The sequence below is a fragment of the Eschscholzia californica genome, unplaced genomic scaffold, assembly GCF_041429995.1.
Source record: "Eschscholzia californica isolate CP2 unplaced genomic scaffold, dmEscCali1.0.p SCAF_6, whole genome shotgun sequence".
In the NCBI taxonomy this organism is placed as follows: Eukaryota; Viridiplantae; Streptophyta; class Magnoliopsida; order Ranunculales; family Papaveraceae; genus Eschscholzia; species Eschscholzia californica.
The window spans coordinates 12,140,563-12,211,643 of NW_028238483.1; the positions used below are offsets into that span (position 1 = coordinate 12,140,563).

General features: G+C 37.6%; 5 protein-coding genes, 1 long non-coding RNA gene, 1 other non-coding gene and 2 pseudogenes across 9 annotated transcripts; 4 read left to right on the top strand and 5 right to left on the bottom strand.

Moving 5' to 3' along the window:
• Positions 1-3,210: 3,210 nt before the first annotated feature.
• LOC147531758 (uncharacterized) lies at positions 3,211-3,837 on the bottom strand. The gene has a single exon (XM_086649826.1). The coding sequence runs from the start codon at positions 3,835-3,837 to the stop codon at positions 3,211-3,213; it is 627 nt and encodes a 208-aa protein (XP_086505952.1).
• A 3,689-nt stretch (positions 3,838-7,526) lies between these two features.
• LOC147531759 (putative pentatricopeptide repeat-containing protein At5g40405 pseudogene) lies at positions 7,527-11,438 on the top strand (annotated as a pseudogene).
• Positions 11,439-13,575: 2,137 nt separating this feature from the next.
• LOC147531760 (uncharacterized) lies at positions 13,576-17,689 on the bottom strand. Its single transcript, XM_086649828.1, has 4 exons — positions 16,639-17,689; positions 14,265-15,219; positions 13,985-14,076; positions 13,576-13,892 (listed from the first exon to the last, which is right to left on the bottom strand). Exons 1-4 carry the CDS (start codon positions 17,687-17,689, stop codon positions 13,576-13,578), a joined length of 2,415 nt encoding a protein of 804 aa, XP_086505954.1.
• Positions 17,690-19,011: 1,322 nt separating this feature from the next.
• On the top strand, positions 19,012-25,617 carry LOC147531761 (eukaryotic translation initiation factor 2 subunit beta-like). Of its 3 annotated transcripts, none has more exons than XR_015227819.1 (5): positions 19,012-19,274; positions 19,354-19,431; positions 19,818-19,893; positions 20,756-20,914; positions 25,503-25,617. XR_015227819.1 is itself a non-coding variant. In XM_086648717.1 (5 exons), exons 1-4 carry the CDS (start codon positions 19,164-19,166, stop codon positions 20,828-20,830), a joined length of 348 nt encoding a protein of 115 aa, XP_086504843.1. In that variant the 5' UTR covers positions 19,138-19,163; the 3' UTR covers positions 20,831-20,914; positions 25,503-25,617. The 3 variants fall into 3 exon arrangements, 1 of the variants encoding a protein (XP_086504843.1); XM_086648717.1 differs by lacking the exon at positions 19,354-19,431 and adding an exon at positions 20,105-20,190 and having other exon boundaries at positions 19,138-19,274; XR_015227818.1 differs by lacking the exon at positions 19,354-19,431 and having other exon boundaries at positions 19,138-19,274.
• A 360-nt stretch (positions 25,618-25,977) lies between these two features.
• Positions 25,978-26,051, bottom strand: TRNAI-AAU (transfer RNA isoleucine (anticodon AAU)). Its single transcript has one exon. It is a non-coding gene; the product is annotated as a tRNA-Ile (tRNA).
• A 2,950-nt stretch (positions 26,052-29,001) lies between these two features.
• LOC147531763 (uncharacterized) lies at positions 29,002-31,574 on the top strand (annotated as a pseudogene).
• A 13,205-nt stretch (positions 31,575-44,779) lies between these two features.
• Positions 44,780-46,215, bottom strand: LOC147531764 (uncharacterized). Its single transcript, XR_015227847.1, has 2 exons — positions 46,096-46,215; positions 44,780-44,985 (listed from the first exon to the last, which is right to left on the bottom strand). It is a non-coding gene; the product is annotated as an uncharacterized LOC147531764 (long non-coding RNA).
• Positions 46,216-60,486: 14,271 nt separating this feature from the next.
• LOC147531765 (RNA-binding protein 208-like) lies at positions 60,487-64,962 on the top strand. The gene is made up of 12 exons (XM_086646834.1): positions 60,487-61,016; positions 61,800-61,861; positions 62,003-62,105; positions 62,333-62,409; positions 62,521-62,582; positions 62,674-62,761; positions 63,136-63,211; positions 63,460-63,490; positions 63,573-63,692; positions 63,886-63,971; positions 64,080-64,253; positions 64,405-64,962. Exons 1-12 carry the CDS (start codon positions 60,915-60,917, stop codon positions 64,723-64,725), a joined length of 1,302 nt encoding a protein of 433 aa, XP_086502960.1. The 5' UTR covers positions 60,487-60,914; the 3' UTR covers positions 64,726-64,962.
• A 1,400-nt stretch (positions 64,963-66,362) lies between these two features.
• Positions 66,363-69,836, bottom strand: LOC147531766 (FCS-Like Zinc finger 14-like). The gene is made up of 2 exons (XM_086650247.1): positions 68,836-69,836; positions 66,363-66,767 (listed from the first exon to the last, which is right to left on the bottom strand). The coding sequence occupies exons 1-2, from the start codon at positions 69,423-69,425 to the stop codon at positions 66,608-66,610; spliced, it is 750 nt and encodes a 249-aa protein (XP_086506373.1). The 5' UTR covers positions 69,426-69,836; the 3' UTR covers positions 66,363-66,607.
• Between the last annotated feature and the right edge of the window lie 1,245 nt (positions 69,837-71,081).

The following is a 71,081-nucleotide window of genomic DNA, read 5'->3' on the forward strand; positions in this document are numbered from 1 at the left end:
ACTTCGAGATCCTTAACCGACTGAGATCTCTAAGGATATTTCGTAATTAAGTCGGTAGGTTGCTGGTGCGCTTCTGCTTCCCAGTTCTGGGCATAAGGCATCGACCGAACCTACTTGGACCCCCCTCATTCCTTCAAAGACCCCAGGGATGATCCGTTCATGCCAAGGGCGTAACAGGGCTGGTTTCCTCTAGTCGAGCTCCCAGTTAGGGGACTGTTGTGGATCGTCAAGGATTTAGCTGTCCTGCTGCCTTTAGTCGGGTTGACCCGTTGGACTTCAGGTCTGATCTTGACTCTTCAGACGTTAGTCAACGTCTGGACATTTTATGCATCATCATGAGTCCCGCCACTCCTTAGTCGAAAGTGTTGAAACTGAGGAGTAGAAGTAACTCTCATGTGTTTTAAAACAATGAAGACCCTGAAGACAAGGGGTATACCTAGACTTGAGCTGTTCCGTGAAGCTAGTTTGTTTCTTCTGATTTTTCAGAGCTCCGTGTTCTCGTGCTAATTTAAGCCGAGCTATTCAAGAAGTCTTCTTTTCTACCATTGCTTGCGTGGATTTCTTTGCCACAACTGCTTTCGCCAACATTGCCTCTGGTGACGTCTCTTTACCACGCTTGCGATGTCTTTCTTGACACGTTTCAGACTCTGCCCGAGTGGTTGATATCTTTTTCATGCGTGATTATGTGACGTCACAGATTTGATCTTCTGATCACGCGCCTTCAGCGTCAATCCTTTGGGTAACTGTTCACGGCAGCTATGTTGCCATGCACAAATACGTGGAGTTTCACGATTGGAGGACAAACGCGTTTTCCCGGGTTCCATTAATTTCTTCTCTGACCTGATCAGTATTGAGCCGCGAATCCTTCGCTCAGTCATCATGACTTAACGTCTTACCGAGGCATTTTCGCCTTTATTCTTCTCGTCGGTCGAGAAGGTCTTTTGATCTTCCCCTACTTCTATAAATAGCCTCCTTTGGCCTCTGATTTTTTCCTCAAACCTCGGACCTTCTCTTGTTGAATTCTTCAATATTCATCCTTAGCTCCTGTTCTTCTATGAGGTTCTGAGATGAGACTCCTATTCGAGTTCATGTGTGGTACATGCTTTGATGAATGCTTCTCTATGATGACCGTGACAAAGGGTGGACTTCTCTAGAATGGTCGTGATAATCTCGCGGGTCATTTTCGCACGCCTACCCCCTGGGATGTTGGTTCCAGTGCTGCCTCCAACTGGGTTAAAGGGAGAGGGAAATGATGGTGGAGGAAAATCTCCCTTCTTGGTTATCTTCTTGCTTTGGCAATCCCTTGGAAGGTGGCTCCTTGGGATGACCCTTTCCAGATCGACTTGCGCAAGTGGTCACCTGTGTCTCTCGGTTTCTTCTTTGTTATGTCTTTTCTTTTTTGCGGGTTTTATATCCCTTTCTCTTCGTCTTTCTTTTTCTCTTCTCTCTCTTCTCCTTTTTTTTTGCAATTTCTTCTGTAATAGACTCGAGAGCCCATGCCTGTCTTGGTGTTCTTAACGGCAATTTCTTCTATAGTAGACCTCTTTAGAGAATTAATAAAAGAGTTATTATTTTTGCTCTTGTCTATGTTCATTGTGCTTCTTTATTCTTTTTTTTTTCCCGCTTCTAAGCCTGTTGATCTTCTATTTCTGTTTATTTCCGTTCGTCGCGGCCCCTCGGCAATCGTAATTACTCATTGATGACCAGCGCGTCCTATAAATATCCCTTATCGGCTTGAAAAGGTCTCTATTTTTCGTTATGGCTCTCTTGGCATTTCGTCGAACTCTTCCTGACGGTGATGTGAGCGTTTGTTTTTTACATGTCTCTTAATGACAATGATTCTTCCATCGAACATCTATGCATGTAGGTTGCTTGGGAGGGCTTCATTGATGTTTTTCGTCCTCGAGACTTGCTGGATGAAGACAACCTCTTGACTCTGCTCACGGCTGATCCTCTTTATCCTCTCGTTTACTCGCTGACCGGTACCCTGAGCACCACTGAACCGACACTTTTCTCTGCGGTTGGTTTCTTGGTTCGTCGTCCTGGGGGCGGTCGACTTCTGATCGTGCTTATCAAAGCCTCGATGGATGTGACTGGTCCCCCTTATACTCCCCCTTCTGTTCCTTCTTCTTATCCTGCCATGTAATTATTACAGCTTGTATGTTTTAATGAACTTTATTTCTCTATTTGTGGTTGTTCTTCTTTTCTTTCCTGTTTTGTTGTTGTCTATTGTCTTTTTTCTGTATTTGCACAGAACGTTGTTAACATAACCCTAGGCTTACTAATGCAATTCCTAACTTACTACGCATGCTCCGGATGATCGCTCTTGCACAACATAAAGAGGTTAATCCTATTTTAGCATGACCTAATTGACTATCCCCCTCTGCAAGATAGAACCCGAATTAGTCTTACGTAAAAAAAATTCTAACCTACTCTGCAAATTGGACTTCGACCCCTGGTCGTCGTTCTTGTTGTCAGGGCTGTTTCGTCGTCTTGAGCCCGACTAGTTTAACTAGGGCTTCTCCTTGGGCCCCTGGTCGTTGGCTTAGCTACCAGGGTTATTACGTTGACTTGAGCACGACTAATTTAACTAGGACCTCTCCTTGGGCCCCTGGTCGTTGCTCTCGCTACCTAGGACTGCTCCTTGGGATCCCGAATGGGGGACCACGTTTTACTCGAGTAAAGTGAGGTTCACTAAGACTCCTCCTTCAGGCCCCCGGTCGTAGCTTGGGCTACCTGTTTTGCCGAAGCAAAGTGAGTTTAACTAGGACTCCTCCTTAGGACCCCTGGCGGGGGCTCGCGTTTTACTCAAGCAAAGTGATTTTAGCTAGGACTCCTCCTTGAGGCCCCTGGTCGTAGCTTGGGCTACCAGGGCTATCTGTACCCCTGGTTGTAGCTTGGGCTACCATGGTTGTTTCTTGCAGAACCCCTGGTCGTAGCTTGGGCTATCAGAGCTATCTGTTCCCCTGGTCGTTGCTTTCGCTACCAGGGCTGTTATTAGGGCCCCTGGTCGTAGCTTGAGCTACCAGGGTTATCCTTTTACCAAAGCCAAATGAGTTTTGCAAGGACTCCTCCTTTTAATACGTTGGTTTTAGAAAAATACTTTTTATTTATAAAAGCTGCAGCTTGTAACGCTACTCTTATGCCTAACGACTTTATTATAAAACGAAATTGAAGAATATCTTAGATCGTACCTGGGCGGTCGATTCCTTATTCCTGCATTTCTGGTGTGGGATCTCCGTAAAAGACTTTGTCACCTTCGACCATGGCTGGGTTTGTCATCTCTTCTCCGTAGTTCTGGGTAGAAATTAGATAACACTCCCGGGCTACCTCCTGGTTTCCTCGCACCGTTCCCACGAGGCTTGTTCCTGGGATTGGGAATTTCATCATAAGGTGATTCATGGAGATGATGGCCCTCGATTCTCTCAAAAAGTTTCTGCCCTGGATGATGTTGTAGGCGTGCATCTTATCGACTATGGAGAAATTTAGCATTATCGCCTTTTTTGCCTCTCCATCCCCAATCAATGTGGGCAGTGCTGCCATTTCGTCTGTCTCTACTTGATTGTCGCCAAACCCTGTCAGGGAAGATTTGTGGGATTGTAGATAATTAGGACTTACCTCGAGTTTTCGGAAGCACGTGCGACTCATGATCTCCGTTGAGCTTCCTGTGTCGACCAAGATGCGCCTGACGTTCCAATTTGCCACTACCGCCGTTATCACCAGGGGGTCAGTGTGTGGGGAAATCACTCCTATCAGATCTTCATCAGTGAAAGTGATGGGCGGCGCTTCCACACTGGGTCTGGTGAACAGAGCTGGTGGGTTTTTCGCTTCATTCATGTATCTGCGCTGTTCACCTCTAGTGTTCCCGCTGAGGGTAGGTCCCCGACGATGGTATGAATGCTGCACATTACCCCTGTGGGTTATTCTGGTCCTTTGGCAGTTTTTCTGGCAGTCGTGGAGTGTGTGTTGATGTCTAAGCCTGACCCAATTCCACCCTTGTTTGCTGATCTCTTATTCTTATATTCAGGGGGCGCCTGCCCCTTCTGTATGTACTTGTCCAGCTCGCCTTTTTCCATCTCCTCTATCAGGTTTTTGAGGTGTCGGCAACTATCGGTCCTGTGGCCATACCCCCGGTGGAAAGCGCACCATGCGGTCATATCTCGTGGACCAAATTCTTCCCTGTCGTCGTTAGGTTTGGGCAGCTGTACTTTTTCCTTTGAGAGTAGGATCTCCTCTCTGCCTTTTGTCAGAGGAGTGTACACAGTGAAATCAGGTCTCGTCCTTCGGCTTCTGTCTCGCTCCTTGGGAGGTCTTGTCTCCTCTCGTTCCTTTCTCCGGGACGACTCTCCTTCATACGGAATGTTAGCCACCTCCTTTATTCTTTGGTAGTTCTCTTCTTTCCTAATGAACTGCTGAACTCTCTCTATCAGTTCTGCCAATGTGTCAGGTTCCTTGCTTGAGATGTCCCGTATGATTTTGTCCTGTCTGAGACATCTCTTCAAGGCGGCGAACGCAACCTTTGGCTCCAAGTCGGAAATCTGTACCATGAGGTTTCGGAACCTCTACCAGTAGGTCGCAAGAGATTCGTTCTTTCTTTGAACAATGTAAAGAGTTCGTCAGTCTTCCTCTTGATCGTGGTGCTGCCACTGAAGGCATCACAAAAAGCTTGAGCGAGCCCTTCAAAAGACTTTATGGATCCTGGTGCCAATGCCTAGTACCATGCCTGCGCTGGTCCCTTCAGGATAGGGGCAAAGAACACGCACCATACATTCCTGTTAGTCGTGTAGAGGCTCATTACCGATACGTAGTTGTTGATGAATGCTCCTGGGCCCTCCGAGCCGTGGTAATGCTCGAGCGCGGGCATTTAAAGTTTTTGGGCTTCTCCGACTCGAGTATATCCCGGCAGAGGGGGGCAAGTGGATGATAGCCCTTGACGATAGTTTTTCCTTCTCCCTTGCTCGGGTTAGCTCTGCCACTTGGTGTATCAACACTTCGGACACAGTACGGTCGTCGGTGTGTGCTTCATCGACTCTCCGGGTTTGGGGGCGTATGGCCGAGCTGAGTTCAGTTGTCCTGCCTCGTTCAGGATACTCTCCAAGTGGATCTGGTCACCTGGCTGTAGTTCTATGGTTCCGGGTGAAAATTCCTCGCCAGGTGAGAAAAGCCTTCGGGCATGCATCTTGAGTGCCTCCATCTTTCCCCCCGGGGTTGTCCCTTTTCGGGCTGTTTCGGCCTTACGGAGGCTTTCCCGTAACTGCTTCATCTCCTCCTCCTTCCAAGAGTGGTCAACCTTAAGTTGTTCAATTTCGGCTAGGAGCTCGACTATGTCGGGAAGCTTGAGCTGGGATCCGCGAGGGGTGTGCTCGTCTGACGACATGCTTACTTGATGGATTATTAAAAACAATTAGTTTTAAAAGTGGAAAAGAGTGGATCCGGGTTTACCGAATTGACTATTTTTGCTGGAGCGCCCTCCTTCTAGCGCCCAAATGTTGATGTCGATTTTTAGCCTCCGGTTAAATCATCATGGAAAAGGGAGTTGCTGTATGACAGCCTCCGTTATGATGGTATATTCTGTTAGGTGAGGGAATACTCCTTTAATCTGATCTGGTTTACAACTCAGGTTCTCAGCTTTTCTGCTCCTCGATCCTTGCTCTTCGCTCCTAGCTCTAGCTCCAATCTCCTTGCTCCTTGCTCGAGCTTCGAACTCGTTTCTCCTTGATTCTTGCTCCAGCTCCGAACTCCTTGCTCCTGTTCGTCGGTTCTCGAGGGGGAAAACCTGCAAAGGGTTTGAAAACCGCACTGACGCTCAAGACAGTCAGGGTGTTCTTTGCAGTAAAAAGATTAATGGCGATTGAACCTTTTTGGGGGCGAGTTATGGGAATTCTGTTTTCTACTTCTGGGGTTTAGAATTAGGGGATTGGGGTTTCTCTCAAAGTTTCGAGAGGGTAAGTGAACATGTCCTGTAGAAGACGATGTGGGGGGGCCTTTTATAGGCTTAAGAGGCGGCAACGATTGCCTTTGAGGCGGATACGTTGGCCGTTGAGGGAAGTTTTCCCTTTCTGTTTATCTCGAATCCAGGATAGAGGAAACTTCCTAAGTTTAAGGATCTTTCGTTGATATCTTTCTGGTCCGATAGATCTACTAGGAGAAGTTTTTTTCCCTTAGATGCATGAGGCCCAAACTTACTTAAGCACTTCGAGATCCATAACCGACTGAGATCTCTTAGGATATTCTGGGATTAAGTCGGTAGGTTGCTGGTGCACTTCTGCCCTCCCAGTTTTGGGCATAAGGCATTGATCGAACCTACGTGGACACCCCCTCATTCCTTCAGAGACCCCAGGGCTGATCCGTTCATGTCAAGGGCATAACAGGGTTGGTTTCCTCTAGCCAACCTCCCAGTTAGGGGAGTGTAGCAGATCGTCAAGGATTTAGCTGTCTTGCTGCCTTAAGCCGGGTTGACCTGTTCGACTTCAGGTCTGATCTTGACTCTTCAGACAATAGTCAACGTCTAGACATTTTATGCATCATCAGCATCGGCATTGCTTATCTGGACCCCCCTGACTCCTTTGGAGAATCTCAGGGCTAACCTGATTGTGTTTTAGGCGAAGCAGGGCAAGATATCCTTAGCTAATCTTTGGCGACCTCCCAGTTCTGAGGTTAGGTAACACATCGTAGCGGGTCTAGCAATCCTGTTGCCCTAACTCGGGTTCACCCGTTGGACTTCTGGTATATTCTTGACCTATATATGTTAGTCAACGAGTAGACATTTTATGCATCATCACCTATGTTGAAGGATACTTCGTGGATATCTTGTCGAGTTGATAGATCTTCTAGGAGATGTTTCCTCCTCTGAGACTCTCGAACCCCAAGTTACTTAAACACTTAAGATCTTTAGCCGACTAAGATCTTTAGGAAGATTCGGGCTTAAGTCGGTAAGCGTGCGGCGCGCTTCTGCCTTCCTATGTTTAGGGCGTAAGGCATCGACCTAGCTTACGTGACCCCTTTATACTTCTTGAGAATCCCTGGGCAGACCTGGTTGTGTTTTAGGCGAAGCAGGGTTGGTGCTCTTAGATTTGACTGACCTTCTGATTCTTGGCTTAAGTAGCAAACCTCTCTTGGAGGCTCAGCGGTCCTGTTGCCTTAAGCCGGGTTCACCTGTTGGACTTCTGGTCTACTTTTGACTTATTGACGTTAGTCAATGGTTGAACATTTTGTGCATCATCAGTTATAAAGTTATTTGTCGTACCTGGGCAAGATTTGTTACTCTTGCATGTCGGTTGTGGGATCCTCGTATTGGATTCCTTCATTCTACGGGGATTCCTCGGTTATTGGTTTTTCTTTCTTACAGTTTCGGATTGAAATTAAGTAGCATCCAGGCAACTTCCTTGTTTCCCCTGATAGTTCCTACGACGTTTGTCCCTGGTATAAGGAATTTCATCATTAGGTGGTTTATGGAAACGACAGCCCCTGATTCGATTAGGAAATTTCTTCCCAAGATGACGTTGTAGGCATGTAGTTTTTCGAGTATGGCAAAATTCAACATCATTACCTTGTTTGCAGTCCCCTCTCCGATCGCCATGGGTAACGATATGATCCCATCAGTAACAACTTGTTTGTCACCGAAGCCTGTCAGGTAAGATTTGGAAGGTTTTAAGTATTGAGAGTTTACCCCTAGTTTTTTGAAGAATGTTCAGCTCATGACTTCAGCGGAGCTGCCTGTGTCAACCAGGATCCGCCCGACATTCCAATTGGTTATCACGGTTGTTATCACCAGCAGGTCGGTATGCGGTGTGAGCATTCCTATGAGGTTGTCATCTGTGAACACTATAGGTGATGTTTCTATCGTGGGTTTCACAAATATGGTTGGTGGGGTTGTTGCTTCGTTGGCATATCTGCGTTGAGCGCCTTTAGTGTCTCCACTGAGGGTCGGACCTCCTGCTATGGTATTGATGTTTCCAATTATTCCCGCATTTTCTTCAGGTTCTTTTTCCTTCTTGGTTCTTCTAGCCGAAGTATAATGGGTGTTGGTGTCGAGCTCGGACTCGAATCCTTCTTTCCCGGAAGATTTCTTACTTTTGTAGTCGTAGGATTGATGTTCATGCTTGATATATTTGTCGAGCTCACCGTTCTTCACGAGCTCTTCAATTAAGTTCTTGAGATGTCGACAGTTGTTAGTTTTGTGACCGTATCGCTTGTGGAAAGCACACCAGGCAGTCATATCACTTGGCCCGAAACCTCCTTGTCGTCGTTAGGCTTAGGCAGTTGCACCTCATCTTTCTTTATCAGGATCTGCAAGATTTCCTACCTCTTACGGAGAGGAGGGTTTTAAAGAATAATATTCGGGCCTTCCCCGCCTGCTTCGGTCTCGTTCTTTGACAGGCCTAGTTTCCTCTCGCTCCTTTTTGTTAGGTTGGTCAGTTTCGTAGGGTATCCTAGTGACCTCTTTCATTTTCTTATAATTCTCTTGTTTCTTTATGAAGCGCTCGATTTTCTCTATGAGTTCCCCAAGGTCGCGAGGCTCCCTATCCGAGATATCCTGGACGATGTCGTCTTGCCTGAGGCCCCTTTTGAGAGCCACAAAGGAGAGTTTTTGGTCGAAATCAGGGACCTGTACTATAAGCATCTGATATCTTTGCCAATAAATAGCCAGGGATTCTCTCTTTACTTGGACAATATCGAACAGGTCTTCGGTCACTCTCGTTACCAAATAGCTTCCTCTAAAGGCTCATCTAAGGATTTGATCGAACCGGCTTCCAAAGCTTGGTATCAGGCCTGCGCTGGTCCATCTAATACTGTAGCAAAGAGTAAACACCATACATTCCGATCTATCGTGCTCAAACTCATTATTGAAACATAATTGTTTAGGAATACGGTGGGGTCCTCGACGCCATCATAATGCCTGAGATTGGGGCACTTGAAGTTTTTTGGCTTCGGGGCTTCTAATATTTCAACGCTCGGTGGTGGTAGATTTATCATTGTCCTTATCGAAATATCCTTTTCTTCTTAAAGACTTGTTAGCTCCATTACTTGGTGCAGAAGTACGTCGTTCATGATCGGGTCATACATGACTTCTGGCCCATCCCCTATATGTTCCAGGATATATATTCGATGCTTGTCTAGTACGCCCGCTTGATCTAACTCCCTCTCTACATATAGTTGTTTGAGAGCTTCCGTTCGATCTGCGTTCTGTCGGGTTGGGAAGGCGCTAGCTCGCTCCTTATTCGTTCCATTTTGTCATCGGTTGCTCGCTCTTTTTGATTCGATTCCGCGTCTTCGGCAACTTTGTGGGGCTCTCTTAAAGACTCTGTGTTTCTTCGTCTTTGCGTAAGTTTCGGCTCTGAGCTGCTCCACTATAGCCATCAGTTCTTCTAAGGTGGGGCGTCTGGTCTAGGATCCTCCAGGAGAGTATTCTTGCAAAGACATTGTTGCTAAAGAATAGTAAAGGTGATTCTGAAGAGAATAGAGTGAGGATTCAAGTTACCGAATTGATGATATTGCTGGAGTTATGCACCCTTCCTCTACCGCCAATTGCTGATGTCGAAAAATGACTTTCTGTTAATCAGTCAGAGAATAGTGCCTTGATACATGACAGTGTCTGTTATGATGGATATTCTGTCTGGATGCTTGGTGAATCTCCTCCCTCCTTGCTCCGAGAAACCTAGGGGGAAAACCTGCAAAGGGTTCGGAAACCTCTCCGACGCTCAAGACAGTCAGATTGCTCTTTGTAGTTAAAAGATTGAGTCTTGAGTGATCCTTATGGAACGGTTGAGTATATTAGACTTACTCAGCTTATCTTGATGAAGGCGATATGATACCCTTTTATAGGCTGAATTGGACCGACTGTGATAGACGGTGTCGATGAGGCGGTTGAGATCCGCCGTTTGGGAAATAGACCACTGTTCGTAGTTAGGGTTTCCCTTCTGAGTTTATCTCGTATCTACGATAATTAGAAGTTCCTATGTTCAAGGATACTTCGTAGATATCCTGTCGAGTTGATAGATCTCCGAGGAGTTATTTCCTCCTTTAAGACTCTTGTAGCCTAAGTTACTTAAACACTCAAGATCTTTAGCCGACTGAGATCTTTAGGAAGATTCGGGATTAAGTCGGTAAGCGTGTGGCGCGCTTATTCCTTCCCATGTTCAGGGTGTAAGGCATCGGCGTAACTTACGTGGACCCCCTATACTTCTTGAAATCCGAGGTCAGACTTGGTTGTGTTCTAGGCGAAGCAAGGCAGGTGCTCTTAGAGGATCTGGTTGACCTCCTGATTCTGGGCTTAGCAAGCAGACCCCTTTGTGGAGGCTCAGCGGTCCTGTTGCCTTTGAGACGGGTTGACCCGTTGGGTTTCTTGTCTTTTCTTGACGTCACTCAAAGGTAGACCATTTTATGTATCATCGGGTATCTTTAGGATCGATGGGAATCTGAAGAAGGTCAGCAGGAGCAACTGGTGAATTGGATATTGCACGAAAGTTATTCGATAATATGCCACAGCGGGATTCCAATGCATGGAATGCAATGATTTCTGGATATGCTCAATCTGGGCAATCAAGAGAAGCTTTAGGGGTGTTCCACTTAATGCAAACTAGTCGTGTGAAGGTTAATGAAGGTACATTGGTCTTTTTTTTATCTGCTTGCACTCACTTAGGTGCATTGCGTCAAGGGAGATGGGTTCATGTTCTTATAGAGAGAAACAACATCCGAATGACAATGACACTTGGGGCAACATTGATAGATATTTACGCAAAATGTGGGAACTTGGGTAAGGCCATGCAGTTCTTTTGGAAAATGAGATAGAGAAATGTGTACAGTTAGAGTAGTGCGATGAAGGGATTAGCCATGAATGGAGCTGGAAAGGAGTGTTTTGAGCTCTTGATCTTATGAAAAAGGATGGGGTTAAGCCTAGTGAAGTCACATTTGTGTCGGTCTTACGTGGTTGTAGTGTGGTCGGATTAGTCGAGGATGGTCTTAATTATTTCGAATCAATTTTAGAAGTGTATGGGCTGAAGCCTCGACTGGAACATTATGGTTGTGTTGTTGATTTATATGGTCGAGCTGGACGGCTAGACGATGCCATGAACTTCATTAACAGTATGCCCATAAAGCCTCAAGCTGGTGCTTTGCTAATGCTTGCAAAATCCATGGAAATTTGGAATTGGGTGAGTTTAAATCAAGTAAGCTTGTAGAGTTAGAAGCGTAAAACGATGGAGCATATGTTCTTTTATCGAATATATACGCGGATTCTGGGAACTGGGGCGGTGTCACAAACGTGAGACAGTTAATGAAAAATGAAGGGGTGAAGAAGGTCCCCAGTTGCAGTATTATAGAGGTGAATGGAGAAGTCCATGAGTTCTTTTGGGGATAAAACACATCAAAGATATAATGGAATTGAGGTTATGTTGAGTGAAATCTCAAGGGCCAGCGCTTTGGGGAAAGCTAAATAGTTTCCGGGGTGTGAAATTTTAAAGGGAATATGCAAAATTTTGAAAAGTTTCCGGGGAAACATATTTTATGGGGAATATGATTCAAAATAAAAAACCCTCCACCTCACCTCCCTCTCTCTCCACCTCACCTCTCTCTCTCTCCACCTCACCTCTCTCTCTCTCCACCTCACCTCTCTCTCTTCTCCGACTAGGTCGCCGGCCGGAAAATTTTCCGATCGGCGACCATGAAAAAAAAAATACTTCACTCACTCTCTCTTTCTAGAAACTCCGGCGAAGGGGTTGCCCTTCGCCGGAGTTTCTAGAGAGAGAGAGAGTGAGTGAAATTTTTTGTTTTTTTCATGGTCGCTGGCAGGAAAATTTTCCGGCCGGCGACCTAATCGGAGAAGAGAGATAATGGTAGGGAGAGAGAAGATGAGGTGGAGAGAGAAGGTGAAGTGGAGAGAGAGAGAGGTGAGGTGGGGGGTTTTTTATTTTTTCCCTCTAACAACTTACAAAATAAAACTGTCAAACAAAATTGACCAAGTCTTCACACCCCGGAAACTATTTTGCTTTCCCCAAAGCGCTGGCCATCTCAAGGAGGTTAAAATTATCAGGTTATGTTGCTAATACAAATCCAGTGTTGTTTTATACCCCTCTCTCGATATCTCTCTCTGATGGAATGATGCGCACAAAAGAAACAGAAGAAGTCGGTCTTTTAGGGCTTTAAGTATTGTAACGGCCTAATTAGATAAAAACCGTTACAAAAAAATTCTTGTAACGCCTTTTCAGTCGTTACATTATAATTCACCAACGCAAAGATGTGTCGCCATTATTTGGGTTATTATGACGGCTTTAATTTCAGAAATCCGTTACAAAACCCCAAATGTAGGCGCTAAAAGTGCCGCCAACTTAACATACTTATTTGTAATGGCTTATAAAAGGAAGGCCGTTATAACTAAGGTTATTTATAATGGCTTCTGAGTGGCCGTTACAAATAACCCGTTACAAAAGCTCCATTTTTTGTAGTGAGAAGAAGAGGAAAAAGAAGATGCTCTCTGTAGACATAGTTAGAAGGTTGCCATTGCTCTTGGATTGATAAGTTTGAATGAAGGGATACCCATTAGAATTGTGAAGAACTTAAGGATTTTTCGGGAATGTCATGACGTTACCAAGATCATATCGAAGGTTTTCGACAGAGAGATTATTGTGAGCGATAAAAATAGATTTCACCATTTTATTGATGGAGAGTGTTGTTGCCAGGATATTTGGTGATTTATTACAGCCTACTATTAGTTTGTGATGTAACATGTTAGTTTCTAGTCTTATTTATACTGTAACGTTCTTCTATTCTTCTTCCCATGAGATAGCAACTTTAGATAAAAATATTCTTTAATTACAATAAATATAAGAGTTGTTCTTTGTATCTAACAACTTCATTGAATACTTCTATTTTATCAAACAGTGGGTGTCATCTCTCCAAGATGTCGTTGTGAATATGTGATTGCCCTTTTTAGTACTGTGTATGAATTAATCTAAGTGGAGATAAAGATCAACCCGAGAGATGGAGACGGGTGAGAGAAAGAGAAATCCGAAAGACAGAGAGTTTGTGATGAGGGAGAGAGAGATCGAGTATAGTAGAGAGAGGGAGAGGGAGAGAGAGAGAGAGGGAAAGTATGCTTTGAATTTGAATTCTCTATATATGTATAAATGAATCTGATTTACATGTATATATAGGTTAGTGTGGGATAAGATACAAAGAAGATAAAATCCTAACAAATCTAAAGTGGTTAGTTGACTTGGTATGTGGGTAATCCACGGGATCTTCGACACACCCGAATGGGTCGGGTGTGTATACGGTAATACTCCCCCTCAAGTTGGAGCAGTAATAGAAGTAATACCCAACTTGAAAATGATCTTCGGAAAAATGTCGGCTCCTAGTGGCTTGGTGAAGATGTCAGCAAGTTGCATAGTCGTATGAGTAAACCGGGTGCAATCAAATTATTCTTTATCTTCTCACTGACAAGGTGGCAATCAATCTCGATGTGTTTTGTCCTTTCGTGAAATACAGGATTGTCAGCAATGTGGGGTGCAGCTTGATTGTCACAAAATACAGACATTGGTCCCGAGTGTTCAACACCCAGGTCATGGAGTGGAAACTTCAACCATTGAAGTTCACAGGAAAGAGAGGCCAACGCCCTATATTCAGCTTGGGTCGAAGATCTAGCAACAGTGGTTTGCTTTTTAGACTTCCAGGAAAGCGGAATGGAGCCAAGCATAGTAATATAACCAGTGGTAGATCGTCTAGTTGACGGGCAACCTGGCAATCAGAATCACAATATCCAGATACATGAAGTGGACTGGAAGACGAAAGAAAAATTCCATGTCCAAAAGAACCTTTAAGATAGCGTAAAACCCTATGAGCGGCATCTAGGTGCGAAGTGCGAGGGGTTTGCATGAACTGACTTAAATTGTTGACTGCATAAGTAATATCAGGTCTAGTGACCGTAAGATAATCAAGTGGCCAATGAGGCGGCGATAAATAGTAGAGTCCGGAAGGAGGGAACCACCGTCCGGACTTAAACGTAATTTCTGTTCCATAGGAAAAGGAGATGGGCGTGAAGCAGTGAGGCTGGAATCCTCAAGAATGTCCAAAGTGTATCTACGTTGACATAAGAAAATACCTTTAAAGATCTGGAAACCTCGATGCCAAGAAAATATTGTAAACAGCCGAGATCTTTAAGAGAGAAAGTGCGATCTATGAATGTCTTAAGAGTGGAGATGGCCTTGTCATTTGTCTCTGTGATGATAATATCATCAACCTAAACAAGAACGTAGATAGACACAGACCCTTGATTATAAGTGAAGAGATAGTAATCGGTCATAGATTGAACAAAACCCTTATCTAATAAGACAGAGGAGAACTTGGCGAACCACTGTCGAGATGCCTGTTTCAGGCCATAAAGTGATTTATTTAATCTGCAAACACAAGTCTCCCCCTTACAAGAAGAACCAGGTGGAAGTTTCATGTAAACTTCTTCTTCTAGATCGCCTTGAAGGAAAGCGTTGTTGACATCGAGTTGATGGAGAGACCAACCTTTAATGGCGGCAGTAGATAAAAGTGCCCGGACCGAAACCAACTTAGCTACAGAGGCAAAAGTGTCATTATAGTCTAGGCCCTCAATTTGGGTATAACCCTTGGCGACAAGACGAGCTTTGTATCGTTCGATTGAGCCATCCGAATGATGTTTGATTTTGTTGACCCATTTACAACCAATGGGTCGTTTTCCATAAGGAAGATGTACTAGAGACCAAGTATTATTTGATTCCAATGGAGTGACTTCCTTAGCCATGGCATCACGCCAATGGGAAGAGGTCATAGCTTGAGAGTAAGAACGTGGTTCGGTATTAGAAATAACCAAAGTTAGAAAAATTCGATGTGGTGCCGAGAACGAATCTAGATTAAAATAACTAGTGTGAGGATAGGTTACCTTATTATCAAGGTTCAGAGACGGTAAAGCAGAACAAACATAATCATTAAGACGTGCCGGCGGCCGGCAAGACCGATGTGGCCGAGAAGAGTCAGGTGCTGGTGGAGTGCCCTCAGCGGGAGATGGAGGGGTGCCTGCAGAATCTGGATGATCCAGTGGGTCAGTTGATGCTGCTGATGGAGTGCCCTCAAAGACATTAGAAGGCAACATAGGGGTTGTATCCGTGGCGCCTGTAGAAACAGGAGGTGAGTGGTGAATAGAGGACATATTCGGAGTGCCTCTAGTCAGGGACGGTGAGGACGAATGCTGCTGTTCTGGAGAGTAAAGAAAGGACCCATTGTTCGAAATTAAAATATGGAGGGCGAACAGGAGAGCGATCAGGTGACGGAGAACCAATGGTCGACATTGGGAAGCGATGTTCATAAAAAATAACGTCGCGAGAGACGATTAATTTACGTGAGGATAGGCAATAAACTTTGTAACCTTTTTAACCATATGGGTAACCAAGAAAGATACCCAGAATCTATCGAGGATCTAGTTTAGTTTTGGGAGAAGGATGACGAGCAAAACATAGACAACCAAAGATGCGGAGATGCGAGATCGTTGGTGGAAAACCAAGAAGCTTCTCATGAGGGGATAACCCATTGAGTAAAGGAGTCGGCAACTTATTAATGATATATACTCCGTTAAAATACATTCCGCCCAAAAGTCAAGTGGGAGGTGTGCCTGTAGACGAAGGAAACGGGCCACTTCCAAAATATGACGATGTTTCCTCTCAACGACCCTATTTTGTTAAGGGGTGTAAGGACAAGATCGTTGATGGATAATTCCATTGTCACGAATCCAAGATTGCATGTCGTTATTAAAAAAATTCATTCCATTGTCACTACGTAGTGTTTGAATTTGCGGAAAAGGGGTGTCTCCCTTACCGGAATTAAGATTGGTAATGGGTTAACATATGTTAAGAAATTCTTAAGATATAATTTAGTATCCGATTTCGAAGACATAAGAAACACCCATGTACTCGTGAAAAATCATCGACGAGGGTGAGAAAATATCGACTTCCGGATAAGGAAGGAAGGGAGAAGGGACCCCATAAGTCTACATGAACAAGTTTAAAAGGTTTTGAAGAGATGGACGTACTAATAGGAAATGGTAAGCGTGTTTGTTTCAATAATGGACAAACGTCACACGAACTTTTATTGATTGAATTAAAAGGGATACACGGAATTTTATTCACTGAAAACTTGAAACGGGAAAGACTAGGGTGGCCTAAGCGACAATGCCACAAATCCGAAACGGAATTACAATAAGAAATTGCAAAAAAGAAAATTCTAGGGTCTGTGCGCAAGAAATAAAGTCCATCTCGTGGATCACCATGTCCAATCCTCTTTCCCGTCGGTAGGTCCTGGAAGACACATGAAAAGGAATTGAAAGTTACTTCACAGTCAAGTGAGCGAGAAATTTCCGAAACGGAAATCAAATTAAATTTAAAACACGGAATATGCAACACGTGATATAAATAAAGAGAACTAGTAAAGGAGACCGATCCAATGTGAGAGACTCGCACCCCACTATCGTCAGACAAACGGACGTAGTAGTTAGGAGGAGCGAGAGAATAATTAGATAAAGATGAGATATTAGAAGAAATGTGATGTGAAACACCCGAGTCAATAACCCAGGGGTGTCAATAGAAGACGTAACAATTAGGTTTATGTGCGGGTCAGAGGAACCGGGCCCAGGTGAGTTTGATGAAAGCGGGACAGAATGAGTGCATGTAGAGGAGCGTTGCTGGGCCAGGAGAGTGCAAATGTTTGCATATTGCTCTTGCGACATGGAAGTGGCTAGAGGCACCTTGTTAGGGGCAGTCATCGGTTGGACTGCTGCAGCAGTGGCATTGGATCGAGGACGAGGTGGATAACCATGTAACTTGTAGCAAGTCGATATCAAGTGACCATGCATATGACAGTGATCGCAAAATGGTCTAGGACGTTTCGGTCGTGGCTTATCATTGCGGTTTGCCTTGTCCGACCGAGAGTGACTACCATAACAGGATTGATGGACTGCTAGGGCAGCACCTTCCGGACCATCGGTCGTATCATTCATGATATTCTGTTGAACTTCCTCTTGTTTCACCATACTGTGGATACGAAGGATTGATGAGAAAGGGTCCATATGCAAGATCTGACATCGTATGGCCGAGAATCGGTCGTGTAAACCCTGGAGAAATTCCATCGAACGATCTTGGTTCAAACGATCCATGAGTACTTTACCGTGGCCACAAATGCAAGGCTCGAAAGCAATGAGAGACTGAAGTTCATCTTGTAGTGAGTTCAAACGCGTGAAATAGGCAGAAACGTCGAATCCATCTTGTTTTAAACAAGAAATGGCGCGTTTGAGTTGAAAATTTTTGGGAGCGTTGGTTTGATAAAAACGCTCATGTAGATTATGCCATATATCTGCGGCGTTATCGTCGTAGAGAATCGATTGACGAATGTCAGGATCCACGAGGTTGAGAAGCCAACTAGTGACCAAATCATTACAGCGATTCCATAAATGGAGATCCGATGGAGAAGTCGGGCGTGGGATCGTACCATCGACAAACGCAAACTTGTCTTTGGCACGGAGAACCATCTTCATGGCACAAGACCATGAAGGATAGTTATCACCTGAGAGAAGAGGTGTAATCAAAATCGTTGTGGGTGAATCGGAATGATGAACGTCGAACAACGGAGATGATTGTTGTCCGATAGTCGCAGCCGAAGTATCCATGGATGAAGTCATGTTCGATTAAAAAAAATGCTCCATATGAATTAATCGAAGTGGGTGATAGAGATCAACCCGAGAGATGGAGACGGGTGAGGGAAAGAGAAATCCGAGAGACAGAGAGTTTGTGATGAGGGAGAGAGAGAGATCGAGTATAGTAGAGAGAGAGAGGGAAAGTATGATTTGAATAATTCTCTATATATGTATAAATTAATCCGATTTACATGTATATATAGGTTAGTGTGGGATAAGATAGAAGATAATATCCTAACAAATCTAAAGTGGTTAGTTTACTTGGTATGTGGGTCGGGTGTGTATACGGTAATACTGTGATCTTAACTTCTTGTCTTTTCTTTTGTGTTTTTTCAGGTTACTTTCTCCCCGCTAATATCCAATTAAGGTTACTTTTATTATTTGTGAATATTAACATTTACAAGCAAGATGGGTGCCCACCAAATAACCTCCAAGAATCCAGTTGTGGCTTGCCGTCTTGCCTCTATCTATTAGCCCAACATTACCAAAGGCACAGCAGAACCTGATTGGTTCGTTATTGCTCTTGCCAGTACTAAATGACTCTTTGCTTCCGTCTTTTTTCTTTTGTTGTTTCGTCTACAGGTATAAATCATTCCGACTGACAAAACTTCCCTTGTTACTGACTTCCTTACCGATTCTTTTTCCAACTTGATTCTTTGAGAAGCTGGTGACTTCGTTCAGTCAATGCCTGTAGTCACGTGGGGAGAGCAATGTGAAGATCGACCTAGGGTAGCCTGTGTCAATCTTTGTAAGTTTGATCGTTGTTGTGTTAGTTTACCAATTAACAGTACTTGGGATTGCTTTTGATTTTCAAATCTTTCCCATTTTGATCTCTTTCAGTTTAATCCTTTTTTCTTTTGTGTTCTGTTTTTACTTATTTAATTATCTCTTGCAGTTTGTGATGGTACTTGAAAATACTTTTGTGGTTTAAAGAAGAAGGAGAAACCAGTAAGTTGGATGAGCATATTTCATAACTTAAATTTAAATCAACATGAAATCTTATTTATTCTGCAGCTGAGTCTTGAATTGTACCATCAGCCAGCCACTAGGCCGTCTTCATCTTGTCAGTTATTTCTAACCTTTTCAGCTGTGACTTCATCCAGCAGGTTGAGACGGATTTTATCAAGGGAGATGCTAGAGTTACAAAAAATTTTGACAAAAGAAAGTTCCCAGCTGATGTGGCGGTTGTGATGTTCATCTCTCAACGGCCTAGATTTGGTCAAAGTTTCAAACCACAACCGCCACATTAGCTGGGAACTTTTTTTTGTCAAAATCTTTTGTAACTTTAGCATTTCCCTTTTATCAATGATGAGGGCGGTGAAGCAGGAGAAGATCAGGACGGTAATTAATCATGTGATTCTTGGTCTCTTCTGAAATAAGCATAACAAAGTGCTATTGCCATATATATACTTATCTTCTCCCACAGTATTCTCTATATAAGGAGATTAGGTTATTGATAATGTTCTTGTTGTGGCATATTCAAGATAACATAAGAGAAGATGAAGAAGGAGAAGGGATTATCCTGCAAGCTAGTTATCCTTGGGAGGGAAGTGATCGAGATTATGAAGAGGTGCTTTTTTACCTTCATGTTGCTTTTGATTAAATTTTCCAAAGCTTTTAAAGCCACAACTCCTGATTATTTGTAGTAGCAATGAAGATTGTATCACAAGTACTTCGTGAAGGCTCAAAGAAGACTGTCTTTGTTAAATTCATGGATATCTCAAAACGTATGCTCACACCTTTTATGCCTTATGCTTTCTTTCCCATACTTATCATTATAGGGCATGATTAAGCTTGTGGTTACTAACTTAGAGTTTAACCAAAAATGAGGTGGGAGACTGGGAGTCGATGATTGAGTTCTTCAGTTTCAAAATTGAGGGTCGGAAAATTAAGTTTCCCAAAGAGATTGTTTGAATATGATGATAGTGACACCATGTTAATTATCTTTTTTCATCGTTATGAGTTTTATGTTTGTATTATATTTTCCTTCTCTCTATCTTGATCATAAACTATAAAGTTTTTCTTATACCTGAAACAAGTCTTGAAAACTTGCATTATCCAGGATGTATAGGCAACCAGAGCATGTTATGACTTTCTTACTTTCATTATCCAGGATGGACAGCAGAGACTAGTTGTTAAAGGAAGATTTGCTCCCAAAAACTTAGAAGGGATTTTGCGGAGATATTTCAGTAAGTTGCTTTCCTATTCTCAATTGTTCCTATCTTTGGTTCAAAAACTCGACTATAGTGGGGTTTATATATATATATATATATGCTATTCAGCAGTTTTTTATCAGTTGGTTGCGGCTATTTCACTCATTGAAGCATTATTATTGGTCTCCTCATCTTGTTCTGCTATTATGTCCCTTCTAATTGCCTTATCATTTGTTTCCACTAATAGATGAGTATGTCATATGTAATGGTTGCAAGAGTCCAGACACAATTCTGTCAAAGGAGAATCGACTCTTTTTTCTCGGATGCGAGCAGGTAGAAATTACGTCTCACATTTGGTTTTTGGGCTTTTTTAGGTTTAAAATTTGTTTTCAGTTGAACTATATAAATGCACATGCATGGACAATAAACTTGCATATTGAGCTCATCGATGATCGACCAAGTATTTTTACAATCTACTTTTGTCCCATCTCCCATTGATTTGTCACTTAATTATCAAGTCTGGCTTGCCTAGCTCCTCACACTTTTAGAAACCCTATAAATTGCGGGCGGCGAATGTGCTAAGAATAAGATGAGATTTTTTGGGCTAAAAGTGACATTGTTTTAAAATGTTTTTTTTACTAAAAGTCGTTTTGAGGAGGCCCTGTGATGATCTAAACTAAATTTGCCTACATTATCTGATTTAATAATCCATGATAAGAACTCAACCTATCTGAGGCCTGTTCAAACATAAATCCGCATCAATTTTTCTAGTTTATGAAATCGTAATTGACTGAACATTGACATGGGTTGTATTTGCATTCATCAGTCCTGCATCATGTGGTAAATGTTTTGTATAAACGCTCGATCAGAATATAATCGTTAATTTTTCTTTGTTCAGCGTGGTTCCGGAAGGTCGGTTGCTCAAATTAAGGCTGGTTTTGTTGCTAACTTTGGGCGTCGGAAGGGGACTTGAACTCTCTCCGTTTTTCTTTTTGTCCTGGACGTTTTTGGTCTTGAACATGTTACATTCTTAATATTGTTTGTTATAGTTCAGACTGTGAAAGTTTATGTTAGTTGATAGACTATAAGACATAAACTAAAATAAAGAACACAATATTTAACGAGGTTCGGTCGGAGGATCACGACCTACATCCTCGGAGAAAGCCAGAACGGCTACATACTTTATTATCCACAATTGTGGTGATTCGTTACAATGATTGATTAGTAATCGAATGCTTAAACTCCTAGAACCCATCTCTTATTTATAGGGTTTAGGGTTTCCTAGTTTCTCCTAACTAAACTAGGAAACAATATAATCTCCACTCAATATTACTATTAAATAGTTACAAGAGATATCCTAAATATATCTTCGATATCTTTCATATCTTCAATATCTTGGACTCATCTTGGTCATCGGATCTCTTGATGTCGATCCTCCTCATCTTCATATATCTTGGACGGTTGATCTTGGTCCATATATCCTAACACTCCCCCTCAAGTTGGACTGCGGAACATGTGAAGTATCCAACTTGAAGATAGAACTTGGAAAAAATGAACTTTGCTCGTGTACAATTGGATTTTACTTGCATACGGTCGGATTCAAAGCTTGAACTTGAACTTGAAGACTTTCCAACTTGGTAATATGAAGAGGCTTGAAGACTTGAAATTCTTCGACTGAAGGAATCTTGGCACATCGCTGGGAAAGATGTTTGGAAATTGTGAAAGTTTGAATGGAGATAAAAATCCAACCAAATAGAGAACTCAACCGATATTGAGAGCGAGAAAAAAAAAGATTGTTGATTCATCACCCAACCGAAAGAAAGTCAGTGGTGGTTTAGTAGATATTGTCCAAAACGACGGGAACGGTCGGTTGGTGAAAGTGAAGACCGGAAAAATCGATTGGCAGAAAAAGAAGTAAAATTGACAAAACATGCCCAAGTGCTTTAGAAGTAGGCTCCCCTGAATGGGAGAAGTTATTAGTGCCTCCTTAGATCACGTGGACATGAACCATGCCTGAGATGGAAGTGCCTCCCAAAACCATGTGAAGAGGAACTAGGTTTTATGATGAACATAAATCCAATTGAAATTGCTGCCATTAGAACAAAATTAATCTTCATCTTTGTATTAATGAGAGAGAGAAAGTAGAGATTTTGATGGGATATCGATTCAATTTATTAACTAGAACTTTCCCAATCTTCAATATTCTGGAATAACTAGTATATTGTGATAGGTATACTAAAAAGTGGAAAAAAACTGATGGGATATTAATGGAGTTAACAGTGGCCGAAAATGGATACATTTTCCTGTAACCATGTGAAGAGGAAGTGATAGTTGTTATGAGTTTTGAAAGAAATTCATGAATAGACGGGAATGATGATTGAATCACGTGGACAATTAACAAGGAACTGATGATACAAAGACGCATGCAAAAAGGTCAGGAACCAATCTTGATGTTGTTATAATGTTCTCTGTCATTCCATAATGGACATAAAACGTTTGAATGAAATATGTAATTTCAGTTTCTTGATACGAAAGAATGAAAAAACGTTGGAATTGGCGGAAACTTGAATGATGAATGATTAACTTGCTCGGGAAAGTACTTTGATGAATCGGTTGACGGAACCGTAGGAGATGATCTTGATGAAGCAGAAACTCTAATTCTTTGAATTGGAATAGGAAGTCGATTGAAGGAAAAAGATTATTGAAGTAAGAGATAGAGCTTACTTGATTACTTGAGTGAACAAGATAACGGTGTTAAGAAGATGATTTCAGAAACTTGGAATCACAACGATTAGAAAAATAAGTCGGAAGAGTGCGGAATGAACATTCCAAAAACTTGGATTGTGATTCGGATTGACGAATGAGGGTCAGAAAAGATTTTATGAAAATCATGCTTCTCTTTGATTTGAGTATAGTGCAACCCTCCGCTAGATTGATGGAAGCATGAGCAGGTTATTTGTTCGTGTTTTATGCTTCCGCAAAATTTTCAACACTTTTATTCGTTGTGACATAATTAATCGATCAATTACTTTGACGATTTTTTTTCCCAAGTTATTCTTGTGAATATCATATTCCAATAAATTTTTTATATATCATTGCGATTCAATAATCGATAAGTTATTTCGTCGATTTCTTTTCCCCAAGTTAATCTTGTGATCATTTCTCATCGGTGTTACAAAGAAAAGGAAAGTGCAGTCTTCATGGTTGGTTATGTAAAAAAAAAGGTATGTTCTATATTTATTCCAAATTTTCAAATTTTTTTCTGATTTTTTTGAATTTTTTTAGCCCTAAAATAGGTCTGAAATTAAAAATAGATTTTTCAGAACCAAAATCTCAGATCTGGTTCGTTTTGAAACAACCAGAACCAATTTCCCGTTCCGGAACAAAGAAAAACACGGATTTTATCTAGTCCCGCGACCAAACAGACCCTTAAAAGCAAAACTTAGACCACCATGACCGAGTCAACCATGTTTGACCCGAGATTATTTTCAACCCGCTGACTAAAGTCAGCAGACTAAGACCCGACTCTTTCTTCTTCTTCCCCGCGTGAAAAACCCTAGGGTTTGATTCCGGCGACATTAGCCGGCAAAATTTTCATTCCAACTCGATCCTTTCATCGATTTGGACATCATATACCAACCATCAAAGATCTCCCTTTTGATTTGGTGAAGAATCAACCATTTTATAACCCGAAAATTCATTTTTTTTTGAGCTTTCTCTCTCTACAAATCGATTCAACTCGGGTCGATTCTTGGCCAAGTTTGATTGAATAGACTCTTCCAATCATAGATTAGGAGTTTTATGCACATTACAGATGATTTCTATTGTTCAATTTTAATCCTAAATCGAGATTTGGAAAACCCTAACCTTTTGTTAGCAATCTAGTTTTCCCCAAATTAAATATTTGGGACAGTTTTTCTTTTTTGCCACAGTTTGGTGTGACAAACTTTTGCCACAGTTTTCTACTGTTGGAAATATTTTTTTTTTGTGATAGTGATTTCTTCCTGTCACTTATACCCAACTATTTATAGTTGTGAGGCAATTTTCTGTCCGATATGTGACACTAAAAATTGATTAATTTCATCTAATTTTCTTTCCGGATATACCCGTGACATTTTCAAAGTCATACTTTGTTTATGACGATTTTATTTCTCTACCAAAATTTTGGACTTTTCTTTCGACGGAGAAAGAATTCCTATTTTTGATTTTCATTCCGGAATTCAACCGCGAAATTTTCATAATCATATATTTCTAATGATTATTTCCTTTCTTCCAATTCTATTTTGGATTTTCCCACCAAATTATATTTTGGAATATTTTTTCACCTAATATAATATCTCTTCCACGAATAAAATGTCTCTATTTTTCATTCCAGAATTATATTCGCGGTCTTGCCTTTTTTGGCAATGAATTTCATGTCGACCATCGTTTTGGTTGTTCCTTATCCAATATTTTTTGGTATTCCGACAATGATTTCTTCTCGATTTTAAACAAAACAACATAATTTTGTTGTCACTCCTAAAGTTCATACTTGACGTTTTTATACGACAAGATATTGATCATCACAACCTTTTAGTTGTTGACATTTTCTTCATACAATGACCAACTTTACATACATGAGAAAAATACATGTAGTTTCGTTGTCATTGATTTTCGCTCAACTTTTTGACCGCAACTACCAACCTTTTGGTTGTGACTTAATCATCGTTCAATCATCTTCCAATGAATCCACAATCCAAGAGTTGCAAGAAGACGAATACGACGAATCAAGAAGTATTTTCTTTTTCTCTCTCCAAGTCGAACACTTCAAAATTTACGTGTTCCAACTTGCGGGGGGGTAATAGGATACGTTACATAAGGAGGATCGAAAATAGGAGATCCGGCGGTCAAGATAAGTTGCAGAAATAATATACGTGTGTAACACGTGTATGTACGTGACGGATCGAGAAGACGAGATGACAAAAAATTTCTTCTTCAAAATCTTTTTGCTCGCATATGATCGGATTATTAGGTTTAAACGACCCAAACAATGCTATTGTCTTGAATAAAATTTCTTCTTCAAAATCCAAAAGAAGATGACAAAAAAAATTTGGATACTTGAAAATAATCGGCTAAGAGATTGAACCGTTATTAATTACAACGAAAAAAAAATTGTAGATTGCGGAAGCGAAATATGAAGCAAGACTGAAATCGAAACCCGCTCTGATACCATGTGAAAGTTTATGTTAGTTGATAGACTATAAGACATAAACTAAAATAAAGAACACAATATTTAACGAGGTTCGGTCGGAGGATCACGACCTACATCCTCGGAGAAAGCCAGAACGGCTACATACTTTATTATCCACAATTGTGGTGATTCGTTACAATGATTGATTAGTAATCGAATGCTTAAACTCCTAGAACCCATCTCTTATTTATAGGGTTTAGGGTTTCCTAGTTTCTCCTAACTAAACTAGGAAACAATATAATCTCCACTCAATATTACTATTAAATAGTTACAAGAGATATCCTAAATATATCTTCGATATCTTTCATATCTTCAATATCTTGGACTCATCTTGGTCATCGGATCTCTTGATGTCGATCCTCCTCATCTTCATATATCTTGGACGGTTGATCTTGGTCCATATATCCTAACACAGACCTAAACTAAGAGAATTTCCTGTAAACCTCATGATGTTGGATCATAAAATTGTTCTGGAAAGGCATATAAGTGAATGAATGAACCATTGCTTTGTGCAATGAAATCCTTTTCTAGATCAAATCTTTCAGAAAATATTAACAAAGGTTGTATGGTGGATATGAGAATTGTGAAGCTCTTGTTAACTATCCTACTGTAGTTTCAATTTATGATCTCATTCTCTAGTGAAAATCTTCTATAGGATCCAGCCAACCAGCCCGGACGAGGGACACCCCACTTCGTCTTCTTTTGTTTGATTAGTCGAAACTGCAGTTTTTTACCCTAATGTTTGAAAGAGGTTATCAAGTTTTGCAGATATGATCTAAATAAAAACCATTGGGGCTGGGTTTCTTACCAGCAAATATGCTGTGGAATTTCAAAGCTGGAGAAGCATAAAAGGAACAGAGAAGCTTTTAAATCGTATAGAAAAAATAAATTGGCCTATGCAGGTCTCGAACCTGCGACCTTCACGTTATTAGCACGACGCTCTAACCAACTGAGCTAATAGGCCGGTTATGATGTGAGAGACCCCAAAAGCTATACATACTAGGGGGGAGAAATTTGTGTTGTTAGAAGTATGGCCGAACTGTGATACAAATTGTGACTTTTATTCGTGTAATACACTTCTTCCCCCTTAGAACTGAAATTAATTCTACAAAAGTCTAGAAACGAATACAACTTCTATTTCTTTCTTTATCTCCTACGATCTTCGACCATAAACACTGGCCAACACCTCAGATCACCACCACTTTTTTTTTTTGAAATGGTGCAGTGAGAGTGGGCTCGGACCCGATTAAAATAAGAATATAAAGAGACTAGGTAATTCTTATATACCTTCTTTACCCTCACAAAGGATATATTGTTTCACTCCTCAGCGAAACTCTTTCAGTGGAGTTCTTCATACGGGGATGTCGTGTTTCAATTAACTAAAATATCTGCTGCTCTATTTGACTCTCGGTATATGTGTTTGACCTCAAGTTCTTGTAATCCTGCAGTGAGGCGCATAATCCTTCTCTCATCTCCCTCCTCCTTCTCTCACCGCTAAATCTCTCTGCCTCTAAAACTTTAAATGCCTCTCTCCCTCTCCCCTAATTCTACTGTTCAGGCGAAGGAAAAAAAGTTTCAACACTCGCCGGAACAGTGAGGGCAAAAAGAAAGTGAGAAATTTTCGAGAAAAAATTAAAATTCACCGCCAATGGCAGTTTGGCAATAACTATTACTGGCGCAGAGAAGAAATGGTGGTGCAATTCAGGGAAACAAAAGAAGAAAAATGCTAAAATAGTTCTATTCAAAATTTTATACGCGAAAAGTTTCTTATTTCTCCATAACCGACTGAAACAAGTACAGGTAGGGGTGGGATTTTCACCCGACTGCCCACCACCTGTTATGAGCGCCCGGGGTCTGAATTGGCCCGTGGGCGTCCATGTCCGACGTGGGCTCATCCCGCCTGGCCCGACGAAAAAGAGTGGGCGGCCTCAGGTGGAAAGGCTCACCTACGGTCCCGCCCGAGTTCGCCAAGTTCATCATCAGTGGCCCGCAACACATTATGTAGTCTTAAAGACTAAATTCCCAGTCCATCAGTCAATGGCCCCGAGTTGGAAATGCCTCCCAATAAGTACAACCTTGGTTGGAAGAAGTGGAGTTATTTATAATCTCAACTTGGTGGAAGGTTTACTCATTCTCTTCAATGTAGCACTATTTCCTCAAACTTAAAACTGACTTGAACTTCCCAAAGTTCATTTACTAGTGGGAATGGTGTTGAATCTCTTATAAAATGTTAAGAGATTGTTAGTACCATTAAGTTAGACTTGTTGGTTGTATAAACGAGATCCTTTGGATTAGTTTCAAAATTTGTGATGAGGTGTAACGGCATTTACCCGACACCTGATTAGCCCGAACGCGGCTTGCCCGAGTCTATTAATGGGTATGGGTGGGCTTTGATCATTGTCAAAGTGGAAACTACCCGTCTGATATATTCAGCTCTGTCCTAATAGCTAAAGACCTAGTCTACCCGACCCGCCCGAGCCTAAGCTTCCCATGTGCACCCATGGGCGCCCTATTCCCACCCCTAAGTGTAGGTGTATACGCTAAGAACCCTACGTTCTAAAAGGTGTTATTGGCACTTTGACTCTGGTTTGTTATCTTTCTAAACTCATTGTCAATGGTTTTTAAGACTTCAATAATTTAAAACAAAAAGTGCCTATTATGTCATCAATACATTGAATGAGAATTTAAAATATAACTCTGAGTGATTTGTAGCACTCCCATTTTAGAGTTGAAACGGGTTGGGCTTCGACTCGCGCTCAACCGCAAGACCTTATTTGTCAATTATATCGAAAGTAGTCAGTCACGAGATTTCTTTAGTTTTTTCCGGCGGTATGTGACTTGATCTATTATGTCGTACTCAGTTTGCTTTATATTCCTCAGAACTTTTTACTATCATGAACTTGTTGGTGTTGATGCGGCATCTTCTAACAAAAATTGAACTATGTCTCGATCTATGCTTTAAAAAGCAGCGCCTAGTCGTCGGTTAAGCGCCGCTTACACGGTAATCGGCTAGCTGTCGATCGACTAGGACTCGGAGTCCTAGTCGATTTCAGAAGCCGAGTTAGCCGGCGCCTGGAAGCCGACTAGGGCCGAGTCGGCTAGGCGCCGACTAACTCGGCTAGGCGCCGACTAACTCGGCCAGAACAACAGGTCGATTTTTTATTTTTATTTTTAAAAACCCAACTTAAACCTAAGTTTTTCACTTGGGGTTTTAATTTCTTACCTAAACCAGCCGCCCCCCTCTCTCTCTCTCTACTACTTCTTGCTAAATCTTTGAACTTTTACAAAGATTTGAAGCTCCACAACTTCCATTCAATCCATCCAAGTAAGTTTCTCTCTCTAGAACTAGTTTTTCTTCTTTTTCTCTCTCTAAACAACTTAATACTTGTTTTTCATCTTTAGTTCTCTATTTTTTTTGCTCTCTAACATATATAATCAGTTGTGTTGTGTATCTAATGGTTGAAACATGTTTATAAATGATATGATATAGGTTTATAGGTTGATTTTGCTCTCTAACTTTTATAGTTAGTTGATATTCTTGATAGGGTTTAGGGTTTATGGACTAATTTTGTTCTCTAACTTCTATATTTGATATAATATATGTTTATGGGTTGAATTGCTCACTAACTTCTATAGTTAGTTGGTATTCTTTATAAGGTTTATGGTTTATGAACTAATTTTGCTCTCTAACTTCTATAATTATGATTTTTTGTTCTTTAAGACTTCTATAATTAGTTGATTTTCTTTGTAGGTTTGTATTTCTAATGTATAAATCATGTCTATAATTGATATAATATAAGTTTATGGACTAATTTTGTTCTCTAACTAGTAACTTCTATAATTGGTTGATATTCTTTATTGTTTTGCTCTCTTTGTTTCTTTTTGTTATTTAGGTATTTTCATAATTTCCATCGATGGATTCTACTGGTTCTGGTGCTTCGAGTGCTCCTGCTTTGGTAAGGAAATCGGGAGATATGGCATGGGAATGGGGAGAATATGCTAATAATTTGAATTTAGTTTGGTGCAAACTATGTAACAAGAAGATGTCCGGAGACATTTATAGATTGAAAAAGCATCTTGTTCATAGAAAAGGGAATGTGAAGGGATGTGACAAGGTTACTGAAGAGATAAAGAAAGTAGTTCAAAACGCCATGACTGAGGTAACAAAGAAAAGATTGAAGAAGGCTAGAGTTAGTAGTATAATTCAAGATCATGATCTTTTGGTAAGTGGCGATATTGAAGAAGAAGACATTGAGTGTAAAGAGATTGAAGATGAAGAACTAAATCGAAGCAACCTGAGGTAGTTGGTGGTTCTAGTGGAAGAAGTCTGAAGCGATCAAATAATGTTAGAGGTCCTTTGGATACTGTCTTTAGTCCGGACTACAAAAAAATGAAGCAAAGTACATTGGAGCAGAATAATCCGATTAAAATTGGATTAAAGCACCGAGCTTGGAAGGATTATGCTCGTTGGGCAATCGAGAAAGGATTACCTTTCAATGCTTGTGAAGGTGAAAGTTTCCAAAGATTTTTAAATTCTGTTGGTGAGTATGGAAGAGGGTTGCCAGCACCATCTCCCTACCATTTGAGAACAACCTTGTTTAAGGAGATTTTGAAGGAAACAGATGACTTCATTGAATCCTTTCGACCACACTGGAAGTCTTATGGATGTTCTATGATGTCTGATTTTTGGACTGATGGAAAAGGAAGATGCTTGATTAACTTCTTACTTAGTTGTGAGCAAGAACAGTTTTTCTAAAATCTATCGATGCATCTGAATACATTAAGGATGCAAATCTCATTGTAGGCATGATCAATGAAGTTATTGAAGATGTAGGCGAGGAGAATGTTGTTCAGGTATATATGTTAATTTTCATTTATTTTTGCATTCTCCTTACATCAATTACTAAACTAATTACTTTTTTTTTTTTTTGTTATGTAGTTTATTACCGACAACGGTTCAAATTTTAAGGCTGCAGGCAAGATCTTAATGGAACAACATCCTAATATGTTTTAGACTCCTTGTGCGGCACATTGTGTCAACTTAATATTGCAAGATATTGGTGATAAATTGCCGAAGATCAAGAGTGCTTTAAGTGAGTCTAAAGCCGTTACAACGTACATCTATAACCATGGTAGAGTTTTAAACTTGATGAGGAGGTTTACTGGTGGGAAAGAGTTCCACCGATCTTGCGTGACTAGATTTGCTACTGCTTTCTACACAATCAAAAGTATTCATAAGAACAGGGGTCATTTACAAATGTTGTTTGTGTTAGATCAATGGACACAATCCGATTTTGCTAAAAAGGCTGATGGTAATAGATGTGCAAGGATAGTGGCTAAAAATAGCTTTGGGGATAATGTGCAGTTCGCGTGTCAGGTATTGGCTCCACTAGTTGATGTGGTAAGATTGGTGGACACTGAAGAGAAACCAAGTATGGGATACATATATGAAGCAATGATTATAGCAAAGGACCAAATTAAGAAGAACCTTGGCAGTGACAACATGACACGAGCCAAAGTTTGGGAAATTATTGATAACCGATGGACGGATCAATATCATCATCCTTTACATGCAGTTGGTTATTATTTGAATCCCTCGATTTACTACGGAAAGGGTTGGGAAGTGGTTGAGACTGATGCGGTTACGAATCCAGTTTTTCTTGCAATGAGTAAATTGGTGTCTGATGAGCATGCTTTGGAGGAAATGAATAATGAGATGTTTCACTATAGGAGTGCAACTGGATCGTTAGGACATGAGTTTGCGAGGAAAGGAATCAACAAATATTTACCGCGTAAGTTTTTTTAAAATGTTACATTTATTCACTTTTGTGGCGATCTTATGGTTGTTTTCTTTTGTGACGAAATGTAGATAAATGGTGGACACAATATGGAAAGGGACTACCTTACCTTCAAGCATTTGCTAAAAGAGTTTTAAGTCAGACATGTAGTGCTTCACCATGTGAGCGCAATTGGAGTGCATTTGATCATGTAAGTTACACTTTAATCCATCTTATTTTTACCCATTAAGTAATAAGTTAAATACTTCTTTTATACTTGTGTCTTTTATTTTTTTCAGGTGCATTCAAAGAAGAGAAATTGCTTGATGCAAAGTAAATTGAATGATGTTGTCTACATCCAATACAATATGAAGTTGAAGATTCGAAATATAGCTAGAAACAATGTGTGTGGACCGACAAGAGATGATTCAATTGATCCAATTATTTTGAGTGAGGTAGAAGAAAATGATGAATGGATTATTCCAACTGATGAAGAACTACAAGATTTCGTCAATAGGGGTGATGATCTTAGATGGGAAGATATTTGGGAGGCGCAAGGAGTTACGAGTGTTGAGCGACGAAGAACGAGAAGTCAAATGGCTTCTTGTTCTTCAACTACTCCTACATCACGTCCTCCGATGGAACTTGTTGATGAAGATAGCGATGCTGATATTGAAGTGGATGGGTCGCACTTTGCAACTTTAGATTGAGTTATTTAGCGTCGTTTTCTTTTGCTTTCATTTTCATTCGGCATTATGATGAATTCTGACAATGGATTGTATGACTATGAATATGAACTACTTTTATTAGGTTTATTTGACATTTGATTTCTAACCATCATATTAGTATTTCGCTTTAAATTACTTTCGTCGAGAATTATGTTTGTATATGTTTGAGTTTTTCAGGAACAAACATTTCTACCGGTTGAGAATTTTGCGGGAATTTCAAACTATAGTGAATGTAAACAAATACTCTCTTTACTTTCTGTATTTACATTACAATATTACACATGTAGAAGTCTCTTTATGTATGTATAATATCATATAATTTTATATGTAACTATATATATATATATATATATATATATATATATTAAGTTAACCGATTAAATCCGACTGGTCACGTAGTAGTCCCGACTAGTAGCTAGGCCCCGGGTCTGCCGACTAGTCCCGATTTCCGATTTTTCGAGCTTAGGTCTCGATATTACTTTTATATAATGTTCATAACAAGAAAGATTATAAGCTTTAAATAGGTCAAGATGTTCATGAAGGGATCATTTATATATATATATATATATTATATATCTATATAATAAAACAGAAGGGAAACGATGATTGGGACAAACATCTTTTTTTAATAAAGGATATTGTCTAGAAGCCCTTCTCAAAATTTAAAATATAGTCCTTCGTAGAAATAAAGTTACCTATTTAAAAAACAATAATCATTTCCTTGTTAGAAATAAAAATTCTAATGTAAGAAAAAAAAAACAAAATAAATTTCAAGAGTTAAAAAAAGAAATAAAAATCTCTCTCTCTCTCAATAAAATAATAACTAATTTAAGAAAAAACAAACAAAAAATAATACAAGAAAATAATAACTAATAAACATCTCTCTCTCAATAAAATAATAACTAATTAAAATCTCTCTCTCAAGTGTCTGTGCCCCAGGGCACGGGATATACCCTAGTATATATATAGGAAAATGATGACTGGGACAAACATCCTTTTTCAATAAAGGATATTGTCTAGAAGCCCTTCTCAAAATTTAAAATATAGTCCTTTGTAGAAATAAAGTTACCTATTTAAAAAACAATAATCCTTTCCTTGTTAGAAATAAAAATTCTAATGTAAGAAAAAAAAGAAACAAAATAAATTTCAAGAGTTAAAAAAAAATCTCTCTCAAGAAAATAATAACTAATTTAAGAGAAAACAAATAAAAAAATAATAACTAATAAAAATCTCTCTCTCAATAAAATAACTAATTAAAATCTTTCTCTCAAGTGTCCGTGCCCTAGTGTATATATATAGGAAAACGATGACTGGGACAAACATCCTTTTTTTAATAAAGGATATTGTCTAGAAGCCCTTCTCAAAATTTAAAATATAGTCCTTTATAGAAATAAAGTTACCTATTTAAAAAACAATAATCCTTTCCTTGTTAGAAATAAAAATTCTAATGTAAGAAAAAAAAAAGAAACAAAATAATTTCAAGAGTTAAAAAAAAAATCTCTCTCTCTCTCTCTCTCTCAAGAAAATAATAACTAATTTAAGAGAAAACAAATAAAAAAATAATAACTAATAAAAATCTCTCTCTCAATAAAATAACTAATTAAAATCTCTCTCTCAAGTGTCCGTGCCCTAGTATGTATATATATATATATATAGGAAAACGATGACTGGGATAAAATCCTTTTTTAATAAAGGATATTGTCTAGAAGCTCTTCTCAAAATTTAAAATATAGTCCTTTGTAGAAATAAAGTTACCTATTTAAAAAACAATAATCATTTCCTTGTTAGAAATAAAAATTCTAATGTAAGAAAAAAAGAAACAAAATAAATTTCGAGAGTTAAAAAAAAAATCTCTCTCTCTTAATAAAATAATAACTAATTTAAGAGAAAACAAACAAAAAAATAATACTAAAAAATAATAACTAATAAAAATCTCTCTGTCAATAAAATAATAACTAATTAAAATCTCTTTCTCAAGTGTCCGTGTCCTAGGACACGGGATATACCCTAGTATATATATATATACTAGGTATAACCTGTGCCCATAGGTCACGGGACAATAGTGTTACGAAAAGTCACCAAGAAAATCATAAATTTATGATTTTTAATGCTTCATTCAACTTTATGTTAAAGTGTAATGAAATAAATAATTAGTACTTTGGGTAAATAAAAGGAAATAGTTGACATTTTTTTTTTTTAAAAGTCGTTGATACATGAGTGGAATCTAAGAGGCCCCAACTTTTAGATTAACTGTGGTCTTTTTGGAGGTCATGATAATTTGAAAAGATACCATAAATTCACATAGAACATACAACCATAAAAACTCTACTATCAAAAAAATTAAGGATTGAACATCGTAATTCATTTCAAAATTCTTACGAAGCATATTTTCGAACAATTGGTGGACAATCAAAACAATGGTGCTTCTTTGTATTATAAATTCATCCGGATGTTGTGAATTTTACCCCTCCAAGCAAGAGAGAACAACAGAAATATGTGCAAAATAACCATTAACCATCAGTAAATTTGGAGCGAAAGAGCCCAAAATCAAAAAATTTATGTCTAAGAATGTTTTACAGTAGTATCTCCAATCATGTATAAAATGTTAGGAAAAATAACCTAATTAACTTGTTCAGGAATATGAAGATAAGCGATGTGAAAGTAAAAGTAGAGACACCAAGATTATTTAACGTGGCAAAAAACTCCTCCAAGATAAAGAGTAAAAAATCACGGGACCTAGTCCAGAAATCATCTACTATGATTAAATAATGGGTTACGCAATTCTTCACCAAACGTATGGTGGATAAACCAATTGTTCAAGATGTGTGGAAACACTCTTTGATAACAATTCTTCTCTAAACAAATAGAGGATTAACCAACTCTTCAAGATGTGTGGAAACACTCTTGGATAACAACTCTTCCCTAAACAAATAGAGGATTAACCAATTCTTCAAGATATGTAGAATCACTCTTGAATAACAACTCTTCACCAAAACTATGGTGGATAAACTGAACAAAGAAACAAAGAAATATAAATCTCTTACTCCTTAGGATTTGAACAAATCCTAGATTACTAAAGTTTGAAGAAGATAACCACAAACTAAATTGCTTCACAAGATTAATAATCTTCTTTTTTTCAAACCAATGTTCTTCTCTTTCAATCTCTCTTGAAAAAACACTTCAGAAATCTCTCTTTCTCTGACCTCTCTTTATTCTCATCTCTCTAATCTCTATCTCTCTCTAATCTGAGAGTATATGATTTGAAAGGATTCTCAAGTAACTCTCCCACCTGGGAGCTCCAACTGGGAGGATACTTTCTGACTTGAAAGTATGATACTCTCTAACCTGAAAGTATGAATAATTTCTTCCCTTTCATTTCCTTTTATAATGATAATTAGAGAGGTATTCTACTAGAAATAAGATTCCTTTTTAGGCTTGAAATAGAAACTTCTATTTCTCCCCAAATAAGGAATAAGAGAAATCTTATTTCAACTAGGAATCCTTTTTGTATAAGGAGGACACCAACATAAATAACTATTTGCCATATAAGAACGCCAACCTTTACCTCGTTAAACAATAAATTATATAAAGTTGACACTCACCGACCATAGATTAAGAGAAAAGCAAATCAACACTATTTTATTCATGTGCTGGAAAATACAGTGGTGAAATAAAAAAGATCCCAGTAAATTTAAGGCTTCGAATTATAGCAAAATCAACACTATTTTATTCATGTGCTCACAGTTTCTTAGATATCACTATCACAAATTTTCACCTAGCTAAAACAATACTTGATAACGGCTTAGCATTATGGGGAGTTGTGACTTACACCCTGATGAAGAGCTTTTTATTTTTCTTGAACTGATACGCTTCTTTGGTTGAAAGTCAAACATCGGCATCAATACATCTTTACCGTTTATCAAATCCTGGTATATTTCAAACTTTGAGTAAAATAATATTACGATAATCGATTCTATCAGACCCTCATCATGATGGGTTTTCTCAAGTCTTTCAGATGAATCGCCTGGTGGGCTAGTCTAATTTGATTTTAATAAAACCTTTACATAACTCACACCACCTTTTACATCAGAATATCATTCCACCCAGAATAAGTGCTAATACCACATGAGATTTCTAAAGTGTGACATAAAACTATCTCGTCTATAGTGCCAAAAAGACAAAAGCTAAAGAAATTTACCACATTATTCTGAAAAAAGGAGCAACAAATTCTAGTACATAGTCGATTTATAAAACCACTGGAGTGAAGCAAACCTCGAGACTCTAAATTAAAGCGTGGAAATCTATTGAATCTAGATCATTGGCATATAAAGTCCAAAACGATAGTTCTCCATGGATATAACAACATAACCAATTACAGAGGCTACTTTCTTTGCTATACTTCAGAAATAAATAAATTCATAAGTATAACCAATTAACTGTACGATGCTTAATGAGAAAGATAATGGTTGGTAATCCAGGAATTATCGATTTAATGTACCTTGTTTTACCAGACCCACTTAGACCATCAATGTCAACTGTCACAAGTCCACCTTTCTTTTCTCGAAGTTCTTGAATAGATTTTACTAACAAATGATACCCATGATCAAAGGACTGCAACAAATACTACACATATTAGATTTTTCTAAGAAATTCATAATTAACAAAATGTAACAAATGACAACAGATTGCTTCGATAGATATACAATTGCTAACGAATTATAACATAAGAAGTACTTAACATTCTTTACCATAGACTCCAAATGTGGGTTATAAACTCAAAAGCAACATGGGCCATTGTATTGGATGCTTCTTACTTGTATAATATATATAATCCTTTTTTCCCACTCGAGAGAAGATCGATCCTTTTTAACTGAGGCACCCTCCAAATCAAAAGTTGATAAATTTTATAACTTCAAAAATCTCCAGAAATAAAAAACTCAATTAAGATTTATATTAATATATAAAACCAAATGAAGAACACTAACATAAAAATTTCACGCCAAAAAAAAAAGATGAATGGAACGGAAACTTGGTAAACAAATGCCAACAACCCTTGGTTGGAGTGGTAAGAGGTATAATCTTCCATCTAGAGGCCAAGGGTTCGAGGCACACGCTGAACAATTCAAAAAAAAACTTGCTAAATAATTCAAAACAAATGAAGCAAAATGAAATTGAATGATAACAAAGATGATTTACCAGTTAAGGATGCTAGATGGTCGTAATGCTTTTACAGATATGAATCTTTTTAAAAGAAAAAGACAGAGAGTCGGTCTCTCTCTCTCTCCCACTCCCTGAATTAGATGATCAAATAATGAAGAAGGAAGTAGATGAAATCAAAAATATACTTCATTTGAGGAAAAAGATAAATCAGGTTAAGGAACTTACGGCAAATAGTGTAGATAGGATTCAACTGTTCCAAGATCAATACCAATACCAATTGTTCCAAGACCAATACCAATTGGTGGTACATATTTCTACATGAAACTGTCGTGCCAATTGTTGTCCATCATTTCGGCATGAAACTGCTGGTATTGAATAGAGGAAAGAGAAAGGAAGATGGAGAGAGAGGAGAGAAGGGCGACTTAATGAGGCAAGCGTTGCCACCCCTTGATTGCCAAAGAAACTGCTGTTTAATGAGAGACTTAATGAGGATATAACTGATCCATACGATTCTTTAAAAAAACTCATCCATACGATTTAAAGGCCACAATTGGAGCATAACTGTAACGGACGGAGAGATTTATACGTGGGTCTGCCCGCACTCACAAAGCTATTTGAATGACAAGGTGAACAACTTAATATCTTTTTTGAGTAGGTAATGGATCTAAAGGTCAAGATATGAGAGAAAAGCCAACGAACGACCGGGTTTGTCTTTCGGTTTGTCTCAGTCAGCAAAAAACTTTACATTTTATATAATAGACTAGGTATAACCCGGATGTTAGATTGAGCGCTTTTTGTGCTCATTAGAAGTATTAAATTATTTTTTTAGCTACATAATAATAAAGAGAAAAGTCTGATATTAAAAATTATTACATAAAGATGATAAAAGTGAAGTACATAATTGTTTTGATATCAAAAATTTATATTAAAATTGAATTACAATAAAACTTCATTATAAACAACATTAATTGTACTGAAGATATCTGATTGTTCAGGCAACAATATATGAACCCTCTTGCTGTTAGTACACCTAGATGGAGCTAAATATAATTGACCGTGACTAAATACTGGGAACCGCAAATCTATTCCCACATGTGTGACTGACTGACCTTGAGACTTATTTATTGTCATTGCATACGCTAATCGAACAGGAAATTGACGTCTAGTGAATTGAATGTTTAACTCAGAAGAGCTTGGTGTTAGAGAGATTCTAGGAATAAACAACATGTTACCACGTTTATCTCCAGTTAGGATTTTTTCTTCAGTTACTCGCGTTGCACAGTTGACAACCATCAATCTAGTCCCATTACATAGTCCATCTTTAGGGGAGAGATTCCTTAGCAACATAATAGGACAACCAATTTTTAACTGCAACTTAAATGGAGGTAATCTAGATGGATTAAGCGAGTTAAGAAACTCGGTTGGATAACGAACATTTAAAGAGTAATCGTTATCTTCAGTTTCATCCATCCTGTCAGCAGCCATAAAGGTGATCATTTTGCCCGGAGTTATGCTTAAAGCTGATGTATTTATTGTTGATACATCTTCATTCCGTGCAGACAAAACAGTTCGTTGTGTAAGATAATCGATTGTAAGATTTTGAACCATATTTAACTCCGGATAAGTTGCATTTATGAGTTCTACCAGAATATGATATCTATTTAGGTAAGAAGGTATATGCAAATTTTCTTAGTCATTTGTCCCTACCTACATAAGAAAGTGTAACGTATATTACATAAAACAACCATTGCATCTAAACATGTGAAAATTTATAATATAAATCTCAAAAAATAAATCATGAAAACCCACTAAGGAACATACTTGTTGAAGAAAAGTTTGAAACATTTGATTGTCAACATCTTCTGATTGAAGCCGCATGTTTTGTGATAGGATCAACACCTTAATATCGATCCAAAGAAATGATCTCCTTAATGAGGCTCCTACAATTTGCTCTCTGACTCCCTTTGGTATAACAGGAAGAATTTGTCGGAAGTCACCACCAAGAACAACAGTCAATTCACCAAAAGGCTTATTGTTATCACGGATATCTCGAGGTGAACGATTTACAGCCTCGACGCAATATTTGTGTTGCATTGGAACCTGGTACCGTATAATCAATTTTGATGCTCGGAATAAATCTGCAAGTGTTGTTTGCTTACCAATATTGCAAATAGAATCTTCATGCACATCTAGAGGAATTCGAAAAGTTGAATGAGTTGTTCTCCGTCTGACCAATAACAAAGATGCAATACTGGATGAAGCAACAGTAATAACTATGTTGCCATTTCCGACACGTTGCTGCAATTGTATTGTATAAAAATATTTTTCCTGTACCAGCCCCACCGTTGAGAAAAAATTATAATCTTTCATTATTACTTACAGAATGAATAATAAACTCAAAAGCGTGTCTTTATGCACTATTGAGAAGGTTAACTTTTGCAGTCAATTCTGTTTCATTAATTGATGCTTCTAGTTGCATGTGTCCCCACATTAACCGATTGCCTAAAATTTGATTCCATTGTTGATGCGGCTGAGGCATAGATGGAAAATCATCTTTAAAAGTTTTACCTTACACTAAGAGGATTTCGTTGAGGAAGTGTAATCCAAAATCTCGTATTTGAGAGTTTGTTGGTTTGGTAATACCTCGTGTAGTACGAAGTTCATGTGCGAGATCATCACAAATATTTAGGGCGAACCTATCCCACAAAGAAGACGAATTTAGTGGAGTACATTTTAATAAAATGATAGAAAACAGTCTTCGTAATTGGTAACTTGTGTTCATAACCGCAGCTTCTTCTAAACATAACACCCATTCACCATCATCTTCTAAAAGTCCACGGGCAATACATGCATATTTGAATGTGTCATATATCATCTCATTTACAGTACGTAACCATTTAAATGAGACCAGACCTTTCACAACGATTAACAATAACAGTAGATAGAATCTTTTCCCTTCATTAGGATTAACAAAATACATTATTCCTATTTCCGTTTCACCCACAATGTAGATTGTTTGTCCCACACCTAGTGTTGTGAAAATTCTTGATAAGTGTAATTTCTTGCAATTTCATCTATGCCACAACGGAAGAAAAAAAAGCCATCAAAGTGGAAATTTTCGTTAACAGCTTTATACTGAAAGACATCTGGATGGTCCATAGGTTGGAAAACTACATGATGCATACCAGGTAAATGCACAGCCAACCTAACAACAAATGGATATTCTTCATGCAGTAAATGACCAAATAATCTCCACGCCGCCTCCGGTGGTGCAACATATCGAGAATCAAGATATTGTTTAATCTCATCTATTGCGCCCACAACCATTGTAGTACGATCATCTCCTTTATAAATATTTTTTTTTTATATAAAACAAATCGCACGCTTGCACAAACTTCCACATTAATATGACAATCAAATAATTTAGAGAGGTTATGATTGTAAAGAACCACATCCCTACTATCAACTAAATGACCTCGATCGATGAAAGCACGATCATCATTATACAATATACTGGGTATCCGTCTTCCCCTATAGTTGTTTTATCCACAAACTTACGGGGATAACTTTTTGAGCATCTTCCGTTTATCATGCACACGTAGGACGTCGTAGACCACATGGAGAGGAAGTGAGGAACTCACCTATATATATATATACACACATCTATATGTCTCTCTTGTAATCGAAATGCTATAGTGAGGAACTAACCTATATATATTTACAACTAATTAGATCAGTCTTCCTTCTCTTTATACATGATTTTCATCAATAATACATACATATTACTATTACTATATATATACATATTACTACTACTATATGTTTTACACAGACAAAGTACAGGTACAAAAAACATGAGATTTCTTCTTCAAACCTATAAACAATACCAAAAGAAAGCATGGGTTTCTTCTTCGAACATAACAATCTATAAAACCTATCAAACCTAATAAAAAAAGGACAGAGAGGAAGTGAGGAACTCACCTTAAGAAAGCAGCTCTGAATCAGAGTATACCAATTAGATGATGAGTGAGTTATTTTACAGAGACTGGATGATTGAATCAAGGGATGGATAATTTCTAAATTTAATTTTGTAATGATCGGATGATTGAATTAAGGGATTACTAATTCCTAAAATTAATTTGGGCGAAATACGTTTGAGATTGAGGGAAGAAGGAATGAAGATAATACTGTAATTGAAAGAGATATACGTTAGAGATTGAGGGGAGAAGGAATGGGTGAGATATCTGCGTCAGGGATTTGGGCGAAATCAACAATTTAGCTACATAGTACTTTGGGCGCTCTGAAATATTGCTCTGTGCATCGTCAAATGTTGCTCTAGGGGCCTAAATAGTTAACTGTTTATAAAAAGACGCGCCTTGAAATATTGCTCTGGGCATCGTCAAATGTTGCTCTAGGGGCCTAAATAGTTAACTGTTTATATAAAGACTGATATTAATACGAATTATAACGGCTGATCCAACGGTTGTTATAACGAATGATCCAACGGTTGATTTAAAAAGTGATATTAATACTAACAATAACGCTCAACGGTTGATCCAACGGTTGATTTAAAAAGTGATATTAATATAAACAATAACGTTGATTATAATGAAAATTATTCAACGGTTGATATCGGTGTTGATCTGGGACGAACGGCTGGATTTATTTTCAATGTTTGTTCCAGTCAGCACTCTTTAACCTGTTTTATTATATATATATGATGTACAAAATAATTAAATTTCCTTTGACTGCTTAAATCAAACTATAAATCATTCACAAATACATTATTATCTTTTAAACTATTAGAAGCAACTGACATTTTTGACTTCATGCACATAACAACATAATTTTTTAGGCTTCTTTAAAGCAAAACACTAGTATATAGTAATTGGTACTTTCTTCTTGACAACTTTATGTTTTTAAAATGATCATTTCATATTATATCAAATATTCGAGAACTAATAGAATGGTCATGTAACATTTTCAACTCGTCACGATTTGAATCGTACTATTTTATTTTTATTGTTACTTGATATATTGTAATATAAACATGATGTGTGGTTAGAAAATCTTTCCAAAAATGTCAGAGGTAAAAGATACTTAGAAAATCTAGGTATATTACATCAACTATTAAGTGTAATATGTCTGTTGCTTGCATCATAATTTATTGGTAGCGTCCTTGAGATAAAGTTTTGCCTCTAACTTTAGCACCGAACGGCACTTATTCTAACTTCCAACCTAACAGAAGTCTAAGCTATATGTCTATGTAACCTTGATTAATATGCAACTCCAACACTAGCGTGCTCCAAGAAATGCAAGTTTTAAAGTATGCATGAACACTTATAATAACTTGATCTTTATTGATGAGAACTCAAAGATTACAAAAATGCTTTTTGGCAAAATTCCTAAGTCACTCAACCTTAGAACTTTATTGCTTTTGGGAAAAATATTAGCTGATATGAATTTTTATATTAGTACATATTTCTTAGTAATTTAGAAGTTGGAAAACCTCTAACTATATTTTAAGAATGACTTGTTTTACTGATTCAGTAGCCAGGTGTCACGGAGCGTTAGGTCGTTCCGGCATAATACGCTCAAAACACAAGGGTGGAAATATCAAATCCTAACAAACCATGCGACGCTATGGACTCCCGCCTTGTACATAGCCAACCTTCCCGAACATCTCGGAGCATATCGACCATCAAGTTATTTTGTGCTCGCAAATAATGCGGCATGACACCATAGGTCTAGTGTTTCTACTGAAATCTTACAGCACTTAATATCAAAACAACTAATTTATGTTTGCATTTGGGAGAAACCTCTGTTGCTGCTGCCATATTCTCTTAGTCAAACTTTTCAAATTCTCAGATATTCCAATTTCCGTTCGTCTAAGACACGCGTACATGGTTAGGTCCGTTCTTGATTCTGGATCATTGATTCTTTCCACGGTCCAGATCTAAACTTCATGACCTGCCGAAAACAACTTCACTGCTTGTTTCCTCCGACACTTCTCTCAAATCTCTCTCGCCCATTTTACTTATATTGTGTAGTTAGTTTTGCTTGTTTTCTTTATTTCCATTTAAATCAATCCTATAAACCCCCCGTTATCTTTGTTTCTCTCCTTTATAGTCTAAGTTAGCTTTTAATATCTAGACCGAGGGATAAGACCTTTCGATATCCAAACTACCTTCCTATCCTTGGATTGATCCCGGCTTTGCCGGATTACTACTTGATACCTCCGCTTGGGTGTGCAACCTTTTCGGGTGCATCAATGATCTTTGACTGATTGAGATGGGTCTTGATGTTTGTGGGTATCATCTCTGGAAACCCTCCACGAGACAGAACTCGTGCTCTTGTGAAAGCAAGAGAATCAACGGCTAATTGCATAGCTCAATCGTGTTTACCCGCGTTAGTGGTCATTTTTATGGTCATGATCTTATGTGCTTCATTATCATATTTCTTGTTGATCATAGGAGCATATCTTACTTGTTTTGCTTTTGAGACATGGTTTGTTCCAAGTTTGGGGATGGCGACGAGCTCGACATCAACTTGGAACCTGTTCATACACGAGTCTCGGTAGTATTATCTTTTATCTCCTCCGGCTATGGTAATATCTTTCCATTCTTCTCTTAAAATTAATATGTCCTATCTTTTGGTGAGTATATAGTTGAAACATTGAGGACAATGTTAGTTTTAAGTTTGGGGATGGGGTATGACTTTCAGCCATGACCTTGGGGTTTCAAAAGACAAGAGGGTTCAATAATTCGACCAAATTTGAAATTTTTTGGGTAGATTTGGTATGACTTTAGTGGTATGCTTAAGTATGTTGATGCATGTGTTTCAGTTTTGGTGAATGTTATGCATGTTCTTAGTCTTTTTCATGAATGTCGAGTCCTTTGGCGTTTGTTGTCTGATCATGTGAGTAGCATCCTAAGGAAGAAGAAACATTTCTGAGGGACCTATACTAGTCATTAGTGGAGACTTAAACCCATGTGAGATATCTGAGCCTTTATATTGTTTTCGAGTGTACTCTTCTGCGCTAACTCTGAGTAGAATGAAAAGCTACTCAACCTCGCAACTTTTAAAAGAGCTTAGACGATCTCATGAGCTCAACTTTCTTAGCCACTAGGAGTGACATCAGGATAGCGACCTTACCCTTGTAGTCCATGAAATCCGATAATAGTGTCAACTTTAGGAAAACGGATACTCCACCACCCACTCACATACTACTCCCGAGAATGAAGACTTGGAAAGTATAAAAAAAGAATGTGAAACAAAGTGAGAATGAAGAAAAAGTTGTTTGTTGAGAATACTAGTGTTAGTGTTCTTGTTTTGTTATGAAAAAAGAAATGAAAAAAAAAAAGTGAAAAAAAATTGAGTTTATTTGTTATTTTGTGTGTTGTGAGAAATAAAGTGTTCAAAGCAAAAAAAAAAAAAAACTATGTTTAGAAGTTGTTTGAACGTTCTTTTTATTGAAGGCGTCGACATTCTCGGGACCTCATCACTTCCATCTCATTACTTGTATCCGTTGACCTTTAGGAAATATTGTTAGAGGGTAGATTGGGTGAGAAGGGTGAGTGAGCTTCCCCACTCCAATTTAGTGCCTATTTCCATTCTTTAGAGATAATTTCGTTCTAAAACATTTTATCCTCATTTGTTTTGTATGAGTTGAGTTTCACTTTATTCCATGCTCACACTTTAGAGTGAACCCATTATTATCCTTTTTTGAGTGATTTTATGTTTTTGAGTGTATGACCGTGAGGCTAAAGTCGTGGCGAAATGTACCAAGATAGGAATCGAGGTTTTGTGTGTGACGCCCCGTGTCCCAAAATAGACACGACCACGCCCCGATAATTCACAGACGAGACAAAAATCCGACAGAGTCTCCTCTGTAAATCGAACCGGTCGCACCTGTAAACCTATCATGCAAACCATACATTCGCATACACCAAAAATAAACTATCGAGCGGAAGCTAAACAAACACAACTCAGTTTCGGGTCGAAACCCGAACCACAACATACAAATGCCTCATAAAACACCGATACAACTTATAAACAACTCTAAGTTTTACGTATATACATAATAGAGTTTGGTTTCTGCAATAAATACATAACTTGATAATAACGAAAAACCATATAAAACGACATAACTCCACTATCCTCATCAGACAAGATCACCGGCTGGAATACAACTCCGCCTCGAGGCTACGACAAAGCACCTGCACACTAACAACTGGTAGGGGGTCAGAATACTCACCGACACGAGTTATTCTGGTAGAAGACCAATCCAAAACCCATCACGTTTTCAAAAGGTCCTTTAATAAGTTATAAACATCATGACAAAACGAGTTATCAAACCAGTTACTGTATATACTATATACAAAACATTTTCCTTAATCTAGCAAGCAATAGCAGTGATTAGCTGCCCACCCATGGTGCGCTCCCAATAAGAGGAGAGTTCCTCAGGAGAACCTAGAGTGCGTTAGATAGTACCAGCCCATTTATGGCACTAGCTAATGCACTACGTCTCCTCGAAAAAGAGACTTACCCCTAGCCGGTAAGTCCCTCTCCCACTAAGGGACTCCGCAATCATTGAAGAGTATACCTCATGATACATATATACCTTAAGTATCTAAATACGTTTTTGTTCACCGAGTTCGAATAAGAGAGCCGTCCCCCAATTACCATGGAAGGACCTGAACCTCATTCTCTTCGGTACCCTGTCATGCATCTAATGCGATCTTTCAAAATCAGTTTCATTCGTATATCAAAACCACATTCTCATATTCGATTCAAATCAGTTTCATTCGTATATCAATACCAATATTTTCATTCGATTCATTATCTTATCAAACACGGAAGTGGAACAACCAAGAGTCATATCGCCACAAAGCAGAGGGATCCCAATCAATGTCACCTCCCAGGCGAACGGTCAGGGTGTACGGCCCTGAGCCTCGAGCTGGAGGCACGAGCACCAATGGCCAGCAAGTGAAGCACTCTACTCCCATAGGTCTCATGACTAGTGTCGCCCACCTCAACGGTCTCACACGGGTCACAACCGTGTCCACATGTCATCCTACCCTCAATGACTACGTGCCCGTAGGTTGACATAATCCGCAGTCGGGTACATACAAGAAAATCCCAATAGTTCACAATAATCGTAAAATCAGTTCGAAAACATTTCTCATATCGCATCAACACATTTCAAGCATATTTCAGTTCATCACATAAATCGAGTTTCATGCTACCTAAACTCTAGTTATAATGGCGCATATATAACTATAGAATCTAGCATATTCATTATCTATAAAACCGTGCTGGATAAAGGATTCAGAACCCCTACCTCAGTCCTTGCATCACCAAAGACCTCCCGCCTACCAGACGACCAAATTCCTCCTCATTCGCATACTCTGGGATAAGGAAGAATAACCAAAATCGAAAAGAAACATTAGGTTCTTATACTAAGAACCTTCGTAAATTAAAAGAATCATTAAAACAAAATCATGAAAACTGAAAAGCAAATTCGCTAACTTCGGAAGACTTCAAGTATCTTTCGAATCGATCTCTAACTTCGTACCTATGTCTCCTAAATATCGGCTAAGCCTACGAACCAATCAACAAACTTCCCATAAATTCTATTTCTCATTTTAGAGTCTCCATAAGCTGACAAATCATATAATGAATTCCATACTATAAATCTATAGCTGAAACTGTCCATTTATATGAAATATGATAAAATTCGGGTAACTATCTCTATTCCAATTCATTTCCAAAAACTAGTTCAAATATGAAATTCGAGCCGTAAAATAATTCGGCAGCACCCCGTCTATATATGGTCACCCCAAAATAGTCCATAACATTCTAAACATGATCCTGAACATAAACCATTAGAAGAAATCGAATAATAATCGTCTAAATAGCTCCAAATTTCAATCCCAAATGAAATTAGTACAACTATACGGTATACGAAATAGCTATCATAAAACCACCAAATTCGGACGAAATTGAAAATTCTGAATGGATAGATATGTAGAATAAGTTGAGTGGGATTACCTGGAAGAAGTTTCATTAAATTCCGACGGCCGAACGCGAAGAAATCGACGAAACAAATCCAACCATTAAAACAGCCCAATACTCACAACTCGGTTATTTTGTTTCTAACTTCCACTATTAAAGAATGAACTTAAGAGAATGGAAGTAGGGTTATGTATATATATAAGGTGGCAAAGGGTGGGTAACGTGTAAAGCTCCTAGCAGTAAGAATTGGGTTTGGTTTCCTTTTAAACCAAACAAAATTGCTTTTGGGTGCCACGTGTCACTCCATAAGATGCCCATATAAATTAATTAGTTTTAAGTCCCTAACTTCAAAATACATAATAAACAAGTCTCACATATTTATAACCTACTCATTCAACCTCCATTAATTATCATTTAACCCCCACCTTGACATCCCTCTTTTAACCGAACACATGGGATGTCACATCGTGACTTTGAACTTAGATGATGCTCATTATGATTGGACACTCACATTTTCGGATGAGACTACCAGTGAGGAGACTTTTAGCATTTATATGGTTTATCGATTTTGATTCGCTTGTTTCGCATGCTTGAGTGTGTCATTAGTTGTCATTATCTTATTTACATCGATGTTGAACTCTTTTATGTCTTTGGAATCTTAAATTTTGTGGGTATATTCTCTGGAAACCCTCACGAGACGACACTCGTCCACTATGGTTAACCTAGGGGTTTAACGGCTTGTTGCATACGCTAAATGCAACCGGGATTCCTCCGAAAGTGAGTTATGACTTTACTTTAAATTTATTTGCTCGAGGACTAGCAAATTCTAAGTTTGGGGATGTTTGATGTGGCGTTAAAATGCCACATTTAGATCACTTAACTTCAATGAGTTAGTTCATTTCGTGTTTTATTTCTAATAATTTATGAGTTTTTCTTGTCAGGTGGCTTATATGAAGATTGGCGTTTGATTCGGAATAAAACGAAGTATTTATCACATTTTCGTTTCATGTGGAAGAGACCGGAAGGAAAGAGCACCAGGGGTATTTTTGTAATTTTGTGAAACTCATAAGTTAAATGGCAAGTGGAATCAATGACGAGCCCGACGGCGAAGACGGAAATCAAATCGGAGTTCGGATGGAGAAATTGTGAATGAACGAAGTCGTGGGACATTTTAGTCTTTTCTGGAGATTAGATGTTTACATAGACATGTGAAGGCACCCCCTTGTCAAAGCCCAAAATCCAAGCCCAAGCTCAAACTCCAAAAGGCCAAGAAGAAGAAAGAAAGTGAGAAAATTATAGGCACCCCCTTTCATGGGCAAGTAAGAAAAGTCTACTTAAGTGGGCTAAGTCATGTGGGCCTAGGTTTTACTCTTGGATAGAAAAGAAATCTGAAAAGGGATCTTCTTCATTAGAGTTTGAGGTTTGGAGGAGTTTAGAGAGATAGAGAGAGAGAGGAAGCAGCTGTCGGCCATAGCTTTGGCCGGGCGGCACATCTAAGGCACGGTACAGCCGAGAGAATGCACAGCAGGGGCAAGAACCACCATTGAAGCAGCTCGAGAGGAGCACTCAACCGAGCTTCACCATTAAAGGAGCTCGGATCTTCAAGGCAATACGGGACGCTGAAGAAGAAACAAGGAGAATTCGGGACAGGGAAGAGCAGCTCGGGTTTCACTACGTCTTCAACAATCAGCTCGGCCGGATTCAACCTTTATGTGGCTGGAAGATTTGGCCGAAATCTTCACCTTATACTTGGCCGGAATTTAAAGCTTCACTTGTGATTGAAAACTTAGGGATTTGTTATTGAGTCTACTGTCTTGATTTCATTGGTGGTTGATCTTGCTGTTGGGTTAATATCTTTAGAGAGAGAGAGCTTAAGTGAAGCTTTCATGGTGATTTTGTGTAAAGGAAGAAGAAGACACTGTCGCTAAGGGGAGGTCAAGTTCGGCAGAGAGGACACCTATTATATTCTGTTAAAGGGACTCCTGCATTCTCTTACAGGGAGATCGACATCACTTCAACACATATATTTCCTGTCGATCTTAGTCTCGCGCCTCATCGGAATAGGGAGATTCTCACTTTAACTCGTGTCTTTCTTTATTTTCTTCCCGTTTATTATTTGTATCACCATGTCTAGCTAGCTTTTGTATTCGGATACTCGTGACGCATGTTTTGATGTGATAAATGAGTTTTATTGCTTTTAATGATAACATCTTCCAGATTTTAGACCATTCATGTTCTAGAATCCGAGTAATATAAAGAGTTCGTTGACCAATCTAAGTAAATGGGTGAAGTTAACTAACTTTTTATGCTCATAGATTATTAGTATTAGTCATTATCGATCTTGTGATCGAAGTATCCCTCTCACTGCATTCTTGCTCGACTCTTATCCTGAGTTTCTCTCACCTTTAGTCTAGTTAGTTTTTATTTGTTTATTTATTTCAAATCAATCTAAAAACCCAAATCATTATCTTTTTTTGTTTTTTTATCTCAGTTAGTGACTGACACCTAGACCGGTGGACTAGACTTTTTCGATATTCGTATTACCTTCCTATCTTCGTGGATCGATCCCAGTCTTACTGGGTTATTACTTGACGCCCGTATACTTGCGGGTGGTGACCTTTTAGGGTAACCTTTTAGGCCCATCATGTGTAAATCAAATAATTAAGAAGAAAAGATCAGAACGAGTCAAAACCAGATATTGACAGGAAAAGCAAAGAGGTGGAAGATGACAAAAAGGAGAAGTTGATTTTTGAAGATTACTAAAATGAGGACGATGATAGTAAAAAGGACGATGTTGATGATGATCACTATGAAGGTGATCATACTGATCTATTGATGAGTCATTCGCTGAAATAAATCGCGATAGCATTCTTCCTCTGACGTGGAAGAACTAAAAAGGGTAATTTTGGATTAAAAAGTCTGACTTTAACGGTCTTATGACGGTAACGTTAAAAAGAGAACCAACTGAGTGTTTTCTTTAAGCTAGGGGCTACGCAGGAAGCTGGTCATAAATTAGGGGCTATTTGAAAAATAACCCAATATAAATTTCAAATCATTGTATAATATCAAATCAAGTTAGAATACATGACATATATAGAACTTAGAGTGGCCACCACTTTACAAATCAAGGTGGGCATAATAATGGGTATGCGAGTATTCTAAGCTCACTTTGGATTTGTAATTGCATTTTATTCTGGATTTTTGAGTTTAAGGTCCAAAAATAAAGGGGGTAATTAATCATATATCCACTCCTAAATCAATAAATAAAATAAAACCAAAATAAACCGAAAATGTAAAATAAGTCAAAAAATTCACTATTTTGTGGGCCCCATGCATCAATGATTTAATTTTCTCTCATTTTTGCCCTTTCATATATATTTTTTAACCAAAGGTTTCCATGGTTGAGTTAACAAATTTATTCTTTCCATAAAATTTAAGAAATAACATTTATGGTGGATATTTATTGTCAATATTTATTTTTAAAATTTATATTTGTCTAAAGTAAAATACCAAATCAATTGTGATTTACCTAAAACGGGTTTCTCTCTCTCTCTAATTCTATGTTCTTCGAATTTTAAGAAAGTTTGAAGTTGTGTACCACCTAAAACGAGTTTCTTTCTTTAACTCTATATTCCACGATCCAATTAGACATCTACAAATTCGTTTGTGAGATATGTCCCTCTTAAATCGATCGTTAGAATCCCTAATTATATTTGTTGTTCTTCTTGCTAAATAATTTGTTTATTCATTTTTCTACCAAATAAAATATTTCCATCTCTATAACATATTGTTCCTTAGAAATTATTAAGAAAATTGTATATTTGTCGATTAAATTTAAAATCTTCTGAAAAAATTATTTTATTCTAACAAACTTAAATGTAACACTTATTTATAATTTTTTTCGTAAAAAGTGAATGTTGAAACCTCTATCACTACAATCTTGTTCTCATAAAAAAATATATAAACCGAAATTGTTTTTGTTATATTTTCAGTATTTTACTAGAATTTTCTTGATTCAATTAGCATCTGTTGTGAATTTGTTACAGTAGGTTAATAATCATTTTTTTTATTTCGTTAGCATCTTATTGATTCTAACAACATTCATATATATTGCAGAATTCTCAAATTGTTTGTAGCGTTTTATTTATTTAAAAAATTCAATAATATACTTACAAAAATTATTCTTCTGAAATTAGGAGAACATTTCTCTAGCATCTTATTGATTATAACAACATTCTAAAAATTTTGTTTAAGAAAAATGACCATTTTTTTCTCTATAATTTCATTGATTCTTCTGCAATACTTACATTTCTCGAGCATCTTATTGATTCTAACAAAATTCTTCTAAAATTATATTATGTTAACCAAATTTTTAATATTTCTCTAGCATTTCATTGATTTTCCTGCAATACCTAAATTAGAAGAACAACATTTTAAACATTTTATTTCACCCTTTCTTTATTCTTATTATACGTAATGCTACTAAATTTTTATGTGCAGCTATTCAATCACTCAATGAATTTCAGTGATGCAAATTCTTATGGATCTTACCTTAAGAATAAAATAACGATTTTTTGCACATTTCTTTCTTATGGAAACAATGGTATGTTTAGAGAATTTATTTCAAAACATAGTTGTTGCATCTAACTAGAAACAAAACGATTTTTGCACGTTTCATTTTCTTGTACCATTTCATTAATATCTTGTAATACTTTTGTGGTTTTTTCAACATTTAACTTATCTTATATAACAACTGTTTAACTCTTTAACTCAAAAAAGAGTTATCACTTATGAATGAATTATGGTTTTACTAAAAAAAACTCTTTAACTCTAACAGAACTAATTTTATTCCGTTATATAATTTCTTTTGTTCTCTTGTTTCTTCCAGGCATGTTTCCTCTTGCCTACGCCGGTGTTGACAGTGAAAGTGATGTGAACTGGTAATGGTTTTTCAACATCCTTTTGTAACATCCTTTTCCTTGGACTTCTTCGCACCTCCGGTGTGTGAGAAAGATTATCCTTCGCACCCATCGAAGATTGACAATCGACTTTCTTGTCGGTCTGAAGCTTTAATCTAACCATTTGGCTGAATCTGCAAAATGATAAACAGAACACATAAAGATAGTTAAATTTCAGATGTATGTTAACCAAAATAACAATCAAACAAGTTTGGATAGTAACCATATATGTGGTTCTATAAGAAACTACAAAATGCTAGTTATACAAGTAATTTTTTTATGAAAACCCGATATATTCTGAGACTAAAACCAATACTCGAAATTACATGTTCTATGAATTTCCTAAAACCAGATTTGTGTACTAACCATTTAAAAAGTTTTATGCTAAACTTAAAAAATGTTAGACTAAAATATGAACACTTTAATACAATCCAATATAATCTGGAATTATTACCATTGATAAAATTTTAGGGTTAATTCCGTTTTGGCCCCCGATTTGTGACCAACTGGCCGTTTTGGCCCCTAATTGTGTCCGGCAGTTCGTTTTGGCCCCAAAAAATTCCTAAATGGCCCCAAATTTTTTCAACCTCCCAATTCTACCCTCATGGCATTTCTGTAATTATTTCTTTTTCTTTTTCTTTGTCCACCTCATCTAACAATTGTCACATCACTCTGTCCACCTCATCCTTCTTCTCCGGCGAAAGGTTGCCGGCCGGAATAAAAAATTCCGGCCGGCCACCTTTACCAAAATAAATTTTTTTTTTCATTTCTCTCTCTTCTTCATCTCTTTCTTTCTCTCTCTTCTTCATATCCTTCTTTCTCTCTCTTCTTCATCTCCTTCTTTCTCTCTCTTCTTCATCTCCTTCTTTCTCTCTTCTTCTTTCTTTACCTCTCTCTCTCTCTATAACTCCGGCGAAGGGGCTCCGCCCCTTCGCCAGATAACCAGACCGAGATCTGGTTTCTACAACCAGATCCCGGTCTGGTTTCTACAACCAGATCCCGGTCTGGTTCTCCGACGAAGGGGCTCCGCCCCTTCGCCGGAGTTATAGAGAGAGAGGTAAAGAAAGAAGAAGAGAGAAAGAAGGAGATGAAGAAGAGAGAGAAAGAAGGAGATGAAGAAGAGAGAGAAAGAAGGAGATGAAGAAGAGAGAGAAATGAAAAAAAAATATTTATTTTGGTAAAGGTGGCCGGCCGGAATTTTTTATTCGGACCGGCAACCTTTCGCCGGAGAAGAAGGGTGAGGTGGACAGAGTGATGTGACAATTGTTAGATGAGGTGGACAAAGAAAAAGAAAAAAAATAATTACAGAAATGCCATGGGGGTAGAATTGGGAGGTTGAAAAAATTTGGGGCCATTTAGGAATTTTTTGGGGCCAAAACAAACTGTCGGACACAATTAGGAGCCAAAACGGCCAGTTGGTCACAAATCGGGGGCCAAAACGGAATTAACCCAAAGTTTTATAAGAAACTTCAAAATGCTAGACAAAAATTGATTGTTTTTATGAAAGACAATATATTCTATAACTAAAACTATGCTTGAAATAATCATCATCATTAATATCCTAAATAAAATATAACCCTAAATTGTAGAGAAGAATTCAAAAACTATAGAGAAGATGGAGTAGTACCTGGACTTAAGGAAGACATCAAGTTGTAGATGTGATTTCTTCAAAGAAATTTTACAAAAACGAAGACAAGGAAACCCTAGAAATTTCTTGTTGCTTGCAACTCTACTTACTCTTCACAGTTCACTGCTACTCTGAATATACAAAAACGGAGACAAGGTAAGAAATAACTTAATAGATATTGATAAGTTTTGAAAATAACTTCTATTAATCCACATTGAAACAACGAAACTATAGAAATTTCTAATTACCGAATCAACTTCAGAAAACTAAATCATAAGAAATGTTGTAAAAAACAAAACTTAATTAGTTTTGTGTTGTTCGAAGGAAGAACAAAAAGGATAGAAACCAAAATCCTCTTTACCTCTTCACTGTTGAAGATGATGTTCGATTTGTTGATGTTGAAGACGTTAGAGTTTTAGATTTTCTCTGAAAAGCATAAATCCATTCCCTCTCTCCTACTCGATTTATTTTGGGCGATTTCTTTGTATTAGAAAGGAAAGAATTAGAAGCATGAGATTCGGTTAAACGGAAAAGGTAACTTTTTACCGAATGGTAAGTTCAATTTTGAGAAAATAATGTTATGAATATGTAAATATTATTGTATCTTTTAATTAAGGTTATTTTTCTTTAACTTGGGATAAAGTAGGTAGTAAAAGAAAATTAGAGGTTTGACATGTAATTTACTTTAAGTGGATTTATTTTCTATTTCATATTATCTTTGGTCTCTAGACTCATTGATCATGCGATTTTGGACTTAAAATCCATCCCCCGTTTTATTCTCCCGTATCAAATATGCATATCAAATACGATCGGAAGGTAGGGTTAGTTGGATGAGAAAATAGTTATAATTTCATTCAATTGTTGAATTAACCGAATGAAATGACAATCATTTTATAGAATATACAACATCATTTTTTTATTAATTAAGAATAATTGATAAATGCAATAGGTCCGCGGATAGAGCTAATAACTTAAGCAATTAAAACCTGACAAAATATATAAAAGATATAGCAAGTATAATAATAATAAAATTATCAAATAATATTATAACAATAATATATACACCAATCCAAATCCAAATAAATATTTGAATTTTAACATAATAAATCATTGTACATCAATCATAGATAATAGCAAAAGACTAAGAAGCCAATGAAGTTTCACTCTGATCATTACAACCAAAAAAATTTCATTCTTATCACAATGATGCTTGAAATTTTTAGTTCCTTGTATTTATAGTCACTAAAACAACTAATATTGCTGAAGTTCAAAATTTTCCGGACACTTTTCCGAAGGTTGTAAACGAAGAAGCACAATATAGATACGAAGGAAAAAATCCAAGAGGATTCCTCCAATATCAAACTTTGTCAATGTGTGTTTTCTTCCTATCAAAATTTTAATAAGAGACATTATGCTTTTTCTTCATATCTCCGTGTTTATTAAAATCATGTAATTTTGTAAAATCATAAGCACTTATGACTATTTGAACAAATGTTGTATGAAGACTAAGATACATATTGTCCTCGCAACAAAAAGGTAGGTTGATAACCTTAGTCCAATTTTTGTCACTTGTCGTTTATTTTCCTTTTTCTCATCGTCAAATAACCACAACTTCACAATATAACTACTCGTTTTAATTTAAAGAGCTACACGTCCGTCCACTTTTAGTAAATCACTATTCGGATCAGGGGCACCTTGTCTTTGATGATACTTTGGTTTGGAATGTTTCCCAGGCCAATCAAGTATAAACTCGGGAATTTGAATATATCCAAACTTCTCACTTCCAACGTCGAATGCAAGTATGAGTACATCCCGTGTCCAATAACCATATTTAATTTGAGGTTATAAGTGCTCCAATATATAGTACCAATCACATGAACAGAAGGATTTTTAGTTGTATCTAGCACAGATTGATCGATTCTTCTCCATGCATTAATCTTACTATTATTATTGTTGTTGACTCCACGGGCGCCTACTAGGGTTAAGACATTACAAACTTGTTCAAAATTATCAGAACTGTTTAGTTTCGACCAGATACTAACCAATTTGTGTTTATTAGTAACATAATCAAATCCCAATTGGTATTCACAAAGTCTACCACCCCTTTCTTTCTTTAGTTCCGGTGATAACAACAATGGTGTTTCTTCTCCAGTGATGAGAATATATAAACTAGGATCATTTTTTAACCTTGAGTCAATAAAAAAACCAAACCATTAATAAAGTTTGTCCGTTTATTGTGACGGTTTGATAACAATGTCTTTATAGTACTGTCAATGGAAGCTACCATAGTTGTTAATCTTCCTCCTAGTGTGCAACTCTCAATATCACCTGTAAATATGGAATATTCGTCTCCGGTCGATTTCCTGACTAGAGGTTTTAGTATGATCATGAGACTAGGGTTAGGAATAAGGGAATTCCATAGTTTATAGACGGATTTAAAATGAATAAGTGACGTCATTGGTAATCTGGTTAGTATCTCATATCTACCACATCTTCATCAAGAACAAAACTACCATGATTGTTCTTGGTTCTTTTAGTAGGAGACTTAACAGAATTATCAGTTATAGATACCTCCACCTTGTTACAAGATCAATAAGAGAAGCTAGGGATTGGTTGAGAATGTAGAGATTTTTCTGTATAAAAAAAAAAGAATCTGGTTACGGTTTTAGCAAGAATGTTGGATACCTAGCTAATGGGTGGTATGGGTTTTTTTTTTACTTTGCATCCCATTTTGTAATTAGAAATTAAGTTTCCTATCGGAAAAAATAAAATTAGAAATTGAGTTTACACTTTCCGTAACTACATGGATATAGGTTTGGATTTGTCGAAAAAGCAAAGTCACGGGATTAATTTCAGAATTAAAATCAAAATGGGCTTACTCTATGCATTTAAGGAAAAATCCAAGATAAATTTGGTAAGGAAGGGCAATCATGATAAACAAAATATGATTCTGCAGATGTCGCGGGTTGATTTCCGAAAAAAATACATGAAATTAATCTATTTAGTGTCACAAAAGGGACAGAAACACGTCATAACTGTAAATAGTTGGGTACAAGTAATAGTAGAAACTGTTGTAAAGAAATATAGTATTTCTGACAACAAAAGGTTGTAGTGAAAGTCAAAGAAAATGGCGACAATCAGGTTCGTCGCAAGAAACATTGTAACAAGTACGTCAACGTACAAGTAATAGAATAATGTTAACCAACTGTTGGAAAAGAAGTCGTCACAAATGAAAATTGGGGAAACTAAGATCTTCAACAAAAAGCTCGAGTTTTCCCAAACTAGGTTTTCTCAATCTTGATTTAGGGTTAAAATGAGACAAGAAAAATAATATGTGATGTGTATTAGACTCCTAATCGTTGATTAGTATAGTCCATATCAATCAAACTCGGGCAAGAATCGACCAGTGATGAATCGGTTTGTAGAGAGAAAGCTTAAAAAGGGAATTCTCGGGTTCGAAAATCATCATAGATGATAGAGGGTAAGTCGGAATATACCAGTGATGGTATTTTAATGGTTGTTTCTGACGAGAACAAGAAGTCCTACCGATGCTTCGTCAACAAAAATGTTTGTGCCAAAGAGTGTTCAAGGTAGTAGACTCGTGGAAGAAAATGTGGTGGTCGATTGAAATGGAAGTCACCGACAGAGAATCTCAAGCGTCAGTGTGCAAGGGACGCGGCAGTGAGGGGTTGTGGTGGTCGGTGGAAATTAGAAACCTTAAGGGTTTCTCGTGGGAGAGAAGAGTTTCTCGGAAAGTAGAAGAAGAAAAAGGACAGGTTGGGGGGTCCAGGGTTGGTCGCCCCGGTTTGCGGGTTAGTCGTTGGTTCAAAAGAACCAGGTTATAAATGAGCCTGAAGTAATTTCTAAAGGAAGTCTAAGGGGGCTTCGTGGTCAAAGGTAGTTGACTTGATCAGAGGGGTCAAGGGTTACTGACTGAGTTAGTGTAGTTTAAATGTTAAGTCAAAAGACGTTGACTCTGGTCAGCGAGGTCTATTGCTGTTTGGTTGAGGGTTTGACAAAAACAGGGATAAGCTTCTGTTTAGAACGAGGTAAATTCGGTTCTGGTTGTTTGAAAATGAACCAGATCTGAGATTTTGGTTCTGGAACTAGTATTTTTTTTCAGTTTCAGACCTAATTTAGGTCTAAAAAATTCAAAGAAAATGGAAAAAAAATCGAAAAATCCGGAAATAAAAGTAAAACTGACCTTTGTTCAAGAAGAAGTCTTTAGTGCATCATTGGTGGGTAGAAATAGAAATCCCAGAAAACAAAATCTTCTCTATTACGATGTTGGAGGATATAGCGGGAAGCATGAAAATCCGATGAAATAGGATTGATAAACCCCCTAAAGATACCATGTTAAATAATTATTATTTGATAATCGGGGAAATACATTCCAATAATCGACACGATAATTTAACATGGTTCGGTCGGATAATCACGACCTACATCTACAAACAATAATTGATCTATTGATAATCAAACACAATTGTGGGTTTGATTGGTTAAATTGGCCAGGCATAACTCAATAATCTAATTCCTAGAACCCTCTCTGCTTATTTATAGATAAATTAGAGTTTACGATTTCCTAGTTTGTCCTAACTAAACTAGGAAATGATACAAAAATCTATCTAATATCACCATTAGATAGTTACAAGAGATATTCATAAATAAGAGAGTAAATATTTTAGATCTTCATATATCTCGGAATATATTCAAATATTATGATTTCTTCTTGATCGTCGTATCTCGTCTTTCGATCCGTCACGTACATACACGTGTTATACACATATCTTAATTCTTGGACTCATCTTGATTGTCAGATCTTTTCATCTCGATTTCGATTTGTCTCTTATAGCAGGTATCCTATTTACTAATGTTGTGAGACTGCGGTGAAGGGTTATTTCCCAAATGGTCCCTAGTTTATAACTAGCTTCCCGCCCAACCCCCTAGTTTATCAAAAACCGAGATGACCCTGTTTTGTAGTGTTAATGCATTGTCTAAAAAGTTAGATTTTTTCTTTCCCAAACTTCCCTCTTTTGTCTTTTTCTTCTTTTATTTTTGATTGGGTCTTTTATCACATTTCATATCTTTCTTCTTCAACTTCATCTTCTTCTTTAGACCTCCATTAATGGAGGTCTTATATTAAAAGTATTCTTCAACTATATTCCCAATTTTATTTATCTAGTACGAAAATACTCCATACTAGATAAAATACCAGATTGCGTTTCTAGCTTGATCAAATGCGATGAGAAAAAGAACAAGAAATTATCAAGAAAGAAATCACTTAATTATGGAGTTTATGAGCGGCGACAGTCGATACTAGAGATGGTTTTGAAACTAGGGTTGGAAATTGTTTTCCAATTTCATCACCGATGTTGATGTCAGGAAGTTTTGTTCAACGACCGGTTTGAGAAGGTTCTAAACCTAGGGTTGGAAATTATTTTCCAATTTTACTAAGGAAGTTGAACTTGCTTGTTTCTTTGTCTAGTAGTCCTGCAAGTTCTGTTCGGACAGATTGTAAAACCTAATTGAATTGCTTGATTTTGTTTATCAAGTTTTCTCTGTGTGAAGAATTTTTAGGGTTTTCACCTTTTTAACACTCCTGAAGCTATAAACCACAAATAATGGTTTCCCATGGTTGAATAACGGAACAACCAACAGTAAGGACAGCAAATCCACTCAATAATCCATTAGAAACATCAGTAACATTCCAATGACCAACTAGTAATTGATCATCCCAAAAAAGTTACACCCGCAAGTATATGGGTGTCAAGTAATAAACTCGATAAACCTCTGTCGATCTAAAGGGATAGGAAGGTAATTTAGATATCAAAAGAGTCTAATCCATCGGTCCATGTGTCATAAGCTCACTTAGACTAAAACAGAAAGATAACAATAAGGTTATATATTTGATTTGATTTGAAATACGGAAACAAATTAAACTAACTAAATTATCTAAATGAGAGACGAGAGAAATTCGGGAGAAGAGTTGCAAGAAGAGTCGGGCAACAGTCGAGTGAGAGTGATACTTTGATTCACAAGATTGATATTAATAACTACTAATTATCTTTTTCATAGAGGGTTAGTTATCAAACTAAGGACACACTATCAAATGAGTTGACAATGAACAAGTATGATGCTCCTAAATATGATGCGTCAAAATAAGCATAAACAATCAAAAGTTAGTAAGCATCGGCTACCAAACTAAGTACGCACTATCAAATTATGTGTCAATAAACGATTAAGATCAAGGCTTCTAATTTCTAAAATTAGACGAAGCTAATTGAAACTAACATTTAACAAAATAAACAAATCGTCATGCATTAAATCATGTTTAACGAGTATTCAATACAAGAGTTAGTTAAACATGACAAACAAATAATAAACGGCAAAAAGATAAAGAAAGACACGAGTTACGATTGAAATCTCCCTTCTCTGATGTGGCACGATGTTAAGTTCGTCATGAATTATAAGTGTTAGGTGCAACAGATTTCCCCTTGGAAAGTTTCTAATTTCCCCTTAGTAGTGCAAAATAGGTGTCCCTGTACAGCAATCAAGGTTCCTCATGGCAATCAATCATCTTCTTGCTCTCAAACTAAAACTACTATTAAAGCTTCACCCAAGCTTTTTCCCTCTAGAAATTTGACACTAAATCAAAATCAAACAACATGGGATGCAAGGTAATGATGATGTGGGAAGCAAAAGTCCTAAGGTTTCCGACCAAAAAAGTGACCGGAAAAGTGGCCAAAGCTTGGTCAACTCTTCCTTCTTCTTCCCTTTTCTCTCACTAAAAACTCAAAAGCTCTAACAAAAACTTTCTCCCAAACTCAAAAATATTCTGACCCCGTCTGGTACGGCCTGACCCGACTCATAACAATGGCCCACAGGCCGCCCCTGCCAAACTCGGGTCAACTGCCTGTCCCGAGCTGGACCTTAGATAACCAACCCGGGTTGCCTAAGCTCGGACAGGAGCCCGACCTTTTAAACACCACTACCTTGACCTAGGGAAAATCAATTTGGGGAATTCAATGCCACGGAGAAATCCAATAACATATTGATTTTTAAAGGCACCTCAAAGAATTCCATAAGTATACTTCGTATTTAAAGGCACTTCATTATATCTTACAATTTTATGAGAGAAAATGATGATTTTCGCACCAAATACTTTCACACGTATCAAACGGACCTTTAGTCCATATGTAAATTCAACTCTTTCTAGCCTTTTAGGCCATTTTTTTTAGTTTTATCCTACACAAACACCTTCGTCGGTCTCATTTTCGATTCCTAGGGTTTTTGCCCTAAAAAACTACGAGAGTTTTAGATGTTTCCTTTTTCTCTGTAATTTAAACCAAAATCCTTTTTGATCTCTCTGATAATAGGGGAAAGTCCGTTCAAAAGTTCTATTTTTTCCCTTTCTATCTAGGGTTTTGTTTTAGATTCCTTTGGTTTTGCTTCAATTAAATTTCCATAGCCGGAATATTGTTAAAAATCTTCTGTTTTTGCTCGGATACTTTAGGAATAGATCATTAATTTTCTCAGTGTTCCTTTTTCGGTTGAAGAATGGACCAGAGATTGAAGCAACAACAAGCCCTAATGCAGCAAGCTTTAATTCAACATCCACAGTTGTACCATCCTGGGGTTCTCGCTGCTGCCATGTCTCAGGTTCTTTCTCTCTCTTGATGCTTGAATTTCCTGCATGTCTCTGTGTTCTACTTTCCATTCTTCAATGTTTGAGTTATTTTGGACAGATTTTTTGCAACTAACCCTTAAATTTCATCAAGTTTGTGAAATATGTTATAGAAGTTAGGTTAGAATTATTTGCCATATTTCAATAATTTTAATTCTTGTAGATATTATTGTGTAGATAGAAGGTTCTAAGCTCCAAACTGTTGCTATTTGGCGTTCTACCCATTGACACTAGCGCTGTAGCACCTCAATATGGGCTTGATGGAAATGGTTTCATTGTATTGTTTATTTTTCATTTTACCATATTGATGGGAAGAAGATAAATAAACATAAAAACCAACAATATGTCTTAACTTACTTCACTTACGATCATCGTAATTGTTAATCGACATTGTTAGCATGTCGATACTCCTTGTGTGGGGGTGTTGAGGCTCTTGACACTAGTGACTAGTATCTTTTTCTGGAATGGTTATTGTTACAGATCTTAGTTCGGTTGCCTCTCTTTTTCAGTGTTAGTTAGGGTTAACCTTTGATGTCACATATATTGATTAACAACTAGCAACTACCAAGATATCGAATTGTGAGTGTAGTTTGTATTTGTTTTGATATTCCGGAAGAAACTCAATGGGTTTGTTCCTTTCTTTGCTTGAGCCTCCAGCTAGTTTTCACTGACATTAAAAGTCTTCTTGTTTTGTTTCCAAATGACTATTATCTCTATGCCATGTCCTTAGATTTCTCGTTTACTTTTATATTTTGCAGATGGAGCCAGTTCCAAGTGGAAATCTTCCTCCTGGGTTCGATCCCGCTTCATGCCGCAGTGTGTGAGTGATAATTTAGATTTTTGTGGCACATTTTTATTCTTATGACACATACATTAGGGTGTAAGTGCTGATTGAGTTATACAAATATACTATTTAAGATATGTACCTGAGAACCTACTTCCCTGACCTTTCTTTATTTAGATATGTGGGCAATATCCATGTCAATGTCACTGAGAGCCTTCTTGCCGAGGTCTTCCAGAGTACTGGGCCACTTGAAGGATGCAAGCTTATAAGAAAAGAAAAGGTTCGATTTCCTTATTTTACTTGAAGTACCATGATGTCTTCTCGAGGTCATAGGAGTTACTACTTCGGATATGTATTTTCTGTTTTCCTAATCACAGTTGAAGCAAATATTTTGCATTCACCGGCTTCTGATTGGTAGTTAAACATTACAAAATCTTAAATGTTATTTCATGTCGCTATTCTGTCTTACGTTTTGACCCTTCGGTTTCTTGGCTTTTTTTCCGACAGTCGTCATTCGGCTTTGTTGATTACCATGATCGTAGGTGTGCAGCTATGGCCATTATGTCATTACACGGGAGGCAGCTGTAAGAACACCCTCTATTTCACCAGTGGGGATTGGTTTAGTTTATATCAAAAAATTCATATAAACATTTTGAGTTTACTCTTAATCCCTGATTATTTTGTTCTGTGTGCAGTTACGGTCAGGCAATTAAAGTAAACTGGGCATATGCTAGTGGCCAGAGGGAAGATACTTCAGGTTACTGTTTGATTTATCTTTTAGTACTTCTTTGTTTTCCAATGGTCTACTTCATATTATAGAGGTTTATGGTTTATCTTACATTACACAGGACACTACAATATTTTCGTGGGTGATTTGAGCCCTGAGGTCACTGATGCAAGTTTATTTGCTTGTTTCTCGGTCTATTCGAGCTGCTCGTAAGTTTTTCCAGGCTTTAGAGATTACAAAATCATTTGATTTTGATGTTGTCATTTGTCAAATCAAATCTCTTCATAACTTCAGTACACATTCAGTGCTTTCTATTCCAAACGAATTATTCTAGTTATTTTCATGGATTCTTACTGGCATTTTAATCTTTTGGAAGTTCCAAGAGACAAAGCTAGTTAACCTTCCGTTTTGTCGATGACTTCGTATGCTGCTTATTCATTTTCTGGAAACTTAATCATATTTTTCAGTGGTCTTCTTGAAGTTTACTTTATCTTCGTTCAGTTTTGGCACTTGATTTATTTGCATACACTTATGAAGTGTTGATGTGGTTGGTGTTTGCCTCATTAATAAAATTGTTTTCTAGGGATGCAAGGGTCATGTGGGATCACAAAACAGGGCGATCGAGAGGATTTGGATTTGTTTCCTTCCGAAACCAGCAGGTATGATTCTGCTTATTATGATCAACCATTCGCCCTATCATTCTTCTATCTCTTGATCAAACAGGGTGTCATTTCTCTACAGTAATTCTTAATTTTAGCTTCATTTTTACCTTACCAGAAAAGTTGCTTGTCCTGCGATCGGATGAAATGAAAAAGTTTCTCGGCTTATTAGGTCATAGAGTACTTGCCCTAAACAGTATAAAGTTTAAATGTTGACACTAATCCATTTTCCTGGATAATTTTTTCAGGAAGCTCAGAATGCGATAAATGACTTGACTGGTTAGCCAACCAACACTTGTTATTAGAAGAAAATATTTGACATGGTGCAAAATGTTGTCTCTAATACAAGCCGTTATTGCAGGTAAATGGGTTGGAAATAGACAAATTAGGTGCAACTGGGCTGCTAAAGGAGCTGCCAACGAAGACAAACAGAGTAGTGATAATCAGAATATGGTTGTACTTACAAATGGATCTTCTTCAGGTATTTGAGTTTCTTAAAACACTTCCATTCGTCCTGATGACACATCATAAGCATTAAAATACTACCTGCATATAACATCTGCTTGATGCCTTGATCCGTGCTTTTACTGGTCTGATTTAGACATACCAAAAACCCGCTAAGGGACCCTTGTTGATTCTTTCTCCTGAACTCTTTTCTGTTATTTTCTATGCAGATGGAGGTCAGGAGACTTCAAATGATGAGGCTCCAGAGAACAACCCAGCATATACTACTGTCTATGTTGGAAACCTTGCTCATGAGGTAATAAAAATATTTAAAAACAAAGCCAACAAGTACTGCTTTTGATATTCCATCATCAAAGTTCGAAAGTAATTTTTTTTACTTAAATGTGGATGATTGCATATACAGATAACACAAGCTGAACTCCATCGTCAGTTCCATATCCTCGGGGCGGGGGTTATAGAGGAAGTGCGCATCCAAAGAGACAAAGGGTTTGGATTCATCAGGTATCATACACACGATGAAGCAGCCATGGCTATTCAGATGGCCAATGGCAGGATTGTTTGCGGAAAATCCATGAAGGTATGCAATTTCTTCCTTTGGTTCATATGAAAATTGAAGGCTTGTAATAAATACGCATTTTCTATTACTGTGGATAACTTGATCTAATTTTCAAATTACCCAAATAAAGAAGAGATAAATTGATCAATTCCTGTAAAATGTGCTTTTGCAGTGTTCTTGGGGTAACAAACCAACTCCTCCAGGAACTGCTTCAAACCCATTGCCCCCTCCAGTACCACCTTACCAGATCCTTCAAGCTCCTGGGATGAATCAGAGCTATTCAGCAGCAGAGTTGTTAGCTTACCAGCGTCAGCTTGCCCTAAGCCAGGCTGCTGGGTCAGGACTTTCCGGCCAGGCTCTACTTCAGTTGGCTGGTCAGCAGAATTTAGCCGCTGCCCAAGCTTCCATGGGTTTAAACTCTGGTGGTTCACAGGCCATGTATGATGGATATCCAAACAATTCTTCCGGACAGCAACTCATGTATTACCAGTGATAAAAAAAATGATATAGGTTCTCTTTGGTCAAATGGTTCGATATCTGGGGTTTATGTTCTTCTATTTTCGTTTTAATAGCCGTCTTTTGTGTTTGGGTTTAGTTTTGGGAAATTTGGTTCTGGTGTATACACCTAATGAGATTCTTGTTGTTTCTTTTCTTTGTTTCTGTTTGAAGTTTTGGAAGTCTGGGATATATAATATGTATTTGATTGATGAAAATGGGTAGAAAATCATCCTACTCCCCCTGTGCTGGTTGCTTCGGTCATACTTCTTTTGAACTTCCTTGAAGGAAGAGTAATAGTTTTGTGCTTTCTCTTTGGTGTCGCATAGGTGATAAGCTGGCGTATGGACTTTTTTTGTTGTTGTTGCAAGGTTGGCGTATGGACTTGGTAAAAATATTTTATAATGTTTTTGTATTAGCCTTGCGCATCTGATTTGATGTATTGTTTAAATGTGGCTGATTTTGAATCTGAATCGATTTGAGTTTTGATGTATTGTTTACATGTGACTGATTTTGGACATAAAGTATGTCCAAATTAGCAGACCAAAAGAAGCCTAAACCCTCTCAAATGATCTTTTTTTTGTTGAAGCCAACCCTGTCAAATGTTGGTAACTAACAATCAAAAAGTATCTCAACAAACAAAAATAATCAAAAGATACGAACACACTAAGCGTATTCCCACATGCGGAGAAGCACCTTCAAACGGGAAACACCTTCAAAAGAAAAACAAAATCATCACTATACATGTCTTCTAATCAATAATTATTGAATTTGGATTATTACAAATGTATAAATAATAAGTTTGTCGGCCTACAGGCCTCTTTAATGTCGTTGGGCGTTAGACCTCTTCCATTCTTAGCTTAACTTTGGCTGTTATCGTGCTTATCACATCTTAATAATGTATCAATGCCGTGTAATGACTATCTTAGATCGTAGTCCATACTAAAAAAAAAAAAAAAATCAATCTTGCCTTGTTCTGACCCAAAAACTGCTGCACTTTTGGTCTCAACTCAGCTGCAGACAACACCTTCAAACCGGGTGCTACTAGCTTTTTAGATCAAAGGTCTGCAACCTAATTGGTTGCAGACCCCTTGCTTATGAAAACCTACAACATCTGTTTTACTTATTTTCGGTAGGAATAAAGATCTCCATGGAAGGGCGACCCCTAGCTTAGTGAGCAAGTTTCTATAGGTTTTGCCACGCCATGGACAGCAACCATAACATCACCATAACAATCCCTAAAGACACATTCATACCCACTCAATTTTAAAGTGAGGAAATTTGTTCTTATAATGATAATCTCTTTCTTTATTTTTTATTGTATTTTTTTTTTCTTGAAATACTCTCTTTCTCTATATATATTCTTATGTGAGGTAGAAGTTGATGGCCAAGCAAAATCTCCAACGCCCAAGCAGGATTGGAACTTGGGTAATTCACATCTGGTCTTGACCTTTCAACTAAACTCCCACTTGTCTTGTGCTCTCATCCTTCCGATTTCTGTTTCATACTTTATTCCCTCTCAATATAAGTGTTACTATAAGAATCGAGAAAATAGTCGATCTCTGACCCATTGTTTCTGCGATATGGACTACGGATCAACCATCCGAAACTATAACTCTACAAGAAACATGAATAGAAGAGTCAAGAATAGTTCTAATAATAATATTATTTATAATCATAATGTTTCACCACCCTCTCAGGGTCTCAAACAAACTTATACTCAATAGATTTCTCTCTTGGGGATATTTTTAGCTTTCTTCTTTCTTTTCTTTTCTTTTTTCCGGCGCCAATGGTAGCAATATATATTTATTAGGAGAACCCATTTCTTCAAATACTTTGTAGATTCTCTATTTGTTTAGTTTTGTGATAATATTTGATGATTAAGCGGCAGCAAGACCAGCTGTAGAAAACCTCGGAGCAGAGCAAGGAGAGATAGAGTAACTCTTCTTCTTGGTGCCAGATGGTCCATGTTTCTCTTTTCGATCATCGCTTACTATCTGTTTCAATCTGCAGTCTGCACTACAGAAAGCCCTATCGCCTCTGCGGAACAAAGAACCATCAAAACATCATCAGAAACAAAATCAATGTAGATTAGGGAGGAAACTTCGTTCACATATGTACAAACTTAACACTGAGTTTTATAGGCGTACAGATTAGGCAACCCAGTGGTGGTTCTGCTTGTGGTTTAGAGGTAAATAAAACCAGGTATGTCATACTTCATCTTGAAGAGAAGCACCGGCGTTGGAGGCATTTAGTTAAGCAAATGAAATGAGGTAAATAAATTTAAAACCCGAGGAGTACTTAGAGGTATTCAGATACTAGAAGGATATATGATAGGGAGATTCCATCCCATGAACTCGAATTAGCACCAAATGAAGTTCGAAATGAGAAGACAAAATAAAACAAAAATGATACGTGGTGCCCATTTGGTCGTCCAAATTGTTCACACCGTCAGGCAGACGGGAGCCATGACACACACTGGCAATCATACAGTTACATTATATATGAAGTAATCGGTTATAGTTGTCGAAATATCATAGACTATCTTGACCCTCCTAGGTTTTAGTGGTATCCTGTATCATCCTTCCAGATGAATAGGTCCTACCGTGTGAGTTGGTCTGAGGTTATGTGTTCCATATTCGTCACTTCCACAAAACGTTAGGGGGTCTCCAGTCTCACATAAGATACTTCAGTGTTAGAAATTTAACGAAGTTCTATCGTGCGGACTAAGCTTTTCGGATTGAAATAGTGTTTACTCATCAAAAGAAAGTGAGAATTAATCTTCATACATTGATACATCGAGCAAATCCCTTCCTATACCAAGACTGCACATGTCAAAAAGCATTTCTAAGTTGTCGTAAACAACCCATAGCGGTGTGGATTAGTTGATCATTAGATAATATTAATAATCAACTAACGAAAACTACTACTTCGATGAGTCAATTATTTGAAACAAAACACTGAGCAAGTTGGAGCAGACTGACAAGATAATTGAAAATATGAGAAGTTGATTACGAGTTTCAGTCTGAATCTGCCCATTAACATCAAACGGGTAGGTATTTTCATTTAATCTGTTTGGGCAATAGATTAAACAAAGCTTGAGTCACTTGAAGAGAAAGGACACAAGTGTAATCATTAGACAAGAACGATAACCGGAAAGGACAAAAACAAAGGCAAGCTAGCTGAACAAAAAAATCAACACCTAGAACGGTGATGGGTCGTTCAATCTCAATGATCAATTCCATTCCTCTTTTAAAAGGATAGAAAATCGAACTTCGCTTTTCTGATACGATCTAAAGGAGTAAATGCCCACAGTATCAATCTTAAGATTTTGTTCTGTCTCCTCCAGACCTATTATACAACCAAGTAGTAGAAAAAAGATGATAACGTCATAACTCTTGGTTGGTCTAATGGGTCCAAAAATCCCTATAGATAGTGGACTTTGAGTTTCGCTCCATGATCTCCTTGAGAATGTACCTTAAGGATTCCTCAAATATCATATGAGCAATGGGGCCATGAGGGGGTTTCCATGTCGAACTGATGGACCAAGGCACCATTCTACGCATTTTCTCATTCTGGATTCCAGAACGAGGACGTAATCATAACATCAATGATTTGTGATTCACTCAAGAGATCTGTTGATGATCAAGTACTGTGTGAACAGATCATCAGACTCGAGATCTAATGCTAAATTCACCAGGATCAATCCTTACTCCAACGCAACCGTAACAAGTCTAAGAACCTAATAGCAAAGCTAAGACCCATACATACAAGAAACTCAAATTATACAACCACCAAAACTGCAACTTTCCACAGAAAATGAAAGCAAACAACAGTTTGAAGCATGATTTAGTTAAAATCATTTATAGATATCATACAAGATAAACATAAAGCAACAACCCAGATTTAGAATTCGTATATAAATAGAAAAAAACATTGATAATTTGCTAAAATAGAGTGCCAATAGCAAGCTGTGAAGGTTGTGTGCAAGAAACTCCAATCCACATTTCCAAGGAAGATAAAAAAGAAGATAACAATCAGGGCAACAAAAATTCATCAAGTATTATACAGAGTTAACAATCAAGGCAAGATTTCAGAATTTTGTTACCTGTACATGAAAATATCCAGTCCATTAAGCTTCTTCTTGCAAAGATAACAAGAGTTCAAGAAATCAGGAGACTTAAAAACTGTCTCAGTTTCAAAATACTTTGGTGGGGAAGTGAAAAAAATCCCTGAATTTTCCCCATTCATAATAATGGCATCATATTGATCATCAAAATATTCAAGTTTTTTCACTGGATTGTTCTTCCCTTGATAAGAAATCACACAAGTATAACTCTCTGATAACTCCATCATCTCATCTTTCTCCTCCAAAATGGGTTCTCTCTCTCTTACTCTTTTGGATTGATCAGAAACCATCTCCCTCTTTTTAAATTTAGCTCTAGGTTTAGGTAAAACAATTGGGATTGGTTCTGATCTGGGTGAACCAGAGATTTTATTTATTGTTAAATTAGATTCATGGGCATCACTAATTTCATTCATAGCTGCTACAATACCAAGACCCACAACTCCATTTTCATAATTTCTTGGAGATTTGGTTGAATTGGGGGTTTGATCAGAAGAAAATGATTCAGTGAAATTGGTAAAAAGAGAAAGATTGATTGAAGGTCTCTTCTTTGATGATGATGAATCAGACATGATCTTTTTTGTGTTTTAATTGGTGGGTGGGTTTCTGATACTTGATTTACTCTTTTCTTGCTCAGCAATCCAAAGATTAATAAGCTGAGAAGAAATCCAAATTGGGAAGAATTATAATGTGGGTTTTGTAGAGAGAGAAACTAATTAAATGAATACCAAGTTTAGAGAGAAATTGTAAAGAAAATAATAATCAGAGAGATTATTTTTAAACTTAAGAGTGTACTTACAGCAGAAAATATTAATAGTTTCTCTCCATTGTGACTGTTATAGAAGAGAGAGAGAGGGATTCTCTCTATGGGCTATAGGAAAAGTCTCTCTTCTCTCTCTCTCTTGGAAATCACATCCCATATTACTAGCGGATTTTGGATTTACATTTTTTTTTTGTCTAAAGGGTTTTTTTTCTGAGGGGTTGGGCAAACGCCCCAAAATGACCCCATAAATATGAACGAAATCCACGTCAGAGAAAAATTGAGGGGCAGGCCCATAGTGTCAGGTTTCACATTTAAACGACAAAACGGACCTTCTGAATTTCGGTATTTACAAAAATACCAATGAAAAATCCCGTAAAATATTCAATTTTTTTAAAAAAGTCTGACGCTCCTCAGTTTGGAAATGACTGATTAAGGGAACCATCCCATCTCCATTAATCACTTAGCCACACCTCCTTCCAAAAGCGACCTCTTTCCCAAAATCACTTTTCTTCCCAACTCCAACTTTCCTTTTCTTCTTCCTCTCTCTCTCTCTAGAATTTTATTGTTTCTTTAAACCAAAATTTAATAATATATTTGAATGATTCAACATCAAACAAAATTTTTATTTCTTCTTTCTCTCTCTAAATTTTTTGTTGAAATCTTTCTTTCCATGTTTCAAAACAAACCCTAGGAGAACAAAAGGGTAAAGTGAACAAATCCTAGGAAGAAAGAGGTAAATATGACTAACTTTATATTTTCATTACGGTAGTTTATCATTGATTTTCTAGTAGTTTATCATTGATTATTATTTAAGAACCCTAAATTTAAAATATTTCAATTTGAATTTTTAAAATCCTAAATCTGAAAAAACTTTCGTCCTCATTAAATTTAAGAACCTTAAATCTGACAAAAATTTTCTGTTTCATTTTTATTGGAGAAACCTAAATCCGACAAAACTTTTTCGTAAGATCTCTTCGGTACCTAGTTTCCTGTCCTGTAAACTGTTTTCTTCTCGGTAAACAGTTTCATGTACATATACCCAGTCGTTCCCGTTAAACTGTTTCCTGTCCTGTAAACTGGTTTCTTCCCGTTAAACTGTTTTCTTCCCGACAATTTCTTCCTAACTATTGTGTTTTAGGGAGTTTCATGTACATATTTTGTACATAGTTTGTCCACTGGACAGGATTTTACAAGGTTTAGTTCCATGTACACATGTTTGTTCCTGGGAAATATTTCTATGTAAGCTATATTTGAAATATGAATGAAAGTGTGTTAGTTTTTGTTATATTTAATGTACACAATTCATTGGATGGTGCTATTAGAGATGGACTTACCACTAAATCTTCCTCTTTTACATTAAGCACATAAAGAGTCCACTACCTCTTTCGTGACTAAGCCAAAAAACACGACAACAGTATGACTAACATGATATGCACGAGTCACAAGAGAGATGGAGAACGAGAAT

Coding starts and splice junctions, on each gene's coding strand:
- LOC147531760 (XM_086649828.1), bottom strand. CDS start 17,689: ATGACTTCATCCATGGATACTTCGGCTGCGACTATCGGACAACAATCA. Junction 15,220..16,638: donor ATCAAACTCACCTGGGCCCG/GTTCCTCTGACC, acceptor TTTACTCTCCAG/AACAGCAGCATTCGTCCTCA. Junction 13,893..13,984: donor ATTACGTTTAAGTCCGGACG/GTGGTTCCCTCC, acceptor TTACTTATGCAG/TCAACAATTTAAGTCAGTTC.
- LOC147531758 (XM_086649826.1), bottom strand. CDS start 3,837: ATGAATGAAGCGAAAAACCCACCAGCTCTGTTCACCAGACCCAGTGTG.
- LOC147531765 (XM_086646834.1), top strand. CDS start 60,915: ATGGACCAGAGATTGAAGCAACAACAAGCCCTAATGCAGCAAGCTTTA. Junction 62,410..62,520: donor TCATTACACGGGAGGCAGCT/GTAAGAACACCC, acceptor TTCTGTGTGCAG/TTACGGTCAGGCAATTAAAG. Junction 62,583..62,673: donor CCAGAGGGAAGATACTTCAG/GTTACTGTTTGA, acceptor TACATTACACAG/GACACTACAATATTTTCGTG.
- LOC147531761 (XM_086648717.1), top strand. CDS start 19,164: ATGTTCTTGTTGTGGCATATTCAAGATAACATAAGAGAAGATGAAGAA. Junction 19,275..19,817: donor GTGATCGAGATTATGAAGAG/GTGCTTTTTTAC, acceptor TTCATTATCCAG/GATGGACAGCAGAGACTAGT. Junction 20,191..20,755: donor TTTTTCTCGGATGCGAGCAG/GTAGAAATTACG, acceptor TTCTTTGTTCAG/CGTGGTTCCGGAAGGTCGGT.
- LOC147531766 (XM_086650247.1), bottom strand. CDS start 69,425: ATGTCTGATTCATCATCATCAAAGAAGAGACCTTCAATCAATCTTTCT. Junction 66,768..68,835: donor CTGGATATTTTCATGTACAG/GTAACAAAATTC, acceptor TTTGTTCCGCAG/AGGCGATAGGGCTTTCTGTA.